The sequence below is a fragment of the Babylonia areolata genome, chromosome 11, assembly GCF_041734735.1.
Source record: "Babylonia areolata isolate BAREFJ2019XMU chromosome 11, ASM4173473v1, whole genome shotgun sequence".
Lineage (NCBI taxonomy): Eukaryota > Metazoa > Mollusca > Gastropoda > Neogastropoda > Buccinidae > Babylonia > Babylonia areolata.
Window position 1 is genome coordinate 11,229,233 of NC_134886.1, and position 72,089 is coordinate 11,301,321.

A 72,089-nucleotide genomic window follows, 5' to 3' on the forward strand; every position below is an offset into this window, starting at 1 on the left:
GGGCCTCCCCCAGCAGGGGAGACCGGCCGGATAGTGGGAAGACCTGCCGAGCAGGTTGCCACGCACCCTGAATCCCCTCCCGTGGGGAGACTGGGGTGGCTTGGCCCGGGGTGGGCAAAGTGGAGGTCCCCCCCCGGAACCAAATGTTTTTCTCCCCCAGAAGGAGGTGGGGGAGGGGGGTCGACCGAGAAGGGAGGAGGGGAAACAGCACTGGGGCCCCTGAGGGCCGTCTCCATGTGGGGACCCAGGTAACGGCAGGGGGTGGCCTCCCCTTGGGAGTTCGCACCCAGCCGCGAGTCCCCACCACCAAGAGAGGACGTTCTACTCCCCCCTCTACCTGCCTCGCGCTGGGACACCTCGGGAGGCGACGCTCGTATCCCTTTCCCCCCGGTCCCCTTCATGACCGTTTTACTGGAATGAGCGTCCCCTCCGCGATCAGCGTCTGAAGACGCATCGCCGCGGTCCCTATCGGGAGGAATCATGAGCTCCGGGCCTGGGAGAGTCTCTTGCCAAGTATCCCTCCCAGCATCTTGATCCCTGCCTTCGTAGGATGGCATACGAGGCATGGTACCGCGCGTAGGCACCCAGCGAAAATGCGATCCCCAACAGAGAAAGGAAAGACAGGATCGACTCAGAGGTAGAAAAATACGAACGAATCGAGGGGGCCGAGTCGAAACGAGTACACAGAATGTAAGAAAAATATACAGACAAGCCGCATACAACAAAATAAGGCCAAATGAACACGCTTAATAGCCAAAAAAAAAGCGTAAGACGAGACAGAGCGAAAACCTGACAAGATGGCGTGGAGAGCCTTGGCCAAAGGAATGATTCAGCGCTTATAGCTTTTAGAGGCGTTTGATTGGCTAAGAGCGGGCCAGGTAAAGAGGGGCGTCTTTTCACTGTTAGCCGCGCGAAATTTGGCCAAGCAGAGCAAACCAATAGGCCTAGTTTGCATCAGTTTGACACGGTACAGTATATGACACCAAATTAGCCATCATCATCATCGTTTTCAGTCCCTCAGCTTGTGAGCCATCATCATCATCATCATCATCATCATCGTTTTCAGTCCCTCAGCTTGTGAATGTTCATCATCATCATCGTTTTCAGTCCCTCAGCTTTTGAGCCATCATCATCATCGTTTTCAGTCCCTCAGCTTGTGAGCCATCATCATCATCATCATCGTTTCCAGTCCCTCAGCTTGTGAGCCATCATCATCATCATCATCATCATCGTTTTCAGTCCCTCAGCTTGTGAGCCATCATCATCATCATCATCGTTTCCAGTCCCTCAGCTTGTGAGCCATCATCATCATCATCATCGTTTTCAGTCCCTCAGCTTGTGAATGTTCATCATCATCATCATCATCGTTTCCAGTCCCTCAGCTTGTGAGCCATCATTATCATCATCATCATTTTCAGTCCCTCAGCTTGTGAGCCATCATCATCATCATCATCATCGTTTTCAGTCCCTCAGCTTGTGAATGTTCATCATCATCATCATCATCGTTTCCAGTCCCTCAGCTTGTGAGCCATCATTATCATCATCATCATTTTCAGTCCCTCAGCTTGTGAGCCATCATCATCATCATCGTTTCCAGTCCCTCAGCTTGTGAGCCATCATCATCATCATCATCATTTTCAGTCCCTCAGGTTGTGAGCCATCAGGGGACATGAGAGCTGGAGACAGAGGGCTTCTCAGGAAATGCTGTTTAAATGAAGGAACACTCCTCTGGAGTATCAAAGGTGCCTGGTTAGCTGTTGGTTGTGAGCTGAGCTTGCTGTCCATATATCATGAGTTCCAGCACATACACTCAACATAAAACTAGCATTTTTGCTGCTCATCCCAGTGTGTTGTCATTCTGGTGGTGTCCTTATTGTATCAGATAGGCCCCCTCCCCATCTTCCCTGAGATGATCATCCCCATTGGCCTTACTGGTGAGTGTCACTGTCAATAAACATGAAAGTAACCATAACTAGAGGATTTCTCAAACAGACTATGCTGAAAAAATCTGATTCTGTTTCAGTAATATCTGGTAATTAGTTTGTGGTGTATGCAAGCATGTCTCTTCCCACTTATCTGTGGGTACAGACCATCAACCATCTGGATGAAGCGATTAGGTATGGATTTAATTCTACAAATACGCAATTAAAAATTTTGTTGATGATTCCGTTGTACTATGGAAGACATCTGTTGTTGTACAAGGCAGTATGACAGAAATTTTATACACCATACCACTGCTACCTTGGTGAAATTATTATTTATATTGTGAATCATTCTGTTGCTAATGCACATAAAGCAACACACACATACACATATATGAGTACATACATATACACATCTGTAATGTGTATGAGACACAGAAAGTGAGAGCAGGGGTTTAAAATGTGATCATATATATGCACATTTTTTTCCAACAACAGAACATAACAAAACAAAACAAATTGATATTTTTTATTGTATGCAGTGACAAGATACACCTCATGTTAATATTCAGAAAACGTAAAATTTATATACTTTTCATTATGTGATATTTAAATAGGTGATACGTTTGAAACCACATCATTCCCCCACACTCCTAAAAAAAAACCAACCCAAGGAACAACTGGAATGAAATTAAATCCATAAGAACAGCATGGTACAGCAATATGGGTATAGTTTCTTTATTTCCATTTGATTCAATTACATAATATGTTTTAGTGCACAAACCCACACTGCCTATCATAAATCTCCATTGACTGAATGTACTCCTGTATGTGCTCAAGGATATCTGCACACACACACACAGACTCGCACATAAACACACACATGTGCACACATAAATGTATACACATACATGTACATTCACTCACTCAAACACACACACACATATATGTATACACACACTACACACACATACACATGCACACATACACACAAAAACACATGTACACACTACACACACATACATACATACACAGATACACATACTAAGCAGCAACAACTTCACCAAAACAACAACAGCAATCATTATTATTACTATATATCAACAATATAAGCATAAAAACTGTTAAAAATAAGTGGTGATCATTTACTGTGAAATACTGGGCAAAAGGACTACAAAGACAGCGATAACTTGTTCTCACTGGTAGTGGTAACTGCAACAACAGACACACCACAGATCATGTAACTTTGACCTGATGTGAGCTGGGTGATCAAAATGTACAGTGTAAAATGCTTCTAAAGATAAAATGTGAATGTCTCTGTTAAAACAGGAATGGCCTATTTTATTTCCATCATAGTATTGTATACTACCCCATCACATACATATATATATACAAAACAATCCCACAAGCACACCATATATACAAAACAATCCCACAAGCACACCATATATAAAAAACAATACCAAAAACACACCCTACACACACACAGAATTTCAGTTTCAAGGTGTCAGAGCGTGAAGAGTTATCCATATACACACTACACCACACCTGCTGTTTAAAAAATATATATTAAAAAAAAAGGCAACAAAAAACCCAATGCAATCAGGCTTTCAGAGCCTGTGTTTGTGTAAAACATCAACATAAAAGAGAAATAAAAAAAAAATAGACAAAATAAACAATTATTTTACATATACAAAATAAATACAGATTTATACAAATGTACATAAACACATACACAAACCCAAATAAACACACATACATGCACACAGACCCATACTCATTCTTTCTTTCATCTTCAACACAATCACACATACAACAATCAAACCCCACTACTTAACATAGAAATGGTGGTGTTTGTTAATTCTAGGAATGCTGTTTTATTATGTAATTGTGCATAAAGTTAACAGTATGCCCTTTACATCACAATATATATATTTAAAGCAAGTTAACAATACAGGCTGTTACAATTGCAAATTGAAAAGGCACTTTTACAAATAAATTCAAGGCTGCACCGAGACAGAAGTAAAACAATGCACAGTGATCATGGCAAAACGCGTTTGTAAAGTGAAAACGTTTAGTGATCTCCTCCCATTACCGTACAATAAAAACAATGATCTGATGTAAACCATGAATGTTTTCACCAAAAATGCACTTTATGCTATATTTAAGGGGTACATAAAGTATAATGCATTTATTATACATGAACGGAAGACTGTTTAGTATCAGCTGTGTCATTTCAAAGCAAGCATTTAGAGACTTCTTTGTTTTCTTTTTGCATACAGCTGAAGTGGTAAAATGTAACAATATCTGTTAATATATAATTTTATTCAAATGCATTAGTTTAAGACTAAAATTTCAAACATTCTATCAACAGCCTTTAATTTTCATCACAACTTCTAATACTCAAACTCAAGAGACAGTGAGACACAATATATCTTTTCATTTCTTATTCCATTTTTGGATTCAGTGTGATAAAGGCAGAGACCAATTTGATATTCATCACAACAGACAACCAACCCATATTTTAGACAATAAAAAGTTCTGAGATATAATATAATGATTAAAGTTGTGAGATAAATCATAACAATTACATTGATAACACCCAGACCCACAATGATAAACATCCACATTATGTACACGTTCACTCACCTTCCACCCACAGCCCCTCCCCCAATTAGATTTTAATTATACAATGCTGGTGTTAACTGAAGATCATGAGATATATTGTCTGATCTGGAAGATACCAGTATCCATTGACATCAATATATTTGTAACAATCAACATCACAATTCAAATCTCACTCTTTTTTTTTTTTTTTTTTTTTTTTTGAGAAAGAGTGGCCATGAATGTTTACGTTACTTGTAATATTTTTCTTTCATGTAAAGCACCCTGAGCTCTTAGTGAGAAAGGGCGCTATATAAATGTACAGTATTATTATTATTTTATGAATACGACAAAATTGTCCAAAGGATAAACACTGGCCATAGCATGCTATAGTTTGACAAGTTACACAATTTGACGACTCCGATATTTTCTCTACACACAGCATGAACTTTCATAAGGTGAATTCTGTATATATATTGATGTACTGTTTTGTTGTTGCTGTTGGTTTTTATCAACATATATTACATTTCAAAAGTATACGTATCAAGATTCAAAGAAATAAATGCAATTCATGACAAAATATTGTTTTCATTGATTCCTATTACTTAGTTGGACCTCTTGTAAACATTTTTTTTAACCCTCAATTAATGAAACTGCAGAGTTACAAGTAATAATGTAATACTAACAAAACAAAAAGGTAGATTAGGACAATATGGTGTATTATTAGTTTTCAAATCATTGGAAATGTTAATGCTAGCAGATGTCAAAATATTTCCAGAAATCCAGAGGAAAAACAACTATCTGGTGGACAGCTTTCAGTGTGATCAAATACAAAACAGATCTCAACAATACAATGGTATCACTAATTCAATTTGATTGTGGCCATAAAATTCTAAAAGAAGACATCCCAATAATGTAATGAAAATAAACACTGAAAACTGTTTTTAACTGACATTTTACAACAAATATCTTAGTGATACTCTGAAGAAAATGAAGAAATTTTTGTGAAACTCATTGAAACATAAGGTCAGTTGAATGCACATTTTTCATCTTCATCCCCCCAAAATATAAATAAATAAATAAAATATAACAATATAATGAAAAAGTTGAAAGAACAAAAACACAGACATACACCAACTACCTGGTTTTCATTGCTTTTGCATGACCAGTATAAATAAAGTCTATGTTGAATACCTTAACAGTGGAAGTACTTTTATCCCTTTAAAAAAAAATTTTTTAATGGCAAGAACCTTACCTTTCAGTTTGGAAGACAATGCAAGTCAAGTTAATTTTCACATGATCGACTGATCAAGACATCAATTGTGGATAATCCATTCCAAGCAGAGGAGTAATCAAACGATCACAATGGCTTTCCAGTTTGAGCACAAGTATACATCATGTTCTCAGCACTGCTGCTTTTGTATACTGAACATTTCTATTTCTGAATCAAACTGAACTGTGATTTTCTGATTCAAAAGAAGCTTTTGCCATGGACTTCATCAGCAAGGCATTTTGCAGTAAAAAAAAAAACAAAAAAAAAAACCCAAAACAAAACAAAACAAAAAAAAACAAAAACAAAAAAAACACACACACAAGATTCAAACAATTCTGGAGAAAAAAACAAAAACAGTAGCACCTTGTAATCCACGACGTGATCAGCATTTTACCAGTAAAACTATGCTGCACACAATCTGAACAACAGTTTAAGTATACAAGACAGTACAGCAACCCTGGAATACAAGTAAAAATGTAATCGATAAAATTCTGGGTTTTTTTGTGTAAATGGAAACTTTGAATTCTGTTTCCACTAAAGTACAATTATTTTATTGGATTTCCTTTTCTTCTTTTTTAAAATACCCTTTAAAAAGTAATAATAGCTTATCTGCGTTTTTGTGTCATGATAGAGACCTTAGTTAACTGCTTCTGGCAGTTATGCCAGTCATGGTTTAAGAAAATCACAAGAGCAGCATTGATCTCATCCTCTGAAATAATATTTTAAAAAACAGAATAAATAAAATGGAATAAAATAAAGTAAAACTGTGGCATCCTGTCTCATCTGAGTGTCACTCTTAATGTTAATCTCTATCCAGTCTATGTTAGAATGCATAAGTTAATGCAAATGTGATTGCAACATTTGTACTGCTGTTGCTGAAATTTCAGCTTAATGTAATCAAACCCTGTGCAATGTCATCTGGGTAGGCTGTTTGAGATTAGTGTACCCTCCTCTGTCCACCCCACCCTTATTTTATGAAGGATTAATTAGCAAATCTTCATCAGTTGTATTCCATTCTAATTATTCATCTGCTTAAGATTCTGCCAAATAAAAAAAACATCTTTTCTTTTCCAGCAAATTATCAACAAAATTGAAAGTCAGCATTGGATAACAAGTAAAAGACAAATCGGCACCCAGGGAAGATTCCATGTATAGAGTGGAAAAGCCTTTTTCAACTAATTTATCTAGATTTGTCGGGAATGAAGTAGGCACGCACAAAGATGGAGTGGATCATGGAGATCTGTGCTGTAGTGATCAGAGTTCAGAACACATAGATTTCAAAGAAGTTCTTTTTGCGGAGATGGAATGAAAGTGAAGCAGCTGTGTGGAAAACCTTGACCACTGCTCTCTGCTACAACCTCTCTGTTTCAGTGTTCACAGTCAAGGAATCAAAATCATCAGCCAGATCCATGGGAAGCACTGGCTCTTTGGACAGGTTCTGTAAACTGCCAATGCCATGCTGTCTCAGCTGAGCCAGACTGTCATCTAACGTTCTGCAAGTCATTTCCATTCCTTCCTCTGCCTGCAAATCTTCTGTCCAGTCATAGAAATCCCAACAAGGAGTTTCCGGCCGAGATGCAGGGGAAAACGCTGAATCCTGCAATGGAGAAAAGTGAGGTGCTCTCCGACTCTCTGGAGACAAGCCGGCAGAACCTGAGGTGCGCTGAGAGGGGCGGGGTGAGGACTCTGATGTGCTGGTCCTTTCCTCCGAGGGTATGCTGATTTTCCCTGGTAAAACCATCACTTTCTTTTTCCTGAAAATGGTGACCACTGGGGAACCAGGGACCTTTTGTTCTGAAGGTGTGCTCTCAGTATCGTCATGTCTTTGTATGTTTTGTCTGCCAGTGCTTTCACTTCTGCATTCTGCACTGCTCACAAAATCATATTCCAGACCAGCTGGTATGATTTTTCTGCGAGGGTGAGTGTTGCCTTGAGGAGCAGAGACAGAGGCAGCAACAGAACTGTCCATGTTCACCACAGTGTCCTCTGAAGGCATTTCCACAGGCACATCTTGGGCCACTTTCAACAACTCATTGGGAATGATTTTCTTCTTGGAGTTGGGTTTCACTAAATTTTCCACACAGCTCATGTCTATGGGTGTGCTTCTGGCACGGACTCCCTGCTTGTCTGTCACCACAACAGGGACGTCTCTGTTATCGTCATCGTCATCCCTTTCCTCCTCAGAGGACGGGATGTCCAGGGTGGTGGTGGAAGAACCACCTGACCCCACACCGTTGCTGACCTTCACCTCCCTCAGCATGATGTGCTCACGTGCCCCCCCACCCTCGTTGTCCGAGTCCTCGTCCAGACACAGCGACAGGTGTGAGCGAAGGAAATCCTCCCCACTCAGCGAGACAACATCCTCCAGCTCCACCTCCCTCGCTGTCACCGGCACCTCCTCAGCAGGCACAGCCGCTCTTTTGATGGAAGGAGAGTTACTCCCCTTGGAGCTCTCCAGCTGCAGCTGGGCGGCGCTGTAAACGCGCATGTTGTTGGGGATGGTGATGTTCATGCAGGGGATCAACGGGTACTTTTCGCGGATGGGTCGTCGCACGGCAGTGCTGAGGGGCAGGTGGACCATGGCCATGAGAAAGGTGTGGTGGGAGCGTTTCTGTGTCATGCACACCTCCAGCTGCAAACTGCGTTCCTTCACCACAGCCTCCGTCACCGCTCGGTACAGCAGGGGAGTGCGGAACCTGCCACACACACCATGCACTGCCGTTAGCAAAACAGGGTCACGGCCAGTGCTCTGCAGACATGCCTTTTTCATCAACTTAAAGATCATCAGAATAAATGTCTAGCATTACAACTATCTGAAATTACAAGTATACTCATCTTACTGAGAAAAGGAAATTGGCAGCTTTCAGTTATAACTCCTTCCCCCTGAAATATGGTGAACAGTAACAAATCCATTAAAAAAAAACAACAACAACAACAAAGGAACAAAAAAACAAACAAACATATGAAGAGAATGTTAAATAAAGTGTAGTGTCAACTGGGTGCATTTTTTACAATTTGAATAATTTTCATTATATAAAATGAAATGATAATGCATTTGTAATACCCAACACTTCATAACTAAATCATCAAGATCCACAAAACCTGGCCGTTTAAGTCTCACAATAAATACAAAATATCCTGATCACCACAAGTTCTATGTTCTGTCTTATTTTGTTCAAGTATCATCACATTTTTCATGCAGTGTAACTGGAGTCCACTGAACACAAATTACAGGAGACAAGAGAAATCTGTTTTTGTTAATTAACCCACAAGTACTGAGATAATAAAGAGTCAAAACAATGCAAAAAGGAAATATTTTCCTAAAATTTCAATTTCTCCGCATAGCTGACTAGTAGTTTAGACAGGACAGGAATCCAGACCCCTGTTGGAGTCTGCACCAGTGGGTCACGGTTAAGTATGTGTATTTAAAAGCATTTTATCCCAAAGATGTTAACCTGGCATGGACCACTTCAAAGCTTAGTTGGGATTCATGTTTTTGTGTTGATAGAGTTTACCACCTGTTTCCACACTACTGGTGGTCTTGATTGCAAGCTGAACCATTAGCAGGTAATATAGTCAAGCCATGATGGTTGTGATAGTCACATGGAGTGCAGCCAGTCATGACATGAATCAGATTGTATGCAGTGTGAGTGTAGTTAATCAGTACACACTCTCGGAGCCAATCATATAGAGCAACACAGCTGTCAGTTGAAATGAATCATCAGAAAAGAACTCAACCATCATGGTGTGAGCCTCAAACTCTCCTCGGCTTTTCTGTGTGCCTCATACACTCAGTATTCATCACCAAACAACATCAAGAGGCACCATAACACTCACTTGAAAGAGGACGGTGTAAAGATGTGCTGGATGCCAGTTTTAGGGGTTTCCACACCGCCGGACTCTGGCACGTCAATGATAATGTCCTCTGTGCGACGATGGCTCTTGCGAGATTTGTCGGGAATGAAGTAGGCACGCACAAAGATGGAGTGGATCATGGAGATCTGTGCTGTAGTGATCAGAGTTCAGAACAGATATACTGTTGATTAGTTTCATCATAGGCCAATACACACACATGCATGCATAGTCAAAAATGTGCATGCACATACACACAGTTATCTATTACCATCATATTAACTTGTGTGGCCTCATGGTGACCTAACACTGACAGGTTCCTGTAGAACTTGTGTGGCCTCATGGCGACCCAACACTGACAGGTTCCTGTAGAACTTGTGTGGCCTCGTGGTGACCCAACACTGATAGGTTCCTGTAGAACTTGTGTGGCCTCATGGCGACCCAACACTGACAGGTTCCTGTAGAACTTGTGTGGCCTCATGGCGACCCAACACTGACAGGTTCCTGTAGAACTTGTGTGGCCTCATGGCGACCCAACACTGACAGGTTCCTGTAGAACTTGTGTGGCCTCATGGCGACCCAACACTGACAGGTTCCTGTAGAACTTGTGTGGCCTCATGGCCACCCAACACTGACAGGTTCCTGTAGAACTTGTGTGGCCTCATGGCCACCCAACACTGATAGGTTCCTGTAGAACTTGTGTGGCCTCGTGGCGACCCAACACTGATAGGTTCCTGTAGACTGCTGGAACTTCAAGTGTGGAAGATGAACCTCAAGGTGGGTGTGTATCCTGGGGGACTTTGGATAAGCAGTGTGAGAGCAGTGACAATGTAATCCCGCAAACAATGGAGCAGCTAAAAAAAAAAAAATTTTAAGAGAAAGAAAGAATAAAAAAAAGAGAACTTCCTATGGGCACACAATCTGTAACACAAACATACATAGTGCAGGCAAATTTGTGCATACACACACACACACACTCATGTATACATTCTCAAACATACAAATGCAAACACACACAGTCTCTTCAGTCAAACACAAGCATGGTTTCTAAAACAAACGCAAATACAAATACACATACACAAGTTCCCAAAGTCAAAAACACACACACACACATGCTCACTCACAAACACACACACACACACACACAGAGTACATACGTGGAGGCAGAAGAAGATCACTAATCTGCCAGACACGCACTTTCAGTGTCTTCTTGTGGTATTCAAATGACAGATGCAGATAACCCATTTCTGAAAACAACAAATTATAAATCACAACAAACATTCACCTTTTTGTGCATGGACTCCAAGGAGCAATCTTTTTTCTTTCTTTCTTTCTTTCCATTTTTTTTTCCATTCACATAAACATACATCAGACTAAGAGGGGCGTCTTTTCACTGTTAGCCGCGCGAAATTTGGCCAAACAGAGCAAACCATAGGCCTAGTTTGCATCAGTTTGACATGGTAAGTATATGTAAACACCAAACATGGAGTATAATACAAACTCCTCCTTCAAACTGTAGCTGTGTCATTCATTCATGGCAGCAAAATATAGTCAAAACAGAAACACACACACATATACACATTCGCACACATGTATACACACATGCATGCCAATTATTACTCAAAGTGAAAAGACAGTAAATGAAATAATGAACACATACACACACAAAACTGAAAGTGTGTAATCATTTAACCCCTTCAGGGAACATGGAAGATAAGTGTAGGTGCAAGGAACATGAACAAACAAAAAGTAGCCTGTTTGTTATGGTAATAAAGAAAACCAAAGAAACATACAACTTGCAGAATTCTACCCAGCTTAAATTTCCACAGAACAGAATTATTTGCACTTAAATTAGTTTATACAATGAAAATAATAAATCTAAGTATAGATTTTACAGGAAAAAATGTTGATGCTGTTGTTTTTTGTTTGTTTGTTTGTCTTTTAGAATATTTTGAGTAACCAAAAATAAAATGAAACTGATATCCTAATTCATTCATATTAAAGATACACACACACTTTTCATACTTCCTTAATACTAATCAGTCATCTGAAAATGTTTCAAAAGATTGAAACAAGCAAACAAAAAACAGAATATAAACTTGAAAAGCAGAGAAAGAAAATGATGTGAGACTGAGAAAGAACAAGTTCAGTTCCACTGACCTGAATGTGGGGGAAGAAAGAAAGAGAGAAGGTGACTGCAAAAATGAAAAAGCAGAGTTCAAGTCTACTGACCTGCACGTGAAGGGACCTTTGGGAGAGTGTTTCTTTTGTCCGTCTCCGTGGAGGGAAGGTGATGCATTATGTCCCCTTCATCACTGCTGTGCTGGGTTCTGGCCCCCTCACCACCAAACTCCTTGACTGTGACATGCAGAAGGGAACAGATCAACGAATCACAACAATACTCCTCTGTGAAAAATAAAGCTAAATTCATCTAACAATGCAATACTCCTCTGTGAAAAATGAAGCTAAATTCCTCTAACAATGCAATACTCCTCTGTGAAAAATAAAGCTAAATTCATCTAACAATGCAATACTCCTCTGTGAAACATGAAGCTATATTCATCTAACAATGCAATACTCCTCTGTGAAAAATGAGGCTAAATTCATCTAACAATGCAATACTCCTCTGTGAAAAATGAGGCTAAATTCATCTAACAATGCAATACTCCTCTGTGAAAAATGAAGCTAAATTCATCTAACAATGCAATACTCCTCTGTGAAACATAAAGCTAAATTCATCTAGCAATGCAATACTCCTCTCTGAAAAATGAAGCTAAATTCATTTTATTCTTTGCCAGTGTCTGCCACTTACACTTTCAGTCACACCTGCTAAATGCACAATATTCATTTTTATTGTGTGCAACACATGTGCACATGTATGCAAACATGACCAGAAGTTCAGTAACGAGACAGTTTTTTGCAACCTCTCAATCAGTTCATTTTGATGATCGTTACAAAATCAATTGACACATGTATGGATCAATAAAGATGTATAACCTATTGATTCCCAAACTGGCTGTAGCTAGAGTGCACTGGGGTTGAATTTAAAACACATGAAACAGTCCCAACTGGAGTGGTCACTGATGTCAATAAAAGGAAACTTGAACTTGAAAAATCAGTGATAAGATCTTCTGGCCTTTACATGTCCATAACTTTCTGCTATTACTGTGGCATGTGTGAATGTCGGAATGTTGGTTTGTAAAAGTTTTGGCCACACCCCAACAACTTAAACATTGTTTTTGTGGGGTGTTTTTTTGTTTGTTTTTGTTTGTTTTGTCTTTTTCATTGTTGTATATTATATACCTACTTAACCAACCACAGTTTGGGTTCCTGTTATAATGCAGATAATATTCTCAGTCTCATAAAATGCCCGTGAACCAGTTTAACTTTTTACAACTTGTCTGGTTGACAAATCCTCTTAAAACTCTTGTAGTTGTACTAACTTCCGCAGTTTTGAAACAAACAACACCTTGACATAGCCCCTGATTCTGTCAAGTACCGGCAGTACCTATCTTACGTTCGGAAATTTGCAGCGTGCGATTAATAAAATAAATAAATAAATAAAAAACAGTCGTAGTTTCAGACTTACCAACTAGTGTTCAGCCAGCATGACGGTTAAAGACGTGTTGTGTGTCAAACTGAGATCTGAGCTCCTGTGTTTTGAAAATCAGTGGAGTCGATCTACTGTGTGTGAGTCCACTCTCAGTTCTCCGTAACCTTCACTGCCCGCGCAGGGTTACTTACTTCAGCTCGCGGTGTTTAAGGAACGGTAAAAAGAGCGCGTTGACTGTCTTTACGTGAGTGAAATATCGCTAGACTCTGTGAAGGGTGACACTGCTTATAGCACGTTCATGACCAAGCCAGCCTGGCTATGTTTACAGTGCTCCTCCCTCCCCAAAACGTGACCCTTATATACCGTACATTTCCCAGTTTTGTCACCTCAGTTTTGTCAAGCCTATGTACAAATCTCCATTTCCAGTTCATTGATGCTAGATTCTAATATTGACATTAAAATCTAACTAAGTAAATAAATACTCTTAAAAAAAACAACAACAAACAAACAAAAACAAACAGAGGGCACAGTCTACTGGCATCAGTTCGGGTCTACTGAAAAACTTGTTGTCTGGCAACAATCAGTTACACACACACAGCAATCGCACTTCTTTCAAGAGGTGACCTAAACTGGCATTTCTGACGACACATACACAGAGAGAAAGAGAACAAGTTTGCAAAACGGAATCAAGCTGCAGTGCCCGGCTTAATTGTAACGGCCTTGTCTGTCTGTTGACATGTTTTTGATTATATCAATGATAAATTACAAGCTTATTCTGCCTCCTGTGCAATGGAAGAATTAAGACCAGCCTGAATCATGACGATTGTAACACAGATGGACGCATGAGTTTCAAATGGACATGTACCCGCCATGGCAGGCGCACAATATGGTTACCGGCAGTAACCAACAGCCATAATCATGTGGAAACAATGTGTCCAGTGTTAGCTTTGTGTGATTTAAGACAGCATTCTGAAATTATATTGTGCCTTGTGCTGATATTATTTTTTCCTTGAGGACACTGATCAGCGTGTCGGCTGCGCGCACGCAAAACTCGTGATACAACTGCAGCGTGCACAGAGCAGAGGAAATTCGGTATTGGGCACTTCACAAAGAGTGGGTGGGAAACGAGATAAATGAGGACGGACGCAATGAGAGAGGGGACAGGGGAATTCCAAGTGGCGCGCTGCACACGAACTTGCACACACAGTTATTCATGACCTTCACACCGTTTCAGTTTGCTTGTGAGTTTCGCACAGCACAGACACGCGACCGGAAGGAATTTTCGGCCGGTGGGAAACTTACAATGAAGAACACTATATATTTGTTTCACCAGAGTGTGCTGCATTCGGTGCTGCCGTCACACACACACACACACACAGTCACACACACACAAGCACATACCCACACACACATACCTACTGCCATAGGTTTGCCACAGGAGGGAAAGGAAACGATTCCAGAAGCCTTCTTTGTGTATAGCATGTTTAGTCTGCTGTATTTGGGAAGGCTCATACCATCCTGAAGAAATTTGGAAATGAGGCCAAAATTTATTTGATTTGTAGTAGATCGTGCTATGCCTTTCACCGATGTTTGACTTGCGGCCGCTCCCTCTGTCATAACTGATTGATGGTGTGGTGATGGCCTTGTAGGTATATATCCTGTTTTTTGGTTGTTCTTTTTAGGCAGGCTACTCTTTGACTTTTTCTTTTGGTTTCATATCTACCTAGGTGTAGACCACTCGCTCAATTCCTTCAACACCTGCATCAGTTCCAGGACGGTAGGCGACATCCATGCAAGCTCAGTTCAGCATCTGAATATTGTGCATTGCCTCATGTCACCGTGTGGGTTCCCAACTTCCATATGGATGCCAGCCACCTGACAGCATGTGTCACTGATTCAACTTCCACTCAGTGTCAGCCAACCGGCTGAATGTTGTAACTGTAAACGGCATTATTTTTCCAGTTTTGTTTTGCAGACCATGCGATACCTGCTTGACCTTCAGTTTCTTCAATGCAAAAGAAACAAGTTAGAACAGGTTATGGCCTACTTCAGATCATTAGAAAACCCGGCTCAAAACCCACTGCATGATGCACTGAGTTAAGGACTCGGAAACAAAAGGCAGCCGTCTACTGAGGACGCGGAACTTGAGATCATGGATGGGGTAAGCAGAAGACACAATCCACTGAGCGTGTCTGCCCGCTACAAGACTGAAAGACACAAAAGAATGGGAGGAAAACCCTGAAAACCTCAGTCATCTTGAACACAGCCATTTCACCCACTGTGCTCTAGGAACTGAAGACATTGTCGGGAATGGCCAGACTGAGGGCAAAAGGCTGACTGATACAGAAGTGAAGCTACTCATCGAGGAAAACAGCAAAGAAGAAGACATCATTTTATGCACATATGGCTTTGTCACCAACTGAAGACCAGTCCGGTTGCCGGGAAATCACTCATGCCAAGTAAAACGGAAATACAATAATTATTATTAGGGGCTGAAGAGAATGTCGGGCATCGGACCTGGAGAATTACTGCCCTCCTCTACTGTGAGGTTAGAATATATTGGGGCGGGTGTACAACACACACACATGCACGCACAAGAACGCACGCACACACGCACACACACACACGTGTGTGTGTGACACACGCACACATCTTCTTCCGGCAATTACTGATATTTACAAATGCGCGCGCGTGCGCGTACGTTGAGGGACTATCGACACGCTCCCGTGCTGAAGAAGGCTGACTTTCCATTAGGCTACTGAATTTCTTTCAGCTTTTCTAGCTGCCTTTCAAGTCGAATGGTATATTCAGCTTGTCCCATCCACGATCTTATGCTTTGCCTTTTGGCTCCTTGACTGCATCATGCAGTGGGTTTTGAGGGGATTCAAGTGCTCTGAAATAACTTGAGCTTTGTTCTATTCTATCGTGTCTTCGTGCACTGAAGCAAGGTCACAGAATCAGATACTAAACACAGTCTCTCGTCAGGCCAAGATATAGGTTCATATCTAAAGCTCACTATTACCAGTGTGGTTTGCGATAAGTGAGAACGAGCTTACAGCTCATACATGCTCGTTAAGATCAAGCTGTTCGTCAAATTGTGCAGCTGAGAGTGAACGTACTGATATCAACCAGAAGTTAATGGTTGACCGTTTGTGACACTGATCAACCTTGGTCCAATATACAAGGCCACACGGGAAAAGCAACGCGAGCCAGGCAAATCAAGAGATGGACGTGTGATGTCACGACAGCTGTAGCTTGTTGTTCGACATTTACAGCGTCATGACCAGTCATGAAAGGATTGCATAGCCCTCCTGTAAAGCGACTGGTTCGAAAACTAAAGACTCTGTAGATGGGCATGATAGAAAGAATGGCGATGTTGGGCGTGGAGGGAGAGGCCAAGGTTGTAGAGAGGAGGTTAAAAAACTCGGTCCGAGACAAATAGAGACAGAGAGAGTCTGTGTACACATGTATCATTATATATGTATGTGAGCAGGGATAGGTGTCTGTGTGTTAAAATAGTTTGCATGTGCAAAGGATTGTGAGAGACAAAGAGGGGGGCTGAACTGCGTTTGCATGACAGAGAGAAAAAAGTGACATTCATGTATATATACAGTTTAAGAACAAAAGACAAGATTAGAAAGAGAGAGTGAGAGACAGACAAACAGACAGAGTCTATGAAGAGGGCTGGGTGTGTGTGTGTGTGTTTTCACACTCAGGGGCAACAATATATATATATGTGTGTGTGTGTGTGTGTGTGTGTATGACAGAAAGAAACAGAGTAAGACTATATAAAGAGAGTGAGTGAGAGTTAAATTGATAGAGTGAGAGAAAACCAGAGGTTGGATGGAAAATGAGAGAGAAAGGGAAAAAGAGAGAGAAGGGGAGAGACAGAGAAAGGGTGAAAGAGAGACAGAGGCAGAAACAAACAAACAAACAAAAAGCAGACAAACAAACAGAAGACAGAAACAGGGAGAGAGGAATGGAGAGGTAGATGGATAGAGAAAGAGGGGGGAGGGGTGGTGGTGGGGAGAGTGGCTGCATTCAATGGAACTTGATCCTCTGTTTACATTATTGCACTGACTGAGATGGCATTTGACACCATTCATCACCACCAACCACTCCTCTGAGTTTTCAAAAGGGTAAAGTGGTACTGGTCACCTCTTGCTTTTGTTGCAGTCACTGAATCAGACACAGTACCACCTTAATTGTGGAGGACCTAGAGAGAAGCTGAGCAACTTTTGGGGTAAATGAAATTTGCCTTCATCTGTTATATTTAAGTTAGTTCTAAATTTGTTGCCTTTTGTTCAAAGGCTATGACTCCCACATTCACTCTTCTGCATGAGTGGGCTTTTACTTGTAGGACTGTTTTTATCCCTGCCATGTAAGCATTCACACCACTTTCAGGAAATAAAACCATTTTCTTATCTCAGTGCCTTTTCAGTTTCACTCCTTGGTTTATGCTAACAAGGAAAGTTCCAAGATAGTGTGTCAGCTGGAGAAAAAAAACACAAAAACTAAAACACATCCTATGTAAGATTACCTTAGCTTAATTTCTTTTTGTGTGTGTTCTGTTTTGTTATCTATTTCTTTGTTGTTACTACCTAATTCACTTTTCCAGAATAAGTCATTGGATCTTGATCAGTGACAAGACATGAATCACTTAGTTACAAATATCACTATCATCTCTAAATGGTGACTGTACTGTGAGTCAATGAATGAAATCAAATTTACTGGGACAACAATATACCACACAAATGGGAAATTTTCACAAATGGGAAATTTTAACAAATAGAAGAAGAAAAAGGAGAGACAGAGAGAGAGACAGAGACAGAGAGAGAGGAGGTGGAGGAGGGAGAGAAACTGGCTCAAACCTGAGTACAATGTATTCATATCAATCATAGATAGCAAGAGAAAAACTTGACTGTGAGGGTGAATACTAATTAATCGATCAATAATCTTCCTTTCACCAATATTGGGATAACTAGAAAGACTGATTGAGACAGAGACAGAAAGACAGAGACAAAAAGAGATAGACACAGAAAGAGAAACAGACTGAGAGAGGGGGAGAGAGAGAGTGAGAGAGAGACAGAGAGAGGACTCGTATAGGTGCTCATACTTAGTTTTGAAACTGCATCTTTGAACTCAGCGGGAGCAACCTGTAGACAGGTCTTTCTTTCGGCATTAAGTAGTGATGGATCTCCTCCATACTGGAGCAGCAGACGCAGGCAGTCCAAATGGCCCTCGGCTGCAGCGAAGTGCAGAGCTGTATACTGGCTACACAAGCCATCGTACAGGTTTGGATCTCCTGAGAATTAATGCAGAATAAGACAATTACACACAAATTCAAAAATGGGGATATGTTCCAAACATACAAACTGTAAGTACTGTGAAAACAATTAAAATTCATAACATTATCATTTTTCAACAACATGCATCCCTAGCTGTCACACACACACACACACACACACACACACACACAGTGTGCTCACACACACACACACACACACACACACACACACATATATATATATATATATATATTGTGTAATATATTGTTGCACCAGAGTGTCAAAACACACACACACACACACGCACACATACAGTGCGCGCACACACACACACACACACAGTGTACTCACACACACACACACACACACACACACAGTGTACTCACACACACACACACACACACACACACACACACACACAGTGTACTCACACACACACACAGACACACACACACACACACACGTGCAGCTGAAGTACAGGGTGTGCACGGGTATACTTCCGCCTTCTGGCTCGTGATTCATGATGACGTTGAAGTTTAAAACAGACTTTTAAAAATTCTTAACATGTTTCAAAACACACACACGTTTTGTCTCATTCAGAACAAGGCATATACAGGAAGATGTGGGTCAGGGAAAGGGGTGTAATGAAGCCAACACTCACCTCCGTATTCAAGGAGATGGAACAGGATCTCCTTGTCTCCCGCACGTGCTGCCTCCTGAACAGCACTCCATCTCAATAAACCCAAAATATTGGGGTCAAAATGTTCCCTCAGGGCTTCTAACACACCTTCTTTGTCACTGTAGCGAACGGCTTCATGCAGTTTTGTATCCATTCTTGGAGAAGTATTCGTGTGTGTGTGTATGTGTGTGTGAAGTGCTCACTTGGCGATTTTGTCAGATGTAACCACAGACGCTTATCTCAACTTCCTGCGACAACTTCCTCCGAAAGGTCAACGAGATGGATTATGGGATACAGATGGCGGCGTAAATGTGAAAATCTCGCTACATAGTGCAGCGAAGTTGTTGTAAACAAGAGATCTAGTCTTCCAAGCGTGTTTTAAAAGACTGCGCTAGTACAGATATTTACACCGATGTTTACCTTACTTGTCATGGGAATACGAGGATTTTTTGTTTTGGCCGCCAAGATATGGAGTTTTGTGTGTTACATCTTCAGACGACAAATTCGCTCGGTTAGTTCATACATTTCCCTGTTGTGCAAAATGTTTTGGCTAACATTATAAAAGAACAAACAAATTTTTTTAAAAACAAAAAAAAACCTTCAGGACAGATTTGATGGGTACAGGAATGACTTGGGGGTGAGGGGCGTCCTTTGTGACGAGATAAGGGCACTTGGCGACCCATTAGCATGATCAGGATGCATGGTCAAGTTCGTCAGAACACTGAGTGCTCAGACGCAGGACTGCTGACCAATCACTGTGTATGGAAGGGACGCTTGAATTGAGAAACAACTAACATATAATTTTGTTCATAGCACAGCGAAAAGTTGATGAACGATGCACTGAAGCAAAGCATCAGTGTTTTTGTAGAACGTTTTGTCTCTTCCTCACTGCTCCTTCCTTGCATGCAGTTACCTCTCACTGCACTTTTTCAGTTTTTGTCAAGTTTGTGTACAGATTTATCTGTACTCTAACCTGTAGTTGAATATGATAAAGTGTAAAAAAGTCAAACCAGTGTTCTCTCAGGATTTAACAAATGAACCATACAACATCATCATAACACACACACACACACACAGACACACTGACACACACACACACACACACACACACACACACACACACACGTGTGTGTACTGAGTGTGTGTATGTTTTTCATATACAAAAGAAAAAGAAAAGAAAAAAATAATGGACCTTTGGGGTCAATGTTTTCATCAGCACACACCTTGTTTGAGATCTCAGTCTGTGCACACGGGCTGATACAGTATGTATGTGTATAGACATAGGTATTTCATCTGAACTGTGGGGACTTTTTTTTGGATATAATTGGCTTCCTGAAGTCATTTCAAAGCTCTTTTTGTATAATTTACAAAAGGTGTGGTTGTGGGCTGATGGAAAGGTTTCTCACAAAAGGTTTTGGTTCCGTATACTCCCTGGTATGAAAAAGTTTACCCCAAAACCAGTATACCCAAACACCACACACACACTCACACACACACACACACACACACACACACACACACACACACACACACACACACACATACACACACACACATGTATATACACATAATTGTGAAATGTGTATATTAACAACTAGTGGATTGGATGTTGAATGCATGAAATGTGCAGACAAGGGAGGTGACTAATCATGTGTAACTGTGAGCAGAAGATTGCAAGGGTTACATTCCTTTGATTAGTGTATGGTGGTAAGACCTTACTGAGACACTGATTCACAACCGTACATTAATAACCCCACTTTGTAGATTAAAAAAAGAAAAAGAAGAAAACATAGTTTGGAAAGTTTTTCATCAGGAATCTTTTCCCAGTAGATGTCCCATTTGTTTTAAATAGGGTTCTGGTCCTATGCAGCGAAATCCTACAGAGTGAACTCTCATTGATCGAAAGCCCACAGAGTGTAAATCCCATGATACGATACCCCACTGAGTGAAACTTATGAGTGAAAACTTGCCATGCCTGTGTGCATGCACTGTGATGTGCATGGAATTGCAGAAGATCTTATGCGTGTGAAAGTAATCACCTGTAAGGCAGTGGATATTGGGGAGGGCTGAGTGGGTTCTTTTCAACATTGTTAGAATAGAACTGTGTGATTGTCAGTCAGAAGCAGCACTTGACACAAGAAGTGGCTGCAGTTTGCTATAGATTTCATTGTTATCTTTAAAGAAAAGACAAACAGCTGTTATAAGTTATTACTAGTGACGTTTTGAAAGGTACTCCTATCGGGCAGGTGATTGAAGAATTGAACTTTTTTTTTTTCTGACCACCCTCATTCATGCAGTTAACAAACCAGGAGATGAGTAAGAGTGTCTGGTGCCAATGAGTTTTTGCCCTCCATTATGTTCAAAAACTTAAAATTTAAATTATATCATAATGAAATATTTGAAATAATTAGAAATATTATTTTGATTTATGCTGTTAGTTTTATATGTTTATTGAATAATGTCTATAATGTTTTTTTGCTCAGTACAACAAACATTAGCTATTCACTTATTCAATTGGTTATTGGTTATGTATTAGAATATTATTATCAGTATTTATTTTTCTTACGCATTATTATATGTGATTGAAACAAAGCAGTTTTTTCAGGCATACGTCTCAAGTTAAAAATCATTATTCTTTGTGTTTTATTTATTGTATTATATTAGTCACTCACTCAATGTAATTTATTATCAAACAAGAATAGTAACTATTATCCGCAAATAGATTCATGACTGTCTTTTGTCATCATGCAGGTTGTTCAGCACCAGACTGTGAAGTATGAAATTGTACCATTGTCGCCACTCTCCAAACACAGGCTTAGTATGTCACTTTCAGTTCATTGTATTATGTTCTTTAACAACCATTCAAGACAAGAAATGAAGAATTTGATTAAGCTAAAGAAAGTTGAAGTTAGCCTGCAGTTTTCTGTAATTTTGTTTACAAAGACCTTGTTTGATGTGAACATGTATGTAAAGTATAATAGAAACTTGTAACTCTTAGTCTTACACAGACAAGAAAAGTCCCATATTAAAAACAACAACACTTTTTAGCCTGGTGAAATGGTAATTAAAAAAGAAATAAGAGCTAAGATCTGATCATTGAAAGTGGAATCTGTTGTTGTTGTTTTTTTACATTGTGAGGTACAGTATGACTTTTAATTTTATTTGATATTTGAAAATAATAAGGAGCAGCTCACTATTTTCCATTGGATACCTTGCAGACTCTATTGTTACTTTCAATGAAAGAATTCATACAATCAAGAAGATTCATAGTAAACTATAATACAAAAACAGTTCAAGCAAAACATATAACACTTTTGCAGTTTTGGAGCATGAACATTTCACCCAGCATGGGAGATCTGTAACAGTGTAAGTGTAACATGCAAAATGCACGTAAAAACATTTTAAGAAGGAAACCAGAATGTTCTTACTATCATTTGAGCAGTAAATGAATGAAACACAGGAGAGGTAAAAACTACTTAACAAATTTTGGAAATGTAAGAGACGATTATGAGCAGTATTGCTATAATTAGTATAAACCTGTATTCATTTCCACCTGGTACGTGGATTGTACAGGCATGCTGAAGAAAAAAACACTGGTGCTAGATCTGGATGAGACATTGATCCATTCACACCATGACGGAGTTCTAAGACAGGTGAAGCCAGGCACGCCTCCAGATTTTGTATTAAAGGTGAGTCTCCTCAGCTTTTCTTCCCAGTGCATTGAAACAGTTTGGTTTAGCTACAGATTTGTTGTGGTTATATGATATCTTGATAGTATACCAGTCACTGAGTCATGCTTATATTGAACATTTGACAGGAGAACTAACGGTTTTGAAAAAAGAAGTGTCCTAAGATAGGATAAAGTGAGGTGGATGGGAATGGTTAAGAGGTTGTGATCATCATTTTATTGATTATCACTTTGGAAGAAAAACAGACACATGCACAAATGTAGCAAATACTTACTGACATAATTACCAAGACATCTTAAAAAAACAACAACCGTATTTTAACTGGATGAAAGGCAACTTCTGGGTAAACTGATTTTGTGCAGGTATAGTGTATACATATGGTATACCTGAAAGAAGGGACTCTTCTCTTGGGGAGATTGTCATCATGTACCTGCTTTGGTATAAATAGTGAAAATGCCAGTTGTTGGAAGACTGAAAAAAGCTTGAAAAAAGAATGTCTACCTGGGTTAAAGTACCTTGTGTACTGATTCAGACCAGGATATGTTGTGTGTGATGAACATACTGTATGTTATTTCAGGTAACCATCGACAGGCATCCAGTTAGATTTTTTGTCCACAAGAGGCCGCATGTGGATTTCTTTTTGGAAATTGTGAGTTACTGCTTAAGCAATAAGCTTTATTTACTATTTTCTTTGTGGGTGTTTGTGTGTGTGCATGTGTGCATGCATGCATGCATATTTGTGTTGTTGGATTTGATTTATAAGTGTCATTGATTTGTCATGGAAAGAAAATGAAAATGGCTACTGAACAGTGATAATCACTAAACAGTATAGAGGTTTGCTGTGCAAAGATATCACATCTGGTGGTTGGAGATGAGATAGGCATGTGTAATCTTTATTTTGTTGAGAGCTTTTACTTCTATCAAGTATAGAAATTCAGTCAGGTTTCTTTTTCTTCTATGACATTAGATAAGTTCTCTATGGCTTAGTTATTTCACAGTGTTTACACTGATTCCTTTGTAAAATTCTAAAGAATCACTTGGAAACAATTGTTTTATAAGATTTAAGTGTGCAAGTATAGAAATTTTATACATTCCAGAGGTCAACCTTTACTGTCTTAAGGCAACTCGGGTAAGAGGAAAAGTGCCTTAACATCATGTAATGCCTGGTTTATTCTGTTGATATTGCCTACTGAAGTGTATTATATTTCTGATCTGGCTTGTAAAATCTAAATGTAAGGATGCACTGTGCTTGAATTGGTTAGGCATTGACAAGTGTCAACAAGTGATCAGAATTGGAGGCTCTGTTTCAGCATGGTGTTGTGTCTTTTGAAGGGTGCTCCACTCCAATTCCTCACTCCACCCAGATGTGAGTGGGTACCTGACTTTGGTTGGGGAAGGTTAAAGGGGTGGAAAGAGAGAATGACTTAACCTTTGACCATTGGCCCTAACCGTTAAACTTTGACCTGTTTTGAGTGTAACATGTGTTGTTTGTGGTGCAGGTTAGCCATTGGTATGAGCTGGTGGTCTTTACAGCCAGTATGGAGATATATGGCGCTGCTGTGGCGGACAAGCTGGACAACAATAAAGGCATCCTTAAACGACGCTATTATCGACAGGTGGGCCTGGATAGCTCTGAGTCTGACATTAGGAAAATTAACTGTTTGGTTTCAGAGAATTCTGATGGGGAGGTTGGACTCTGGTAGTGTGCGAAAGTGAGGTGTGCCTTTTGAGTAGATATGTTGTTGCCCCTTCTATTTCTGTGTGATTTTTTTTTCTTGTTATTGCCTCTTTATTTAGTCGTATCTGGACCTTTTATGTGGTTTTACGTGTTTGGCAAGGTTGTTAATTTTGGATTTTGTGTATGATTGCACTGGATTTTGATCAACAAGTGTGTACTGCTACTATGAGCACTTGTTGCACACCTAGCACACACATGTGCATGCACACAAGCATGCATGCACACATATCATGTCTTTGTGCTTGCATATCTGCACATTGTTTGTGAAGGGGAGTGCATCATATTATGACCAGGATGCAGTCTGTATTTTTTTCTGTTTGACAGGAACTGTTTCTCATCTTCTGTACTTGTTGGTGTCTGTTCTTATATCTTTGCACTGACAAGAAGTCTGTTTTTTGTGTGTGTTTTTTTACACAGTAAAGTGAAACAACATGATGCCAAATGTTGTGTTGTATTTATTATTGTATGTTTGCTGATGAGCTGTTGTGTGTGTATGTTGCAGCACTGTAGCCTGGACTGTGGCAGTTACACCAAAGATTTAGCAGCTATATGTCCGGACCTGTCTAGTGTTTTCATTCTGGACAATTCCCCTATCGCCTACAGACAGTATCCAGGTAACTTCAATAACAGGCAGACGGGGATGGTGTGTGAAACACTGATAGCAGGTAGATTAGGATTGTGTGGGAAACATTGATAGCAGGTAGATAGGGATGGTGTGGGAAATAATAGAAGGTAGATAGGGATGGTGTAGAAAACACTGATAGCAGGAAGATAGGGATGGTGTGGGAAACATTAATAGCAGGTAGATGGAGATGGTGTGGGAAAAATTAATAGCAGGTAGATAGAGATGGTGTGGGAAACACTAATAGCAGGTGGAGATGGTGTGGGAAACATTGATAGCAGGTAGACAGAGATGGTGTGGGAAACATTAATGACAGGTAGATAGAGATGATGTGGGAAACATTAATAGCAGGTAGATAGAGATTGTGTGGGAAACATTAATAGCAGGTAGGTAGAGATGGTGTGGGAAACATTGATAGCAGGTAGATAGAGATGGTGTGGGAAACAATAGCAGGTAGATAGAGATGGTGTGGGAAACATTGATAGCAGGTAGATAGGGATGGTGTGGGAAACATTGATAGCAGGTAGATACGGATGATCTGGGAAACATTGATAGCAGGTAGATAGAGATGATGTGGGGAACAAGAGTTGAACAATTTTTTGAAAAAAAAAGTTTTCATGGGCTAATTGAAAAGTTTCAAAATTCAAGTGTGTATATATGGGTAAAGAGAAAGACTAGATCAGCAGATGTTTTTGGAAAGGTACTGGTTGAACCTTACAGGTTTTGTGAATCAGAATACAAGAGTTTATGATCTTATGATTTTTACCCAGGTTCGTATGAGTATTAGTATCAGTATCAGTGGCTCAAGGAGGCGTCACTGCGTTTGGACAAATCCATATACGCTACACCACATCTGCCAAGCAGATGTCTGACCAGCAGCGTAACCCAACGCGCTTAGTCAGGCCTTGAGAGAGAGAGAAAAAAAAGATAAATAAATAAAAATTAAAATAAAATAAATAGAATAAAATATTGCAGTATGAGTTTGGAATGTTAATGTATGTGTTGTTCCACCAAGCTGTTCAGTAAGGTGTATGTTTCATCTTTACACATTTGTACTAGTTATAGATTTGAGTTGCTGTATTGTGTGCAGGAAAAAAGCAGTGTTAACATTTGTCCCTGTCCTGATTCCATTCAAAAAACTGAATTCTGCAGTTCTCTCTACTGGTGATGATGCAGCCTTTTTTTAAATTTTTTATTGAGGATGATCATCGAAGATGTTTTTTTTCTTTTTCCAGACAATGCAATACCAATCAAATCATGGTTCAGCGATGCTCACGACACCTCCCTCCTCTCTCTCCTTCCAATGCTGGACGCTCTTCGATTTTGCAGTGATGTGCGTTCTGTTTTGGGGCGCAATTTACACCAGCAAAAGACGTGTCGCTAGGGTGGTTGGGAGCTTCACTCACGGTGTCATTGTTGTCCTTTCCTGCATCATCTCTCATCTTCTCACCCTTCATGGAACACTCCACTGACATCAGGGCCAGTACTTAGTCGTCGTGTGTGTGTGGACGATGTAGTCAGCTATAGCTGTGCACTTTTCTACCCAGCGTTGTAAGCATGTTCTCAGTAGGGCTTGTGTCTTTGATTCAAGCAGTTTGTGTTTTTGTGGAAAAATGACAGCCGGAATCATTTTTAGAATTTTTGACTTGAATGAAGTATAAACAGAAAGTGGTGGTATAAATGAGGCATGGTGATTACAGTTTGCAGTGACTTTATAAGTGGTTGTTTTTAGATAACTGTTAAGTAGAGTTGATAAGATGAAACTGCTAAGCAGTGTTTTAAAATTTTTTTTATTTACTATCAAGTGGGGAATGGGGAAATATGAGCTACACAAACCCTATTGAATTCTGCTTACATTTTCACTCAGTTTTAATTATCGTCATGTCCCTCATCATCACATAGTCCTGAGAAAATGGAAACAGAGAGGTGACTGATTGTTTCAAAAGTAATTATTAGTTCAACATATTTTAATGTGTCAGGGTTCACTTTTGTTGGAATGATTTACCTTTCCTTTGTATACAAATATTTGAGTTTTCATCCTGTTTTACAGTTGAGGGTGAAGTTACGTTTTAGTGAAAGTTAGGCTTTTGTGTGTCATCACTTTTTGCAGTGACTGTAGAACGTTAGAGCCACAAAATTGAAAATATAAAAAAACTGGAACCTGGGATTTACTTGATTGTGACAAGAAGATTGTACTGCTGAGCCCATGGAGATGCTTGTTATTGGAATATTCACCCTGCAAAATTTGTCAGTCCTTGAAGGAACTTGGCAAAATTATTTTTCATTTGAATATTGGAGTGATTTAGATAAATTTGGCCTCAATTTCTTGCATAAAAAAAAAAAGTTTTGACATTTTGATTAATTTGATGCTTTTATATCATTCAGGGTTTCATTTTTTTTTTCAGTTGTTCCCCTCCCCCCACCTTTCCCCCTTTTCGTTGTTGCTTTTCTAGCTTTCTAGCTTCTCTTGTAGTTAGCTGAGTTGAAAATAAGGTGGATTGAATTGATGAATAGAGGCAGTCTTCAGTGAAATCTGCTTTTGGAAGCAAGTTTGGAAGGTCACTCTTTTTTTTCCTGCAGATCAGGTGAATATTGGATACACAGAATGAATTAATAAAATCTAAGTGGTTGCCAAGTTTTCATGATATAAATTTCTGTAAAATTAGCAGTAGCCGTTTGGCACAACACATCAATATGACTGCCAGGAATACACTCATTTACAAGGGATCATTTGTGCATGTATGTGTGTATGTGTGTATGAGTGCGTTCTTGTCAGTTTTTTTATGAGCAAATATTGAAAAGATAAGATTTTGATAAACTGAGAGCAGTTTTAACATTTTTGCTCAATCATGTTCTATAAAACAGGGTTTAACACTTCATACTGATCTTGGAGTAAAAGATGTTTTAAAGCCACTTCAGTCAAATGAACATGAGTGTGTTGTCATATTTTCGTTTGTGCACAAGATGCCCTGTCCTTCCCTGTTGAGCACTGTAAGAATTCATTGTCCGATGATGGCACATGGTTTATGTCTGTGCTGGATCCTTAGACCCAGTTCCCTACAAACAGCAAATGAACTCGGGACATTCCAGATTTTACAGACCGAAGAAGATAAGAGAACAGAGGTAGGTCAGTAATAGGGAACACAAGTGAATTGTCTTTGTATGTTAAAAACATTTTTAGTTCTTTTCCTATGGTACTCAGAGATTACTTTTTAAGTGGAAACACAAATGATATCGTTGCTCTCAGTAGCAGAGAACAATTGTTATTGAAAATAAGAACAAGTTCAGTTTTGTTACTTATGCAAGAATCTCTTAAACAGTTATGCTGGTTTTACACGGCTCAGTAGATTTCCTTGCTTTTATTGGCACAGACCCATATTAGTTGGAAAAAAAAAAGGGGGTGGGGAGTGAAAATATGGCAGGCATCATCCACAATGGTCAAGATGAGGTATGTGACTGCATGTGCTGTAGGTACCTCTCTAGTTCATCTCTGATCCTGCGGTAGTGGTTGGTCAAAGTCTGCTCCCTCTCTGACTGGTTGTTGGGGTGCCAGATCATGCTTAGGGTTTTGTCTTTTTGTTTGTTTCGTTGTTTTTTTTTGGAGGGGGAGTGCTGCACTATTTTTTGTCTGGCAGTTTGGGCTAGTAATTGTGTGGGATTTACCAGAGATCTTGAGGACAAATACAGTTAACATTGATATTGGTCCTCAAGTATTTTGCTGGTCCTTAGATCAAAGTGTACAATGTTAAAATGATATTGCTGTTAGACACTAATCTTTTTTGTTTCTGTCCGTGGTATTGGTTGATACAGTTACTGCACAAACTTAAACACACTTTGACACAGTTGAACAGTCAAACATCCACACACACACACACACACACACACACACACACACTTTCTGTCGTGCACTCTCTCTCTTTTTCTTTCTCTGTCTCTTGCATATACACACACTAAGGGAGAGAAGGAATAAAGGAAGGTTGACATGTTAAAAGATCTTATGCCAAGCCATAATGTGAAATGTTCAAACAGTGGAAGATTATATAAATAATCTCTGAGATGACAATGCCATCCAATAGCTTTCATTTTCCATACCATGGGTAGTTGTATCTAACTTCATTTTAAGTCGCTTTTTTTGTTGTTTGCTTTTATTAGTCTTAATGCTGCATTTACACACATTTACACACACACACAAAAACACCATTGGAAACAGTATATAGACTGACACTGTGACAGTGTCTGAAAATGTATGAGTAGTCTGGGCATGTTGATATCATGTTCCAAAATCAAATATGTCAGCTCCAGAGTTGTTTTGTTGGGAAAAATAGTGATCTGCAGAGGAACGGGAGCTTGCACTGGTAATGCTAGTGGTGTGGGTGAGTTTAGATTGGTAGAGAAGTGGAAACCTTAAGCCCTGTATGTGTGTGTGATGTATGTTTTTGTTGTGTGATGTATGTGTGTGTTTATATGAGATGTGTATGTGCATGTGCTTGTGATGTGTGTGTTTGTGTGTATGTGACATTTTTGTCACAATGTAACTGTCCTTGGACATAGGTGCACAAGTGACAGTATTGTTGTAACATGTTTTAAGAGGTGGGAATTAAAATGAATATCAGCATAATTAATGAATATCAGCATAATTGATGTTAACTGCTGATAAACATACTGCCTCTGTGTTCAACACTTTGCTAATTTTTCTCTAAAACATTTTTTAACGAAAAACAGACACTGTCTGTAATTTATCGAATTAGCTGATATTATTCATACTTAGCATGTAAGCTGCCACTGTCCAAACATGATCCATTTACACAATATTGTTTATATTTAGCAAGTTAGCTGATACTCTCCATGCTTTTCTGGCATGTTGCTGTGAAATGCAATAAGGCTAATAGTGAAGCGCAATAATGCTGATTAAATATAATCACGGTCTATTTTTTGCCACTTTCAACCTGTGCTGGCTTTAAGGCAAAGTCTGTGGTGGACAGAAGCTTACAGATGCCCACATACAGATGTCCTTACAAGCCAACATTGCCAGTGAATGGATTGTTCACCATATGGCAAGCCGGGGTGTTTTCAATAGAAAAAAACAACAAAAAACAACAACTATATATGAGGTCAAGAAGAAAAAAGAAACCCACCTCAGTGAGTGGGTGTGTTGATATAAAGTGACATTTTTGGACTGTAGACAGAAGCTTTAAGATTTCCTGGACATTCTGAGTTTGAATTGACAGGCAGTGTTTTGTCCAGAATGCCTCTTTCCTCATTACCATCCTACTTTAAACATTACAAGTGGTATGTGTATCAAGACAAGGTGTTTGAAGGTGTCACCATTTTTAGCTGTTGGTGTTCAAGCAGCAAGACATGTTGCACATACCAGTTTCGTTTCACTAGTTCTGACTAGTCAACATCAACACCACTCAGAAATGAGAACCAGGAATCTTGATTTGTAATGAAAGTGGCAGTGTTTGTTAGTTGCCTCTGATTGAAGATCTCAGACTGAGCTGGTTGTTATCATACTTGAAATTACTTCCATTTCAGTCTTGTTGTTGAGAAATATATTTGACTATTTGGGGTCACATTTCACCTGTTGTTGGTTGGTTAGCTGGTAGATTTTGAACCGTTGCCCTGTTTTTGAATGAGATTGACAATGATATTTTGTCTGAGATTGGGTAATGTTTATTGTATGCAATTTGTTAGAGGGTGCCATTTTAAGTTTTGAGAGAGAAAGAGATAGAGCATATGTGTATATATGATAATGCAATGGTGTGTGTGTGCATGTGTATGCATGCATGTGCATGTGTGTGTCATGTGCAAGTCAGTGGTGTATACTGAGGGGAGTCAAAAAATTCCTTCAGATGGACAGATGCCAACAGGACCTGCAGTACAGACCACCAGTTGTGGGCCAACATGCCATGTCCTCCTGTCATCGGTCTCAGCTAGACACAAAGTACAGCTGTGTCTGGCCTTTCAGAGTGCTGACGATACAGTCAGTTACTTTTCTGACAGAAAGCTGTTGGTGTCATGAAATGGAGTGCATTCACCACATTCTTTGTCTGACTGTTGTCACTTCACATTGTGAAAGAGCATCACTTTGTATACGGGTAAACTCCTGGAAATCTTGTTGTTTGTGTGTGTGTTCTGTGTGTGTCAGTATGTTCATCAGTGTCAAGTGAAAGAAGACAGAGTTAGATCAGTATCAGTTGTTGAAAACAAAATGTTAAGAAGAGTTGGTTTTGAGGCATGTGATTGTTGTTGTATTTCTTTGTTTCAATTTTGGGTTGTATGGTTTGTATTTAGAATATTCTGGAATGTAGTGATTGTTGATGATTGACTTTTCTTTTATGGGTCATTTTGTTACTTTTGTTGATGTATCTAAACTGAAAAATGACTGTTATTTTATGGATCATTTTGCTACTTTTGTTAATGTTTTTTAAACTGAAAAAAGAAAAGCTACCCTTTCTTTGTTTCCACATTCCTGGGCTGCAGTTTGCCACATTCACTCCTGTCTGCCAGTTGTCTTTTCCATGTAGGACCGTTTTAACCCAGCTGTTATGCAGCCTGAAGCCATTGTCAAGAGTATGCATGCTGGGTATGTTCCTATTTCCATAACTCACAGAACATTGTCATGGATTACAGGATCTTAAAACATTGATCTTTTGCATGTGAATACATATGATGCAGATGAAGACACTGGCAGGTCTGCACATACCTTGATCTGAATCCATCAGGTGCTGATACTGGCATCAAACCCAAGTCCAACACTTCAACTGTAACAATTTGGCTTTTGCACCTGTTTAGCTTCCCTGTAATTATTTTTGTTTGTCACTATTTCTGTTTCCCTTTCTCCTTCTTTCCCCCTCAAACATACATGTTCTCCACCTCCGCCCCTCAAAAAGTATTAAAAAATGAAAGAAAAGATTACCTCAGCCTAGGAAAAACGGGGTTTCAGGAGAGACATTTTGAAAGGTGTTGGCAGGAGCTGTAGTGCTCTTAGATAAATTCTGTTTCTGTGGATCTGGACTGATGTCACATAACTCACCATACTCTTTATTCCCTATCTCCCGACTTTTCATTTTGGGGAGATTATGATTGTGCCGTTGATTGAAATTGGATTACATTTGCTTTGAATTTCTGTGTATATGAAGGAGAAATCACACAACTTAGATAACCAATGTATCTTTTTGTCAGGTTTGTGAACAGCTAGCTTGTAGATAGCTAACTTTAAGTTTTGTCAGATGGGCTTAGATGGAGCAGACTTTTGCCTTTGAAATGTAAATGCTAAGAGGTGTGTGTTATGTGCATGTGTGTGTGTGTGTGTGTGCCTTTGAAAAGATGCTAAGAGGTGTATGTTGTGTATGTGCATGTGCACGTGTGTATTTGTGATGTTGTGTGTGTATGAGTGTATGTCTGTTGTGTGTATAGAATGCATGTACATTGTGTGTGTATTTGTTGTGTGTGTGAATGTGTGTGTGATTGTGCTTTGAGTGTCTGTTGTGTATGTGAGTGTGTCTTTGTAAGTGTGTGTTGTGTGTGTGTGTCTGTTGTGTGTATGAGTCTCTATGTGTCTTTTGTATGAGTGTGGGTACAAGTGTATGTCTGTGAGTATGTGTGTGTTGTGGTGGTGCGTGTGTGAGTATGAGTGTCACATTGTTTGTGTGTGTTGTGTGAGTGTGGTGTGTGTCCATCATATGTCTGAATTTGTGTCTGTTGTGTGCATGAGCATGTGTATAGGTGCACATGTACGCATTGGTGTGTTATTCTTTCTGTTTCTATAGTTCTATAAAGGTTTAAGGTTTACCACATTTTTTGTTTGTTTTATATGTCACTATGTCAGAGTTTGATTCTGTCAGTGGAAGCTCAGAGAAGTAAAGTTATATCTGATAGATAAATACAGGGAAATATAGATGCATGTATGATGTGTATTACTGTTTGATAGGTTAAAGAATAGGAATAACATGTTGTATTATCTACTGTTAAAATTTTTTTTTAAATCAGCATATATGAGTAACATGTTTCTGTTTAGAACCTTAAATGAAAAGTTGAATTGCAGTTTTTTATGCAGTGACAAAGATGAAAACAAATGTGTAACTGGAAAACCACAGCGTTCAATTTACACCAGAATGGATGTAACTTGTTGATTATCTATGACAGTGCTGTGAAGATGTACAGAAGTTGTCCTGAAGTCTGAAGCCCACTGTCCTAACTTGCCCAGCATTCTGATCAGGTCTTTCTTTTCTTTCTTTCTTTTTAAAGATATATTTTTTTCTTTTTCTTGTGACATTGACATTGTTTCAAAAAGCCCTCAAAGAGGTGGAAAGGAGCAAGCAAGGTGACCGAAGCTGAGGCCTGCAGGAACCAGTGGTATGGGACACAGGATGGAGATGGTGACCACTGGCCACACTCTGCCTGGTGCAGCCACCATGTTCTCTGCTGTTAGTGGTCAGCGAGGCTCTAAGCACCATAATTTCATTTCATTTCATGTTCTCTGCTGGTACATTGCTTTGGCATGTGCCCCCCCCCCCCCCAGCCCACCATCCCCCTAAAAAGAAAAAAGAGGGGAAACTTGTTGCAGAAAGGGCAACTTGGAACACTCCAAGAGATGTGTTATTATGACAAAATGACCAGTTGATTTTATTGTTGTTCCATGTGTTTTGCCCTGTCAGCAGTGATATGCTATGTGTGGTATCTTTCTTGACACATTGCTGGTCCTTTCTAGTCTGCACACCTTGAGCTTCAGTAACTGTTCAGTACAAACTAGCGGTAACTCCTGTTCTTGTTTAGCACAAAATGACTGTGTGATACTAAGTGATACTCCCTGCAACACGAGTGATGTGAAAAGGTGATGTCAGCGCTGCACAAACATAAAGTCGTCACACCTGTGATTCACAATATTCAGTCAGCCTACACCAAGGATTGGACACACCTGCAGTCTCACCTTGACAGCTGAGGAATACTGCCCAATAAAAATGGATGGTATGTCATCATAGGTGCTTGTCTGAAATGGGTGTTTCAGTTTCATCCCGTTCCAAACACAGCGTGCATCATTTCAAATGTGTGAGTCAAACTTCTGACCACAGAAACAATCACATAGAACTTTACCATGGACATTCATGACAAGAAATGTGTCAAACTTCTGACCACAGAAACAATCATATAGAGCTTTACCATGGACATTCATGACAAGAAATGCGTCAAAGTTCTGACCACAGAAACATATAGAACTTTACCATGGACATTCGTGACAAGAAACTATCATATAGAACTTCATCATGGACATTTATAACAACATCAAATAGAATTTTGCATAGGGACATTATGAAACATCTTGAGGAATATTGATCAACAACAAAATCAGCAAGAAATGTGTATATTTTCTAGTTTCAGTGACATCTGTCATATGTGTTGCTTTGTCTGTGTGTGACGTCCACATGACATTGATGGTTGATCCTGTATATTGCAGTGTTGGGCGCAAGTATTTCATCATTCTTTTATCGTAACAGATTTCTCAGTATGAGATTTGGGCTGATCTCCCCAGGGAGAACGCATCATTACAATGAGAGCGCCACCCATTTTTTTTTCGCCTGCAAATGTATTTGTTTTCCTATCAAAGTGGAATTTTCTTCAGAATTTTACCAGGGACAACCCTTTTGTTGCCATGGGTTCTTTTGTGTGTGCTAAGTGCATGCTGCAAAGGGGACCCTGATTTATCATCTTATCTGAATGACTAGTATCCAAACCACCACTCAAGGTCTAGTGTAGGGGGAGACAATACTGGCGAGTGTAGGAATCAAAGTCTCTCGCATTCTGGGGGCATTACCTCTAGAACAACGCTCTGCATGTACATGTCCTGTGAACGGTGGCCTGTAGTGGAGTGGTGGCCTTGTGGTAACATGTCTGCCTACAGCCTGCGAGAGAACTTGAGGGTATGGGATCAAACCTTACACTCGCCCTCTCTTCCCCTCCACTAGACCTTAAATGATGACACTGATCATTAATTTTGTATTAAATGATAAACTGAGGTCTGGTATGCAGCATGTATATGAATAACACATGTAAAAGAACCTACAGCAACAAAAGGGTTTTCCTTGGCAAAATTCTGTAGAAAAATCAACTCTGTTAGCAAAACAAATACCCTTGCAGACAGAATCAAAAGATATAAAAAATATGGGTGGTGCTGCACTTTGGCAACACATTCTCCCTGGGGAGAGCAGCCCAAATTTCACAGAGAGAAATCTGTTGTGACAAAGAGTTGTGATACAATACTATGCAATACAATATAAGGCCATGTGGGACTGTTGGGGGTTATCTCAGCTGTAAGGTGGAACTGTTGGTGTGTCCATGGCCTGGGTCAGACTGACTGATCAGTTTGTGGTGTATGTATTGGGCACAGAGTCCATGCATGGAGGGGATGAAGTGAAATGCTTGTATGGGAACAGTCATCTGTCTGGTGTAGGGAAGAGAGGAAAGTGATACAGAACATGTGTTGTTGTTGTTAGTGTCATGTTTATTGTTAAACAAGGAAGGGAAGGTGTTTTGTTTGTTTTTTGTTGTTGTTTTTTTTAATGATTTTACATGACTGTAAGTTCAGCCTGTTATATTGTATTTCTCTTTGTGTCACAACAGATTTCTCTTTGTGAAATTCAGGCTGCTCTCCCCAGGGAGAGCGTGTTGCTACACTACAGCACCACACATTTTTTTGTATTTTTTCCAGTGTGCAGTTTTATTTGTTTTTCCTGTCCAAGTGGATTTTTCTACAGAATTTTGCCAGGAACAACCCTTTTGTTGCGTTCTTTTACATGCGTTAAGTGCATGCTGCACACGGGACCTCGGTTTATCATCTCATCCGAATGACTAGCGTCCAGACTACCACTCAAGGTCTAGTGGAGGGGGAGAAAATATCGGCAGCTGAGCCGTGATTCGAAACAGCGCGCTCAGATTCCCTCGCTTCCAAGGCAGACGCATTGCCTCTAAGCCATCACTCCACAATATGAAGACATTAGTAATTTTTCTGAGGCAAGTTACATGTTGGTTGTATCTGTTATGTCCTCATACTGTGCTGTATAGTATTTCCCATTTGGATAACAACCACGTTGTTCAAAACAAACTCCTTTGCCTTCACTACAGTGTGAATAGATGCTGGATCATGATGGTTATCTCTTTAGTATTGTTCATTACACTTTTCGTTTACATTTTGTATACACAGTGATGGCATGTGTTGATGTCGTTTGCTTTTCAATATCTCAAGTGGAAAATCTGTTCTGTCTGATCTCTGCTTCAGCATTTTGTGTTCTTGGAAATACTGAAGATAGCATTCTAGAAGTTTGTTGGTTGCAAACACTTGTTTGGACAAAGAGCTTGACAAATCCTTTGGCAAAGCCCATATGTGATGATAATCTTTGTTTTAGAAACAAATGATTGGATAGGTTATTTTAGCGTTAGGCATAAGATCCAGTGTCTGGTTTGACAGAGGTTTAGGAAACCATCTCAGGAGGTTTTTTTTTTTTTTTTTTTTTGTGATTGATTGTTGAATGCTGTTGGCCAGCTAACAGTTCTTGCAGTGGTTTGCAAAAAATTGTGGCTCACAGCTTTGTCTTTTCTTTTTGGTCATTAGTTATTTTTGTTCCATGTTCTGAGTTTACTATGAAACACTCCTGTGTTGGAGAGCTTTGTAAAGAAGTGTATTTTGTGAAAGGCTATGATCTGTTACAGTCATAATGTACAAGGCTTACTTGTTTTCAGGCAACTTGAAATGATGAGGTTAAAAAAAAAAGAAAAAAAAAAAGAAAGAGGAAGTCCGACTGTCTTCAAAATTGCAAGAACAATTTACCTTAAAAATATAGACTGTAAACAGTATTCCTATTTTGTTGGAATTCAGTTTGTAACTTTATTCCTTAAGGCCGGATGGCAGGCTGATGTTTGTGACATAGATTGTCAACATTTCTTCTTTTTTTCTTGTTGGTTGAAAGTCATGACTTCTCTGTTTGCAATGGTAGGTTTCACTTTCAGTTAACAGTGGGACAAAAACCATATTATGCGGTTCCATTGTTTTTCTTTGATTAGATGAATCCATGCTCGACTCCCCATGTGCAGTTTTTGAAATAATCTGTTTTTGATTTTTGTTATTAAATCGAATCTTTGTTTTTGTGTGGCTAGTTGTTTTTCTTCTATTTTGTTTGGAAATTTGTCATATCATTTCCTTGTTTGTTTTTTTCTCATCACTGTGACAGATGCCTATCTGGTATTGTCAAATGGTTTGGATTATGACGCCTGATGCATGGATTTGCTGTCAGTGAGTACATTAGATAAGTTGAGTGTGAAAAATGATTACACCAGCTGTTTGGGCATTTGATTAGATACCCCTCACCCCCCCTTTATTTTTGTTTGTTGTTTTTTAGGGTTCAATTAACCAAACGTATCTGAAAAGGGTGAGCTTGTTAATCTAATGGACATGTCTCATTTGAGACCAGTGAAGTTTTTTTTTTTTTTTTTTTTCCGAAATGATCTGGTCACAATATTTGTAATCATTTCATGTTGACAATCAAAGGGAAAAGGTCTAGTCATGTGCTGTGCCATCAGTGTTTTATGCACTGCTGGGCATGCCTGGTGAACATTTAATGCTGGTTGGACAATGATCAACGGAAAGTGGAGCTTTACACTTCTGCCAGATGTAAATTCAGACAGATGGTCAAGCAGCATCGTTTCTTTCTTGGCCATTGAGCATGATTTAGTTGAAGGTTTGGTGTATTTCTCACTGAAGTGGGCCCTGTCAGGTGTTGGATATAGCATGTCTGCAACTTCATACCATTTTCTGAAACAGAAAGTACCCCCCCTCCTCCCCCCAACCCCACTCTCCATCCTCCCCCCGAAAACCAAAGTAAGATCAAAACTCAAAACAACACAAATCTGTAAGTAAAAAGAAGGCATAAACAAGAGGACAAAAACTGGCTGGTTTCTCACCAGGAAAGAGTGATTGGCTAATAACAGTTTCCACAGACTTAAGGAGTGTTTCTGTGAACTTCTTTAATTAAAAACTTGGGCAATTTTTCTGTCTAGGGTGTGGGTGTAGCTGTTTGAAACACAGTTTAAAAAATCCCCCCCCTCCCCCTTTTTTTTTTTAATTTACAAAATCAGATTTTGAAAGTTTTATGGAAGAAGCTTTCCTTTCTTGTTTCTTTGGAGTGGGGCTGGAGAAGTGTGCGTGAATAGGGTTATGAAGTTGGGGGAATATTAATCATGGAGTCTTTGTTGATGACCAGTTTGGATGTGTTTGTGGTTGGGTATATGTTTGTGTGACATGTGAGACGGCGTCCAGTTTGAAGTATTAGGTGCAAAAAAAGATAACTTTGATCTTAAGTAAGAAAGGGCGCTCATGGTCCTTCACTTTTTTTCTTTCTTTTGTTCCTGTTTTCTTCACTTTGTCATTATCTCCTCGTTAGTGTAACTTGTCTTTCAGTCATTTTTATTATTTTTTATTTTAACACGCTATTAAAACTTAAACTAGTTTGACCCAAAGTACAATCAAAATGTGAAATATTAAAGGATAGTGAAGTAACTGAAGGCAGAAGTGTCCAGCACCAGACAGGAGAGAAGGGGGAGGTGTTTGGGGAGACAGTGAAGGGATCAGGGTGAAGCGTGGTGAAACATGGTACACAGGCACGTTACACCTCTTCATGTTTTGCTCATATTGAGCCCAGTCTGTCAGTGTTCACCAATGCACGAGTAAGAAGCCTCTGGTAATGTAGTGATCAAACCATAGCCATCACCATGGAAGTGAACAGTCAACAGTGATTGAATCCCGATGAAGTGAGCGGGGTCAGTTCCACCACTGGCTCACCGATGGCTGGTTGGTTCATTCTGTCTCATTGGTCATTTATCATTATAATCTGCAGCACAATGTTAAATTGCACATTTATTTTTGACGTTTATATATACATATATATCTCTATATTATATCTACATGTTTTTACTTGAAGCTTTTTTATGTAAATAAACCAAATGTAAAGGTCGTTATGATGTATGTATCCACATTCTGAAGTTTTCATATGATTTTGTACAGATGTCTGATTGGAATGTTATGTCTTTGGTGGGTGCAGCATTTTCTCTTCACTGTCAGAGAAATGTGTCTCATTCGTGTGTTATTCATCAGTAGAATGTGTCAGTTACTGTCCACTGTCAGTGAAGCATGTGTCATTCATGGACAGTGTGTGTCAGTTGAAACATCATTCATGGAGAGAGTGTGTCAGTGACTGTCCAGTGTTGGTGATATATATCATTCATGGACAAACTGTCCGTTACTGTCAAGTGTTGTTAAAAAGTGTCATTCACAGATATTGTGTTACAGTTACTGTCCAGTGTCAGTGAAATGTCATTCATGGACATTGTGTCAGTTACTTTCCAGTTCGGTGAAATGTGTCATTCATGGACATTGTGTCAGTGACTGTCCAGTGTTGGTGAAATATGTCATTCATTGACATTGTGTCAGTGACTGTCCAGTGTTGGTGAAATGTGTCATTCATGGACATTGTGTCAGTGACTGTCCAGTGTTGGTGAAATATGTCATTCATGGACATTGTGTCAGTTACTGTCCAGTGTTGGTGAAATGTGTCATTCATTGACATTGTGTCAGTGACTGTCCAGTGTTGGTGAAATATGTCATTCATGGACATTGTGTCAGTTATTGACCAGTGTTGGTGAAATGTCATTCATTGACATTGTGTCAGTGACTGTCCAGTGTTGGTGAAATATGTCATTCATGGACATTGTGTCAGTGACTGTCCAGTGTTGGTGAAATGTGTCATTCATGGACATTGTGTCAGTTACTGTCCAGTGTTGGTGAAATGTGTCATTCATGGACATTGTGTCAGTTACTGTCCAGTGTTGGTGAAATGTGTCATTCATGGACATTGTGTCAGTTACTGTCCAGTGTTGGTGAAATGTGTCATTCATGGACATTGTGTCAGTTACTGTCCAGTGTTGGTGAAATGTGTCATTCATTGACATTGTGTCAGTGACTGTTCAGTGTTGGTGAAATGTGTCATTCATGGACAAAGTGTCTGTTACTGTCAAGTGTTGTTAAAAGGTGTCATTCACTGACATTGTCAGTTACCATCCAGTGTCAGTGAAATGCCATTCATTGACATTGTGTCAGTTACTGTCCAGTTCGATGAAATGTGTCATTCATGGACATTATGTCAGTTACTGTCCAGTTCAATGAAATGTGTCATTCATCAGCATCTTGTAGCAGTGTGCAGTGATGATTGCAGGCAGTGAATCATCAGAGAGTCTGCCAGACCCTCACCACTGGAGGCAGTGTGGTGTAGTGCTGCGTGTGTTTGTGGACTTTGTCAAAGGAATAAACGATTTTATAGCGGTTTGTTTCTGTTGTAGTGATGTATTCCCCCCACCACCCGCCTCTCATCTGTAAAATCATCAATTTTCATAAATTGATTCCTTTGTAAATGATGCTCATTATTATAGAAAATGTCATACTCCTCATGACTTTCCAACTTTGTTCATTGGCATCTTTGCAAATAAACTAATGTGTCCTTAAAAAATATACAAACAATTTAAGAATAGAAACAGACTGATATTGCTGCATTGGCCAGGTTGTATCATGTGGAGAGTTGTTGACTATTCAGCATATGCAAGGTTTTTTGCTTTGCTTTTTTCCTTCCTGTCATCTGTGCCAGTTTAGAAGCATCACTCCCACACCATTCATCCAGCACCCCCATCATTCACTGCCACACCCACGCTCATCTGCTGCAGTCCTTGAGTCACCAGTGCTCAGGGAGCTGTCACTGTTCAGTCACCATGAGGCCATGCACCAGAGAAGTCATTTGGATGAGACAAACTGAGGTCCCATGTGCAGCATGCACTTAGCACACAAAAGAACCCACAGCAACAAAAGGGTTGTCCCTGGCAAAATTCTGTAGAAAAATCCACTTTAATAGGAAAACAAATAAAATTACAGGCAGAAAAAAATGGGTGGCACTCTCAGTGCAGCAACGTGCTCTCCCTGGGGAGAGCAGCCCGAATTTCACAAAGTGAAATCTGTTGTGACAAAAAAAAAAAGAGCAATACAAGTCCTGCTTTATGTTATGCGACAGATACTAGGATGTCTGTAGTAGAGAGTTCATGCAGCAATGATGTCTGATGATAAAGTTTGGTCCATTGAATAATGCTCTGCCATGCTGGTTTAGCCAAACACTGTATCTCTATGTGTGCTCATGTTATGCACACACATGCACTTGCAAGTATGCACAAATTTTCCACACAACTGACCTTAAATAAAGGCTTAATTAAGAAAAAGGAAATAGCAGTAAATAAAACATCAGTACAGAACAATAGTGTTTGTCAATGACAACTTTATTTCATCAAAAAGGGATCCATTTTACTGGGGGAAGGGGGGTGTAGGGACGTGGACACAGGTGTAGGTTGGAAGTGAAATGTAGGAAGAAGGTAAGAAGAAACAGTTAATAAACAATAACAAAATGAATAATGAAAACCATCACATTGATAAATAAAGTGAAACGCATCATGAAAACCATCACTCTGAAAAACAGTAATGACATACAGAAACAAATCATCAAAACATCAACACAGATAAATAGTGACCATAAACAAAATTAACACAAGTTCATCTTCCACCAAGGTTTGAATGGGAGTAGGAGAGAACAAACCAGAGGAAATATAACAATTTCATTTTTGTTTAAACACCCCAAACAGCATACATTCCATGTTAAATACATTTGTCTCTCAGCAGCCTTTGTAATGCTTGCCCAATCAACAAAAGATTGAAGAAAAAAGTCGAAGAAAGAATTGATGAAACCAGCAAAAAAAAAATGTAAAGAGAAAGAATGTTATGTGCTGTGTGTATGTGTGTGGAGTTTTCGCTTAAAGCCGATTCTGATCTGATGTACAAACTTAGAGGTGAAAAATGAAATTGAAAAAATCATGAAGTAAATTTTGTGAAAGAGGAAATACAAGGCTTGTTAGCTGTAATCATGGGTTAACTTCACGTATTATGAAATCATTTTCTCCTTGTTGGATTTCAGTCAAGAGAAGGAAGAAAAATATAGCTCCTTTTATACATACTTCAGAAGAGAATGTCTGATTACTGTAACACATTCATTACCACATGTCCTTACCAGTGGAGAAGAGTTTGTTCCTAGAAACAAAATGATTTTCAAACTTTACAAAGACTGTGACCTTCAAAGTTTGAAAGTAACAAATCTCATGTTCCCGTATTCAAATGACCTTTTTACAACTCCCATGGCCCCTCATTTTAATAAGGTTTGTTTTTACAACCCCCACAATCCTTTATTTTAATGATTGTTTTTACAACCCCTGAATTCCCTCATTTCAACGACTGTGACATACTTGTCTGGACCTTGTGCAAGTGTAAATCCCCAATGTTTTGAGCAGTTTTCAACCCCACATTCTGGTATCTCTCAATTTCCTCTATTTCCCCAAAATGCCAAAAATTGCAACCAATACCAAAAGGAGCAAAGTACAAGATTTCAGAGCCAGTCTCATGGAAAAGTGTTGAGGATTGCTAGGAACATGACAACAGACAGACTGACTTAATTTTCATTCTTTCACTAAACCCCAAATTGTTCTGTGAATAATACTTTTCTTCAAAACTGTTTTGTTTTAATTGTTCTTCAAATTAAATCAGGACAGCAAACCTAAGTGAGCAACATGCAGTTTTAAGGGACTGATTAGGAGTGGGGGTCGGTGGGAGGGCAGAAGTGATAATCTGCTCTACCCCCCTCCCCTGCTCCCCCCAATAGAATTTTAACAAGTTTAAGGAATGCAGTGGAGTCCTGAAAGGAACACAGGAAATGAGACATTATAATTGAATCAAAGCTTGTTCTTTGATGTGCAGAAATCCTATCAATAAAGATCACAGCCAGCCATTTCCTTTTAGTTCAAATTCTTTTGTGTAAGAACTTATGCAAACGAAGCTCACATTTTGGCAGAAATTTGGCAGGTAGGAAAAAGAAAGAAATGGGCTATAAATAGGTGAATATATAACAGGATGCAAAACAGAAAACAGGTAACTCTCTGTGGCATTCAGGTTCAGGAAAATTGCAATGCAATTTCAAGACAAATCTGAAAAAAAAAGTGAAATGACTTCTCTGTATGCAGAAGAAATTGAACAGTCACAGTTGACAAAACAGTTCTGGTAATTTGAAAGAAGGAAAATCAACAGATAAGTACAACTTTGAACAGTTGAAAGAAAAAAAAGAAAAGGGAGAAAGAGATAAGGGTTACAAGTGGAAAAGTGTGTGTCGACATGAAAAAGCTATTCTATCCCTTGTGTATCACAGTAAGAAAGGTAGCAGAGTCAAACCAGCCTGGAGCCACATGAAAGCAGGTCTTCTTTCGTAGAAAGTAGCACAAAACATGAAGAGACATCGTCAATGGAACTTTCATCTCTACTAAAAATAGTGTTCCCAACACATGACACAGAAAACCAGCACTAAAGTCTGGTTCAGCAACGCCACCAACACCAAAGAAACAGTAAACAAGGAAACACCGACCTACTGTATTTACCTCATGAAACCATCTTCACAACTTTTCACAACATAGTAACACTGAACCTAGCAATGACCTACCATGGAAATCAAGACCGAACAGACAGCCATGCTCACAGCAGAGGGTGAGACCCTCTTTTACAAAGGTAGCAGACAAAACAACAGTGACCAAAATGGAAATAATGTTACCATTATGGTTAACCGGGCACAAACAAGTGTTACGACAATATTACCAAGAAGGTACCGGCACTCAAAAGTCAGTCAGAAAAACTCCACAGGAAACCCAGCCAACGGCCCACTTGGACATGTCTGCATTCAGTGGTTTTTAAAAATTTTTTTATATATATACATTTGAAAGAGAAGACAATTTCGTTTGGAAAGACAAAAAAGCTCAAGAACTTTCATTGTATTGTGCATCAGAGGGCACATCCAGACATTTGGTGATGGAATAACAAATTCATTTGATCTGACAATATCCAAAGTTGATTTGCATTCATATGGCATACTCCAATAAACGCTCACACAACTCCACCCAGATCGTGCACACACTCCCAAAAGGTCAGGAATTTTGAAATACATTGGAATGAAATTCCACCAGAAACTGCTCAAATGTTCAAATGTCCTGTTCATGGGGGTTTGAGGAACACACCTACTCACAGGATTCTAACAAGAAAGCAGTGGTTTAAAAAAAGAAAAGAAAAAAAGTGTTAACGTGTCTAGATTTGTTCTTGACCTCCCATGTAGGCTGAAGGAATGGCCTCTGCTGAAGCCACTATAATCATGGCTGTACCACACATAGAACCAACTGAGTTTAAGGTTGTGAATTCATACAAATACATGTAACATGACAGCTTCAAATTCAATATGCCTGAAACCCTTGTTGGGAGCAGATGATTTCACACAGCACCTTTGACAATACTTGATTTCAAAGAACAAAACATTTCACAGTTACTTTGGTTGTTTGTTAACATGGCCCGTTTTCAACTGAACGATGGCATGATAAAATAAACCAGTCTCCATCAGTCACTTTCAAATGTGCAACACTGAAAGCAAAAGCGCACAATATTAATTTTACCTACCTAATATTATAGTGATATAATCATTTATGAGCAGATTAAGACAAAAACAAAAAAACAAACAAAAAAAAAAACAAAACAAAAAAAGATCTTATGAAACAACATTAGGTAAGAAATCAAAAAGAGATGCATCATGAAATGAAATCCACTCAATGTCTTTTAAAAATTTTTTTTTTATTTTATAGAATTTTATTAGTGTCTTTCATTTTTTAAATCCCACTCTTTCCAAAATAATAACAACTGATAACTATGTATTTGAATATCAAGACAGCATTCTTTAATAACAGCTAACAAATACTTCAATTTATAAATCTCTAACCAAAAACATTCATTTAATTCTTTGCAGCAAAATCCAACCACTTCTATATAAAATTTTCGTTCAAATTTTACAATTCAAACCAAGTCTTCGAAAGACCCTTTCATGTTTAAGTACACTTTCTACATGCATTCAGACAGTAGTATAGGTGGTACAGCCCCCTCATGTATGTGTACATATGAGGCAGGTTTGTGGACACAGACAGATGGAACAGGACAGTATACACCTGAACATGGACAACGATATGTTCATGGCCAACAGACATGTGAAGTGTATACCAGAGGACTGGTCGTGACATAAAACAGACCTCATGTTGATGAGAAAAGGGCGGTCAGCAGACATGTACCAGTACTCACAACATGGCTGTCAGCACACAGCTCACACACAGGTCACCCTGAACAGTGTACACATCACAAAGGTCACCCCCAACAGTATACACATCACAGATGTCACCCCTAATAGTGTGCACATCACAAACAGGATGCCAATTGTCAACAAAACTATCACAGCTATCACACACTAACATGACTGTCAGTACACACACATTACACAGACTATCAACTAATGATACATGTCAGACACCCTTGTGACATATCCACTGTATCTAGGACTCACCATGGGCAGGTGAGACCCAACTCTCTCCTGCTCTTTTAACCTTCCCCAATCACATCTTGACGGCGTGAGGAAAACTGGAGTAAAGCACCTTTCCCAAGGACACATGACCATGCTGAAACAGGGCCTCAATCCCTGATCACTGGTGAACACTGGATCACCAGACCAAAGCCCAACTGATTCCACCACAGTGCCCCAAGGGAAGAAAACAGAAAAACATGAGAGCAGAGGAAAGGGACGTGTTTTGTGGTGCAGCTTCCATCTGTCTTGGGAGATGCTTCACTTTTTCTTCAATTCCATTCCTAAGTTTGAGCTGACTGAAAAAGATCTTAAAACAGATATCTGTGACCAAGTTCCAATGAACTGTTACCTGTTAGAAGACAAGAGCCACTCTCCTGATCGAGAGAAGTGAGTAAAAAAATAAAAGGGGTGGTAGGGGGTGGGGGTGGGGTGTGCGCTGAAATTTCAGAATCCAGCACTACAGAAACAGCACAAGATCAATGAAAAATGAAAAATGAAATTATGGTGCTTAGAGCCTCGCCGACCACTAAGGCCATCTCAAGGCTATCGCCACGTGATCAATGAAAAGTGTTTCAATAAAACAAGGATGTGACCTGTGAATATATGAAATTCAGAATTGTACACATTTACTTTACAAACAATGATACAAAACTAACGACAAAAACCAACAGACTTAAGTGGATGGCAAGGACACACAGAGAAAAAGTAGCACATGTAAAATACAAACCAAAACAAAAACCATCAGTCCCTTCCTTCCAACCCTCCCCCCCCCCCCCCCCCCACACACACACCCTAAAAAAAAAAAGCCCTTGTGAACACATTACACCAGTACAGACCACCCGCTGTGACAACAATCTACACAATGTATGTAGTGTCAGACCAGCCAAGATACCTGGGTCACACAAAAACACAAATGTTGCACAAAGGTACCAGCCCTCCAGAGTAAACACAGTCACAGAAGCACCAAAACACAGCAAAAAGGCCAAGCAGGGAAAGAGGAAAAAACACCATTGTCAGTGACGCAAAGCAAAACACGTCAAACATTCCATAGTAAAAAACACCCAGAGAATAAAAGATACTGCCTCTATTGAATATTGACATATAAGCCACAAGGCAAGAGATCAGAACATGTGACAACATCTTCATACATTAAGGGTCGAAGTAGACCAAGTTTTAACAGAAAAAGAAGATGAAGAAGTAATCTGTTGAAACTGAATATGAAAAAGTTCTGAGAAATAACTACAAGATATTATAAAAACCTTTCTCTGGGTTTATAAATTCAAAGCAGTGTCTAGAAAACCTATATTTACAAGATGTATCATTAAAGATAATCTACATCAAAAATATGGCATATCACTCGCATTTTCTTTATTATGATCTACTTCTAAAAGGTTTTCTATATGATGTTAAAGTAGCATGATGCTTCTATACACAGCACTGGGTGTTTTGTGTGAAGGGATCACAATATGTGATGATGCGTGGAGGATATACAACTGTTTTAATACATCAGATGGAGATGGTCGGAACAAACAGTGTTGTGAACACCAACATTCGTTTTGTGCTAGTTTGTTTGTGCGCAACTGTGCTTAAAAAGTTTTTTTCCCCCCACAGATTAAAAAGAAAACATTCACCATTATCAAGTCAAGGAAACATGTAAAACTGGGAAAATGGAAGGGTGGGGCAGGAGGTGTAGGCTGTGTGAGGTGAGAGAAAAGGACAGGGGAGAGGGTGGTAATGACAAGCAGACGTCATACAATCGTACAGAGTATAAAAATGAAAATGATTACAAGAAATTGTTGTTTGTCATTGTCCAGAAGACTACAATGGCCTTCCAATTACATCATATTAAGTTATGCAAACCATGAAAGATGTGGTCTACTCTACTTGCTAGTCAAATGGGATGATCCATTGTTAAAAAAAAAAAAAAAAACGGTTCAGAGATAGGGATAAAAACAATACAAAAAAAGAAAAAACAAAACATTTTCAACAGGACATAACTTTCCGTGTTTTCTCTTTTTCAAGCCAGATGATGAGATGAAGACATGAGAGAAAAGAGAATTTCACAGTATTACTAGTATAACTCAGATAGTACCTCATCTCACTGTGTTATTGTTTTTTTGTTTTGTTTTGGTTTTTCCTAATTACATGTCCAACATCTTACTGTTGTTGATTCCATTGTGGTTAATGCACACTAAGAATTTTTAAGAATGATCAAGTTTTCATAACTATCTGAACTACAACATTGTATCTTTAGTGTACTGTGGTACCTTACACTAAAGATACAAGATCATCTGCACACGAACACACTAATGGGGGTCAGGCACTAGCAGGTCTGCACATCTATTAACCTTAGAGTTCAGACCCAACTGGCACTTCTGAGATTCAAGCCCAAGACCCTAGAATTGAATTCCCAGCAACCACCTGACTCTGCTGGCTCTGGTTTGCTCAGCCTCTGTGACCTGGACTGAAGGTGTGGTAATAAAAACAACAACCCAACAAACCCACTGAAGTGAAGTACTGACATTTTGAAATGTACCATCTAGTAAGACCATCTTTTAATGAATCAAACTATGCCACCAAAAGAATGTATTCAAACTCAAATGAACAAAAGGCAGCCACTGGCACATGATGCAAAAATGACCTGCCCCAAAATGTATGTGCAGATGTCAGTGTGGTGTGCAGCCTGCTGATATCACTGTAACTTAACAAAATATCATTTCAAAACTGAAATATACAATTGCATGTATTATGATAAAGTTGTCTCATAGTATATGATTGTTCATGTCCTAGCACTGCAACATATCCTTAACAAATGGCTGTATCAAAATATTGATGAACGTGATCACTTTTTGTGACAAAGAAATCTGAGATTCTAAATTATCAGCTTGAGTTCAACAAACAATGTGCGCAGAATGACGAAGTTGATCCACAACTTTTTCAAGTATTAATTTTTTGAAAAATGAGATTCACCAGTATGGTTGAAGTTCCGATGAATTTGTGCTTGCTGCAAACATAAAGTACAGACTCCTTCATCACAGAAATGCTAGGGGTATTTCAGGGTGACGCAACAATCCAAGATTCCATTCTCAAGTGGACTGCCACACATTTTCATTAGTATTGTGTATCATTTCCACACACTTCCATTTCTCGTCTTCTGTCCCTTGCTTCCTAGGATATGTTTCCAGTGAATTATATTATCAAGAGAGAGGGGAGAATGACAACTGCTAATTTATTTCATCTTTTCTTAATTATTTGCAATCAGTCCAAAGATGTCCCAAATGCACTTGAAACAGATCAATAGACTGGTTGGTTTCATGCTTTTTTTGTTGTTGTTTTTTTACCTGAAAATTATTTTACTGCTGATGAATGAGTACTGGGGTAATTCAGATATTGGTGATAGAAGTTTCCATCAACAGTTTCATCTGTTTTTCATATCTATTTTGTTTCACAGCTCTTCATGGCTTTCACCATGTTACCTTTTTTCTGTTTGCTGCCTTTACTTTGTCATGACTTCTGCCAACTGTGAACAAAGCGGTTCTGTTCATTTCAATATACACACAAGACCAGCATTTTCTACTACCATGAGAGGCGTACCTAATTTTTGACAGGGGAATTCCAACTTTTGGTAATTTCATTTACATCATTCTTTCAGTTACTGGATACTTATCTGTTCTGTTTCCCTGAGTCACTCCCTGTTGACTACAGGGTTTGCCATAAAATGAGTAAAAAGATAGTAAAAGATCAACCCTGCAGAAAAAGCAGTTAACCCCTAGGCCGCCTATATGATGAGATAACTCGTCATGGCAAGCATGTACGCTTCGCTGCCACAATGATGAGATAACTCGTCATCGAAATATTCTACTTTACCCTGCTTTGCGTTCAGTTCGTTGACAAAAATGCTGGTAGCTTTAGCTTGGGGAATCTTTCTGGATTCTATTCATAGCTAGAAACTCCATCTACGACATGAGGCAGTCCTTTATTTGAACGTTTTGGTTGGGTTACTGTCCCAGTGTTTGCCTGGCTCCTCTCCTTGCTCACTCAACAAAATGTTGGACTGACGCCGTGCTCAAGACATGCGATCATAGCGAACTAAATCAACCAAGATTGCTTTCTTTTGCTGATGCTCAGAAAGAATTGAAGCGTAAACTCAAAGACAGTGATGAATATTTATAGGACAATTTGATAGAAAATAAAAGGAGCAATGAAGAGAGTGGCCAAGATACGACTATCAGTGAGTGATGCCGGCTGTGCAAACCATAGCAGACAACAGAAAGTGACTGAATTATTAGCCAGACAGTGTGAGCCATTTTCTTGGCACTCAGCCAACACGGTCTGATGAGAACTGGATAAAGTGACTGTGTGAGAGGGGTGAAGAGGAGGGTGGTGGAGACTGAGGGGGCGTGGCCTCTCATCCACATTATCACTTGGAGAAGTCACAATGCATTGTATATCTATCTCTTTTTAATTAAATTTTTTAAAATTTTTTTATTGTGGTTGTTCAAGGATGATTTTGTGTATGCAGATATCCATTTGTCCAGAAAATACGATATTTTAGTGCAAATTACCTGACTAATGTTAGTAATGAACAAGTTGAAAATGTGACAAAAAACAAAACACTGATTTCAAAACAACAGCATGTCACTACAAATATATAAAATGGGAAAACATCATGCGTTTTGTGTTCTTTATTCATTTACCTTTCAGAAAATATATACTTTTATGGGCCTTTCTGCAATAACAAAGAGCACAGAATTTTTTGAAAATTTATATCCGTTTTTTGATAAAAAAACAACAACAAAAAAACCCCTGGCAAATAGATATCACTTAAATCTTATTTTCCTGGCAGCAAAAGGGTTAAAGCAACAACTGTGAATCACCAATGCCCAGACAAAACTGGAGACATGAAGGGACAGACTGGAGTCTCCTGCAATCCCATGTCAAAGCAGTACCTTTCTGCTGCAGAGTTTTAGTTATTCCTCTTGGCATGGGTTATGTTCCTCATTTAAATTGTCAAAGCTTTATAAAAATCAAAATGAAAAGGTCTTATTATCTTTCCAAACACACCATAACATGTGACATTTCGGGACTGACAGGATTTTTCTAATCCATGCACTGGCAATCAAAGAAAAACAAAGATTGTTTGAAATCTTGAAATGCATTATAAAACAAAGCGAACAAAAAATAAACAAACATGCCAAATAACAACAACCCCCCCCTCCCCCAAAAAACAACAACAACAACTAATAACTACAAAACAAACAATAAAACATAATCTCAAATGTCTAGCTTTATTGTAAAAAAAACAACAACAAACAACAACAACAAAAACAAAAACCACCACCCCATGACAACAATGAAAGAGCACAGCCTATCCTTGTGTATCAGTGGAAATGTTTGAGATGAGGCAAACCCCCCTCAACTCCCCCTCCCCCACCTAAAATAACCTGACATGTAATTATAGGAGCTACTCTGAGACGGGGCAAAACTTGTTTTTCCAATTATCGCAAATGTGTGCATCAGTTAAGGATTGGTGAAAGAGAGAGAGAGAGGGGGGGGGGGGGGGGGGAGGAAAAGAAGAAGACAAAGAAAAGATGATAACAATGAAAGCGCACACCCTCTGAAAAGGATCTTTTTTAACAGCTGGAACGGAAGAAAAAGAAGTGTCACAAGTGGAATCTGTTGTACATCTCAACAACTATGCTCCACCTCAGAGTCTTGTCAGTCCACCAATGTGTGGTGTGGCAGTGAAATGATAAAGCAAAAGGAAACAGCATGCTTTGGTACACTCTCATTTTCAGCTCGGGTATTGAGTTTCAACTGGGAAAATTTAGCCTTGGTATCCTTCTACTTTCACTTCTTGATTTCAAAAGGTAAAAGATCCATTTACCATCCTCCTTAAAGCCACCAGAAAAGACTCCAAGACAGAACTCTCTTGGTAGTAAGAATCAGTACAACAGACACCATCATGTGAAGTGATTTTCTTTTTAAATGTCAGGAAGAATTTTAAGTATGCATTTTTTTGTGTGTGGTCAGATCATGTTTTATGAGCTGAATAATAAAATATATGATTTCTCTCCAAGGGATTATCACTTCTACATGCAAATATCATTTTACAATTTGTCTGAAAAATACAGAATAAGAACACAGAAGCAGCAACCTGAATCTTAACTGTGTTTGTATCCTGGAAAAGCAGCGGTTTACAAATGGACATTGCTGAAATTTTCTAAAAACCAAATTAAAGGTTAAAGGTCCCATCACCCTTTACGGCCATAGGGGGAGTGAATTCACTGTGTCTAAGGCTGGGCACAGGGAAATGGGGCCCAATCCTCTCATTTTGCTGCTTTAACCTTCCCCACCTGAACTCTGATGCCAATTCACACCAGGGTGGAGTGAGGAAAATCAGAGTTATTTACCTTACCCAAGGACACAACACCATGAGGTCTCAAACTCTCATCTCTGGCAAACACTGCATCAAAGTCCAAAGTCTGACACTGCAACAGTACCCCCCGAAAACAGAATACAAAAGAACAAATTTTAACTTAGAACAGCAGCAAAGAAATCTCTCACTACAAACCAATAAATATGAACATCAACACAATATGCTCTTTGCCAAAAATATACATATTAATCTGATACAAGGAGATCAACAGCAAGCCAAAATGTTATTCAGCAGCACTGTATAAAAACGAAGCACACTACAGTGAAAACATATTTCACATCTCTACTACAATAGTTGCCAACAACATGGTGATATTATTCTGAAAATTACCGCTAATTAGACACAAGAAAAGGTACAGGATAACTGATAATTACACTGTCCACTGTTCAGTGCAAAACCTTTGTGAGGAAGTGTGGTGAGAAAGTGAAGACAAAACCAATGGCACCACAATATATCACTGGAAAATCACCCACAACATTCACACAGCTTACGAAGAGAGACATGTACAACAATTGTGACACACACTTTTTTTCTTCTTCTTCTCCACTTTCCTTAGAAGAAATAACTTTCACAACTGCCAAATAAGTTCATCAAGCTGCTATTCTTTCCTTCTGAACGTACTAATGTCCCACTTGAACTGCTGAGACAGAAGCCATTACCATGTTTTTCCATCACAAAGCATGAGGTAGAAATACAAGACAGGAGGGAGAGAAATGCATGGAAACCATACAACATGGTTTGTTTATGTAATGAACCAGGGTGGGGAGGTGGGTAGGAAGGAAGGGTGGTGGAGGGGTGGGTGGGGGGGGCGAGGGATACAAATAAACAGGGAGAAAAAGGATCTGTTCTTCCATCAGTTGCTTAAACTGTTCATGTCATCAAGGTCCTCCCAGTTTTCCCCTTAGCACATGTACACCAACTTACCGCAGTATATTTTTTGTAAAGAACACATGTTCCAAATGTTGCTTCAGCCGCATTTTATAGTACTTTTGACACAAGCTATGATTTTCCATGCATAGGTTTAAAAAAAATGTTATTTAACTTCTTTAGGTAAATGTAAATATGATTCAGAAGTATAATCCCACTTTTTCTTGAAAGGAAATATCAATGAGTGTAAGTGGACTGTGTGGCTTTAAGTGCAGGTTTGAGTGATTTAACATGCACTGTAACTGCACAGTGACAGACATGGCTCATGTTTCAACTCAAAACATTAATCTTACACATGGCGGCCTAGACTTTCTTTCCAAAAATTCAGGTATAAATCATCAGACAAAAAGCCTGATCTTGTCATGTATTACAAACTGAATAAAGAAACTGAGAAGTGCAAAAATAATGGCTGCTTTAAAACTAAGAACAAAAAGAGCGTTGGGTGGGGCTGATACTGACAGAAAAGATATAATTTAATATCACTTTCAAAGAAAAATGTTTGCAGAGGAATCCTCTATTAGGCTGATTCAGATTGTGTTCCTATGAACATTTTACCAGAACACTAGTAAATGGAATTACATATTTAAAACGAATTTCTCCTCGGAACATGAAATGCCTCCTGAAGATACAATGGGGCAAGCCTAACGCTGGAACTGTTCTCTATCCATTACATTTTCACAAGTCTGTAATTGATTCTATGGTCAAATTCTGTAGCTCTGGCTGAGAGGAAAACCTTTTTTTGTTTGTTTCATATGCATAGGGATGAACTGTAAGTAATATGAAACTCAGCAACTTTGCTGGTACCTGTTTATCATATCTCCAATGAACAACACACATGCCTTGGAGGAATTTTCACACTACAACCAGGCACAACCTTAAGAGCTTGATTGATAATGGTGATGGGAGATGCCATGCAATTTCCACATCCACATGTACATTTGCACACACAATTACAAAATGCACAGAAGAGAAACAAGAACATATTAACAGAAACACAAAAGATACACATGCAGGATACATTAGACACAGCATACACCCACACAACCATGCAGTGAATGCAAGAAGCAGTTCACGTTCTCAGACTGTTTCATATGTGAGTCAGGTTTCTCTTTAGATGTCTCAAAACTGAATTTAATGAAATCTAAATTTAAACATCAAAAAATGAATTTTACACCAAAGCAACATTTCATTTTTTCATAAAAGTAACATTTTTTTTTAGCTAAACACTTATCCAGTGATTTTCTTTCTTGCTCTTACAGTGTTAAATTGTGTGTGTGTGTGTGTGTGTGTGTGTTCTTTCTTTAACGTATTTTCACTTTGAGAGATATTAGACGTGTGTGTGTGTGTGTGTGTGTGTGTGTGTGTGCGTGTGTGTGTGGCGCGCACGTGTGTGTGTGTGTGTGTGTGTGTGTGTTTGTGTGCGTGTGTCTGTGTGTCCAAACATAAGCACCTTGTGTGTATGTGTGTGTGTTTGTGTGTGTGTGCGCATGCGTGTGTGCGTGCTAACATAAGCCCCTCCCATGAAACAATACACACACAATAGCACATGACAGAACCATATCACTGGACTGAGTTAACAGCTTTTTGCAAATTTTTCATGTCCTTTATCTGTCATCAGGTTTGCAATAATAAGAATAACACATGTTTACATTGACCTTTCTCACACAGCACTTTATATGAGGGCACATTGTACTGGGAGTTTTCACCATACAAGGACTGTAAATTATTACTCACAGCACTTCATTTTTGGAGGTAGAAAAAAACATGAAACGTTCTTAAACTGCAATCACTGTCTTCTATGTGACAAAGACCTAACAAGAGAATTACTTCAGCAATGATGTAGTTGCTAGCATTTAAACCAAGCAACTGTGTAAAATCAGCTGAAACTGGAACATCCAGATTTCCAGAACAGGTGGCAATGGAAAGGTAAAAACAATAAATGCAAATCAGAAATCCATCCACAGTGGCTTGATTCACTTCAAGGTGTAAAGTACTGTTGCCAGAACAGAGTGCAAGAGTGTGTTCTGCCTATATTTTCTGTTGTGCCAGTTTATTTCATATTTGTGCAGTACATGTACCGTAAAGTACCGAGTATAAGCCCATAACATTGTAAACGCCCACCCCCCACTTTGGAGCAAAATCCGTGCAAAGGGTGAAGTACCGAGTAAACGCCCACCCCCCACTTATGCATGGCTAAAAAAAAAAAACAAAAAAAAAACCCCCGAAAAATCGAGAACAGGGAGAGAAAAAAGGAATGCCGAAGAATGTCGTGTCAGAGTTGTTTCCCTTTGCTTATGGCGCTTGCTTATGGCGCTTGTTTCCAAGAAAATGCCGAAGCGAAAATCTTACACAGTAGAATTCAAGTTGACTGCTCTAGAGCACCTTGACAGACACGGGAATGTCAGTGCCATGGCAGAAGAGTTTGGTGTGGACAGAAAACAAATTAGGATGTGGTGAGCTAACAGAGACGTCCTTCTGCAGCATGAAACTGGCAGAGAAAAGCGAAAGTTGAAACTGCACCCTGGTCGGACTGTGAAGTCGGAGGAGTTGGAGGTGAGACTTTTTGAGTTTCTACAAGAAGAAAGAAGCGAAGGGCGAGTTGTTAGAAATAAAGACTTGCAGAGAAAAGCGCGAGAGATAGGGGCGGATCTGAACCTTCAAGACTTTGATGCGTCAAACATGTGGCTACAAAGGTGGAAAAAACGGCACCATGTATCCAGTCGCCTCTGTACGTCCAGTAACCAGAAGGTGCCGGCAGATTTTGAGGAGCAGCTCCTGCACTTCAGAAGAAATATCCTGCGACTTCGTCACCGCCACATGTACGCATCAGGACAAATGCTAAACATGGACCAAACAATGGTCAGGTTTGACATGCCACCCAACCGCACAAATGAGATCAAAGGATCAAAGCGGGTGCGCATCAAGACAACGAAAGCAGAGAAGAGGGGTTTTACAGTCGCCCTCTGTGCCGCTGCTGACGGCAGCAAACTGCCAGCGTTTCTGATCTTCAAAGAACGTACTGGAGAGATTCCTCGCCGTGTCCACCAGCATCTCCAGATTCCAGCCAACGTCCGCGTCACAGTGACACGGAATGGCTGGATGACACGGGACCAAGTTTTGTTCTGGACAGAGCGTGTGCTTGGCTCCTCAGAGACTCGGCGCCTGCTTCTGCTGGACAACTACGCTGCTCACAGGGCAGCTGATGTTCGAGCAGCTCTCAACGAGCAGGACGTTGACCTTGTGCTCGTGCCTGCTGGTTGCACAGCCCTCGCCCAACCCATCGACATCAGCATCGTCAAGCCTTTCAAGGTAAATGAGACTTTAAGTTTAATGTGTGTGTGTGTGTGCGTGTGTGCGTGCGTGGCTGTGTGGTGTGTGTGTGTGTGTGTGTGTGTGTGTGTGTGTGTGTGCGTGCGTGTATGCGTGCGTGGCTCTGTGGCGTGTGTGTGTGTGTGTGTGTGTGTGTGTGTGGTCATCTTTTTGGAGTTGTGCAGTGGAATGACAATTGTTGCTCCATAATTTCTCTTTGACATTCAACGGAAGATCTGATGGCGGTTCCTGATTCTGATTGTGCAGGATCGGGTGCGCGACAGCTGGGTAACGTGGATGGCAGAGCCCAGACCCCCCACTGCTGCAGGCAACCTGAGGCAGCCCACCCGCCAGGACGTCGTCAACTGGGTGGGGGGAGAGCCTGGGACGGCGTTGGACGTGACGTCATCACCAAGGCCTTCCTCAGGTGCGGTGTGTCCAATGCCCTGGACGGCAGCGAGGACGATCAGACACTGGAGTGGTTCCCAGAGGAGATCGGGGTGGCACTTCCTCACGACGGCGACGCCGCTGCTGCTGCTGCTGCCAAGGAGAGCGCAAGTGACGCCAATCTGACTAGTGATGAAGAATCACCTGCTTCAGACTCTGATGAAGCAATGTAGACAGTTGACGATTGTTGTTGAAAGTTTCAAGTTTCAAGCTGTTTTGTTTTTCAAGTTCAAGTTTTTCAAGTTGTTTTTGAATAAAAGCCGTTTTTGTTGAATAGACATGCTTTCAATGTGTTCATTTACGAGTGATGGTGTGTAAGCCTTACATATGTCTGTCTGCGAGTTTAACAATGTTATAATACACAAAATATCTTCATGTTGCTTCACATTTGCTTTAGTTTGAACAAACATAACACTTTACATACCAGATGGTATCATTATATGAATCATGTCTCCATTGCAATGAAGAATATGTTCGTGCATAGGGTCAAGTACTGAGTATAAGCCCACCCCCCACTTTTGTCTGAAATTCGTGCAGAGGAGGGGTGGGCTTATACTCGGTACTTTATGGTAATGGTTGACTAATGGGACGTAAACACCCACCCAACTCTCCGACAATTACACTGATTTCATTTGTGGGTTCAAAGAACAAAATGTGTGTTTTTTTCATCACAGAATGCATTTATTCATCACGAGACAGCCTTAAAAACAAAACATACAACAACAAAAATGTAACTGCTCAGACATCAAAATTAAAGATAATACAAATTCTTTCAAAAAAAAAAAAAAAAAAAAAAAAAAAAAAAAAAAAAAAAAAAGGACAGAAAAAAACCATCACAAAATCAAGACAAATTTCTGTGTGGGATTGAATACTAGACACAATTTTCTTGGACACCAAACAAGTGAGAAAGCCTGGGAGCTTGGTTAAAAAAAAAATCTACAGGACATACAACAAATAGAATTTCAGTATGTGTGATCGGACATTAAACGTTATTCCTTCCATCTTTTTTTTCTAACAATTCCAAGGGATGTTTGTTTCTGAAGCTTAAAATTCATACAATATAAATATAAACCGGTCTCAGCACACACTATTCATATGCATGAAAACAAGGTCATGGATTAAAACATGCTCTTTTGTCCCCAGTCTATATATATTTATATATTATTTAAAATCACAATCAAATTATGGAAAGTGGTAGGTGGGGTGTGGGTAAGGGGGGCAGGAGAACAGGGAGTGAGATACACAAGGGAACCTGGGGGATGGTGGGGGTTGTGGTGGTGTGCAAAACATGAAACTTGTGCAGACATAAAATCCTTGTACGTTCATACGTTTCAATCCACAGAAAGATACTGAAGTCATGTAGTATATTCGGTATTAAGTAAATGTACCCAATGGAAGTCATGCAATAATCCATATAAATCATAGCTGTGCAATACACCAAGCAAGAAACACACTATCACAGCACTGGGAGCAGCAGAGGAAAAAGAAAAAGAAAAAGAAATCTCTTAGAAGACACCTGTCAAAGAACAGTTCAGGGAACATTTCATTTACCAATTTCATTGACCAAATATTTATAATTTATCAAAACAAAGAACACTGGTAGGGAGAGGCGAGAGCAATAAAAGGAGAGAGAGAAAGATAGAGAGAAAGTGGAGGGGGGTGAGAGGGAGAGAGAGAGAGAAAAGACAAGTTTTCATAAATAGGAGGAGTTTGTATTATACTCCATGTTTGGTGTTTACATATACTTACCATGTCAAACTGATGCAAACTAGGCCTATGGTTTGCTCTGTTTGGCCAAATTTCGCGCGGCTAACAGTGAAAAGACGCCCCTCTTAGTCTGGCCCGCTCTTAGCCAATCAAACACCTCTAACAGCTATAAGCGCTGAATCATTCCGTGGCCATGAATGAAAATGCCCCATGAGAACCACGGCGGAGACGCGGGGACGGACGGGCGGGCATTCGAGTTTGACATGGTAAGTATATGTAAACACCAAACATGGAGTATAATACAAACTCCTCCTTTTGGTGTCATATACTGTACCATGTCAAACTGATGCAAAATTTAAAGCAAATGGAGGAGGGCAACGCCTACTGGTTCGTATGGGGAGCCCTTGAAACTGAGACGGCAGTGTTAGCCGCGACAAAGGAAATCCCCTTGGAACCGTCAGCCCTGGTCATACGGAAATCCCGGAGGTAGAAGTTGATGAAGGGATTCTCCGACCGCCAGAAGGCTGCCTCCAAGATATGCTGCAGTGGTACCGAGTGCTGGAAAGCAGCCGAAGTAGCTATGGCCCGCACTTCGTGTGTTCTGGGATTAAGACAACTGAGATCCTTGTGTGCATGAGAGTAGGCTCTACGAATGACTTGGGAAACCCAGCGGGAAATGGTGCCTGCAGCGATATCTTTCTTGTAATTCTCATTGAGGGAGATGAGAAGGCGCCTCTGAGAAGAACGCCTATGGCGAGACCTATTGCAATAGTATTTGAGGCACCGAACGGGGCAGAGATGTCTATCTTCATCATCTTGTGCAAGAATATCAGACAAAGGTCTGACCCTCAGAGAGGGGGAAGGGACCTCGGGGTCTTGGTTCTTAGCCAGAAACTCTGGAAGGAAACGAAGAGTGATGGAACCATCTCTGTGGAATGCTAGATCTTGTGGCATACCACTAAGACCATGAATCTCACTTCTACGATGGCCCGTGGCCAGCAACAGAAGGAAAGTGGTCTTGAGAGTGAGCAGGTCAAAAGGAATAGTCCCCAATGGCTCAAAGGGCTGTTTTCGAATGAAATCCAGCACCAGGAACAAGTCCCAGAGGGGCACTCTTCTGGGATTCCTAGCTTCCTTCAGAGAGGCGCCCCTAGCCACTTCTCTGAGCAGGAAATCAGCTTCAAAAGCGGGACCCCCTAGCTGTTTGATAGTCGTACAAATGGCAGACCTGTACCCTCTCACCGAACTAGCAGACAGGTTGAGAACCGAGGAGCAGTGAGCCAGAAAGTTGGCCAGCTGCATGCTCGTAGGGTTAGTAGGGGGAATGTTCTGAGCTGTACACCAACTCAGCCATTTCTTCCATCGAAAGTCATACAAAGTCTCTGTTCCCTCCCTCCTGGCTTTGGAGACTATGGAGAGGAGGTCGGAGGAGGCACCCCCCTTGGTCAGCGCGGCCGACACAGAGGCTGACCGAGGGGTGGAAGACTTCAATGGTGATGCTGACAGATCCGCCCGCACAGCAGCCACGCGTGCAGGTGGAGCATTTGAGGATTGGAGTGAGGAATGCCCGAACGAGGCTGCCTGAGCAGATGAGGTTTGGTTTCCAGTTCCAGTGGTGGAACATGTGTCAGGGACTGAAGGACCGGAAACCAGGGCTGGGCTGGCCATTTCGGCGCAATGAGGATCATCTGCGGGCGTTCCAACCTGGCTTTCTGTATCACCTTGGACAGGATTGGAAAGGGAGGAAACGCGTAGGCAATCAGACTGCTCCAGTCTAGAGAGAGAGCATCCACTGCCCATGCTTCTGGGTCGGCGACTGGAGAGACGTAAGTGGGAAGTCTCTTGCTGAACCTTGTCGCAAACAGGTCCACCATCGGCCGGAACCACTGTTCCCACACTCCTTGCAGGGTGTCCTTGTCCAGGGTCCACTCTGTGTGTATGACACTCTTGGACCTGCTGAGAGCATCTGCCAAAATGTTGTCTTTCCCTGCTATGTGTCTCGCTGAAAGTGCAATGCCCTTGCTGTGGCACCAACGGAGGAGAGCCTCGGTCCACAGAGAGAGGTCTGCCGAGTGCGCTCCCCCCCCTTTGTTCACGTAACATGCGACTGGTCTTGCCTTTGGCCTCCGCTATGAAGTGCTGGAGAGCCCTGCAAACTGCTCCCCATGGAGGAGGCGTCTGTGAATAGTGCCACCTGAAGAGTAGGTGGGGCTATGGGCACCCCCTGTGTCAGAAGAGGGGTGGTTAACCACTCTGATGTCACCTCGAGGAACCACTCGCCCAGACATATCCGGGTATCCCATGGCTGAGTGCTCTGGGACCACCGTAGCCTGAGTGCCCTCTGAAGAGGGCGCTTGAGAACCCTGCCCAGAGGGATGAGAGGTGCCATGGACTCCATCAGGCCCAGGAGGGAAGAAAGTGTCCGCGCTGTTGCTTGGGAGGAATGGCGCAAGTGGTTGAGGAGGCCTGCCAGACGGTCCCACCGATCTGGCGTCAGAGAGACTATCATGGACCGCGTGTCGAATCTCATCCCTAAGAAGTCGAAGGACTGGCTCGGGGACAGATCGCATTTCTCCTGGTTCGTGATGAAGCCCAGTTGGGAGCACAGGTCTAGAAGTCTGGCTGTATGACTCTGGCACAGAGCCTGTGACTGGGCCAGAATAAGCCAGTCGTCCAGGTACACACAGAGCCGAATGGACTCCGACCGGACGATTGACACCAATTCCCGCACCACCTTGGTAAACAGGAAAGGGGCAAGGGACAGACCAAATGGGAGGGCAGAGAACTGGAACACTCTGTCCCTCCACACTAACCTCAGGTACCGGCGGGATGCCGGGTGGATGAGGATATGGAAATAAGCATCTTTCAGATCGATGGACGTCGCCCAATCTCCCCGTTGCATGGTCTCCCGAATCTGTGCCTGTGTGTCCATCTTGAATTTCATCTTGGGGAGGAATCTGTTGAGGGGGGACAAGTCCAGGACTGGTCTCCACCCTCCGGAGACTTTTGGAATCACGAACAACCGGCCGTAAAAACCGGGGCCCGGGTCCGAGAGTTGAGATATCGCCCCTAAGAGGAGTAGGTGCGATATCTCTTTCTCTAAGACGCTCTCCTGCTCCATCGAGCTGGGCACATAAGGAGGAGGAGTGGATCTTAGAGGGGGGCGGTCCCCCACCCAAGGGAGCATGTACCCCGACTATAGCACCGAAACAATCCAGTCGTTGAGTCCCAGAGCACGCCACTGATGAGCGTGCCGGGACAAGTTTCCTACTTGGAGGGGCTGAACGACTGGCGGTGCTGAATCGGGGCCCAGTCATTGGGGGTGCTGCCTTCTGGCCTTGGGCATGGCCGGACGGCTTGGACGGCCATGAGGTGGTCTGTTCCTCTGCCGCTGATTCTGAGCACGCCGCTTTGACTTAGGAGGCGAGGTATATGGAGGAGCCCTGGTGGCGGGTCTCTTCAATGGCATAGAACCCTGGCGCCCCTGGGAGGAGTGGGCTAAATATGAGGCCACCTCCCGGTTTGTCTCTGCCCTGTGGCTGACAAAATGCGGCGCATACTGGCCAAAGAGGGAGTGCTGCTGTGCTGGGATGGACCGCAGGGCAGCCCTCTCCTCTACTGGAATGTTAGAGAGGCGGAGAACAGCATCCCGCCGCGCTAGCACAGTATTGAAGTGAAGGCTGGTAGCTGCGTCTGCAGCTGCCGTGAGACCAGACGCTACTCGATTGCCAAAAGTGTTTAACCTCGGGTCTGAGAAGCGGCCAGGCAGGCCAGAGGAAGGAGACTCCGTGTCCTGCTGAACTGGACGTCGTTCCCACAGCTCATTGGCTCTGTGGAGGAACGCGTCAAAGAAGGTATAAGCCGTGGAAACCTCGAGGAGGCAGCGGCGGGCCAGTTTGTCCCACTCTGCAAATGTCTTAAAGGGAAGAGTAGCTGAGGTAGGGAAGGTGGTGCGCTGTGAGACCAACATCCTGTCCTGCACGGAGGGCTCTGCTTCCCTGTAGGCAGGGTGGTCCTGTGTGTACCAGGACCACACTCCTCCCTTGGAGGAGTCTTCAAGGAACTTGCCTGGGGCAAAAGCGCCCGGGGCAGAGAGGGACTCCCTGCCTGGAGGAGGGATGGAAGCAGCACCCCTGACGGTGCGGGCTGGCTTATTAAGCCACTCCTGAGCCATTTCTGGCACTCTGAGTCGCCTTGTGGTTCTGGAGTTAGAGTCACCTGACCGTAGGAGGGTTAAGGGTGACAAAGTTGCCTGAGGGACTGATTCAGCATGTGTGACCCTATTGGGGAGGGTCAGTTCGAGCTCGGCAAAGTCCGAGTTTGGTTCAGGCTGGTCCCTAGGGAGGCGTGGGCTCCATCTGTCGCACTGGGATGGGGGCGAAGAGTGCTCATCCGCTTGTTCGTCCTCATCCGAAGACAGGGGCTGTCCCTCTTGTTCACAGTCCATCCCCTGCTGGGTGCCATCCCAAGTGGATGTACCCACGGGGGCGTCCTGTGGGCTGTGGTCAGCCCAGCGGGATGAGCTGGGGCGATCCCGAGCAGGGACCCTGGTCTCCTCTGTTATGTCCTTGACACCTGAAGAGGGTGGGGAGTGTGTGGACCGTAGGTTCAACCATGCTTGGGATGGTGGGTGCCACACCTTCTCAGAGAGAGCGTCCCTGGACGCCAGAGGGACCCACGAGTGCTGTGAGGGGACGAACACCCACTCATCTCCTTTTAGGACCGAGGGCTGGGTAGGTGGGAACAGCAGGCTCCCACGGGCTGAGCGGGGTCCCTCAGCTGCCGTCGGTCCTGAAAAGGAAGCCGTAGTGACCGTGGAGGTCACCTGTGTGCTGACAGAGGACCGATTTGAGGCTGTAGTGTTAATACTGGTCGAGGAGCTCGACCTGCCCGACGAGGAGTCAATCCCTCTTGTCGGGGCTGTGTGTGTCACTCTGTGGTCTGTGCTGGGTTGGGTCCGGTGGGGAGCGGACCAGGGGTTAGTCCCTGGTCCTCCCGGGAACCCAGCATGCACCATAGGTGCACCCCAGTACGGGTAGAATGGGGGATACGACCCGTGGGCACCAGCCATCCCGTGACCCCAGCCCCAAGGGTCACTGGTGCCTTGACCTCACTGAAGGGAAAAACCTGGCCAAGTCGGAGGGAGGTCAGGTCCGACTTGGGTGTCAGACAGGCCGAAAGGCCGGCGGTCTGACTGCCCGGAACCGCCTGACACGCGCGGGACTCCCCCAGCAGGGGAGACCGGCCGGATAGCGGGAAGACCTGCAGAGCAGGTTGCCACACGCCCCGAATCCCCTCCCGTGGGGAGACTGGGGTGGCTTGGCCCGGGGTGGGCTAAGTGGAGGTCCCCCCCCCGGAACCAAATGTTTTTCTCCCCCAGGAGGAGGTGGGGGAGGGGGTCGACCGAGAAGGGAGGAGGGGAAACAGCACTGGGGCCCCTGAGGGCCGTCTCCGTGTGGGGACCCGGGTAACGGCGGGGGGCGGCCTCCCCTTGGGAGTCCGCACCAGCCGCGAGTTCCCACCACCAAGAGAGGACGTGCTACTCCCCCTTCCACCTGCCTCGCGCTGGGACACTTCGGGAGGTGACGCTCATATCCCTTTCCCCCCGGTCCCCTTCATGACCGTTTTATCGGGACGAGTGTCCCCTCCGCGATCTGCGTCTGCAGACGCATCGCCGCGGTCCCTATCGGGAGAAATCATGAGCTCCGGGCCTGGGAGAGTCTCTTGGCAAGTATCTCTGCCAGCATCATGATCCCTGCCTTCGCAGGATGGCAAACGAGGCATGGTACCGCGCGTAAGCACCCAGCGAACAATTCGATCCCCAACAGAGAAAGGAAAGACAGGATCGACTCAGAGGTAGAAAAATACGAAGAAATCGAGGGGGCCGAGTCGAAACGAGTACACAGAATGTAAGAACAATATACATGCAAGCCGCATACAACAAAATAAGGCCAAATGAAAACGCTTAATAGCCAAAAAAAGCGTTAGACGAGACAGAGCGAAAACCTGACAAGATGGCGTGGAGAGCCTTGGCCAAAGGGAATGATTCAGCGCTTACAGCTGTTAGAGGCGTTTGATTGGCTAAGAGCGGGCCAGACTAAGAGGGGCGTCTTTTCACTGTTAGCCGCGCGAAATTTGGCCAAACAGAGCAAACCATAGGCCTAGTTTGCATCAGTTTGACATGGTACAGTATATGACACCAAACTTCATATATATATATATATATATATATATATATATATATATCCCCCCCCCCTCAAATTCATATACTTTGTCTAAATACATTTAAAATCTGAACTCTTTTCTTTGTTTTGTCAATGACTGTAAGTGATGTACATTCATTATTCTTGGAGAAAGTATTTGATATATAATAAACAGATTAAAGGTAGAAATGTACAGAAAATCTGTACATGTAACTGTACAAGTTTGAGTTGAGAACTTTACATGAATATTGTACAGACTATATCTGAAGTCATGGGCAGTGAAAGTTATCAAGATGTGCATCACCATACATGATTCTCCCTCACCACTTAGTCCCTACCACCAAAAACAACAACAAAAAAAAAAACAACAAAAAACAAAAAAAAAAAAAACCTATCAGTAACCCCACCCCCACCCACTAAAAAAACCAACAGCAGCAGCATTACAGGCATTGTTCCTGTTATTCTGATCGCTTGTCTATTATGGGGGCTTGCGTCTTGGATAATGCCAACATGTCTTTCCCACGTCCTTTTGAGACTAGACATGATGGTTGTAAATCTGGCTAGACAATAGACAGGATCAACCCATGCTGACAATCTAGGCAGAAAGATCAATATGAATTAAGGTCACTTGAACTGAAGAATCAATTGCTCTTACACGATACATGAAAACCCCCCACAAAAAAACCCCCTAAAAACACCCTCTCAATTGTAGCCACTTACAACTTCTGACAATGTGTATCTGAACAGATCAATTCTTCGAAGTGATTATCATTATGACAGATCTTTTCAATGACCTCATTACTGCATGTGGTCACCGAAAAATCTATCATAATAATTGCTCTTTCTAAGACCTTGGGGTGTTTTACATGAAAGCAAAGTTACAAATCACATGAACCACACATAACCACTCTTTTTCTCTCTCCTATTCTCACTCTTCCCCTTTCTCTCATTCACCATACATGCACAGTGAGTTGGCAGGCGAGGGACGGTGTTGGAGAAGTAGAAAATGGAGAGTGCTGTCACCTCATTTAAATCAGTTTCTTCAAGGGAGTAAAAAGGGAGGAGAGAAGGGGCAGGGAGAGGAGGGGGCCATTCACTACAAACCCACAGAAAAGTGGAGAAAAAAATATCTATTCCTTGAGGAATATTTGCGTTCATGCGCATTGGTCTGTCTAGCTCCTCTATTCCCTTGTTTGAAAGTGCAGGAATAAAAAATAGAAGAAAAGATCATGTGTGGCAGAGGGAGATGGGATGGACAGGAGGAAGACAAAAGTAGACTCAAGATTCAAATAATTTAATGGAAAAAAAAAAAAAAAGGAGAGAGGGAGAGGGGCGGGGAAGGTGGGAATAAAAGGAGGGAGCCAGTTGTATTTCAACACTGCCATGATGACAACACTAGTCTGGGCGATGTGCAGAAATCCTCTTCCATCCACATGGACATATTCCCACCATTGCAAGAGGACACACACAGATCTGTCTCCAATGTCTGCACCAGAGCCATTGTTCTACATCTTGACAAATATATGTTTTGTTTTATGGAAATTGTCAAGCTGTCCCGACCAGGAGCAATAACCCCACATCTAGACAAATATATTCACAGCTGTCATCACTTGAATGCCATCTTTTAAAGCTTCAGATGCTAACACCATCAATGGTGGAATCACAGTAACTGTCTCCTCTTTCACTCCAACATATCAAATCAAGTTGTTTATAACACATAAGGGAGTACACCCTTGAACAAGATAATAACACACAAGGGACCAGGCCCCTGAACAAGATAATGCACAAGGCCATGCACAAAAAATTTTTTTTTTAATAAAAAAAAAAATGCAACATTCCATTCACTGTGATGTTTTGTTTAAAACACACCTTTCTTCAACAACTGTAAACTCGAGATTCTAGTTAAACAAACAGAAACAATAAAACAGTGGGCAGCAGCCAAGCAGACTGAAACTCTCAGGAAGCAGAAGAAAGAGAGAAAGACAAACCACCAACTCACTTCCTGCCCTGTGAGGACTTTCTTCTTGAGTCACAATGTAAACGTTTAAAATGATTGTGGGTGAAAACAGGATTGGAGAATCACCTAGCAACAGCCACAACAGGGCACTCACCTTATTTATTACAAAATGATGAAAGTAAATGAATCTTTTTTTCCTTCTTTTTTTGTGTGTACATGCATGGGTGTGTGTATACAATGGAGAGCATGCTTGCCAATTTGTGATGTGTGTGTGTGGTGAAGTTGTTTTGAATAAAAAGGAAAAAGTATCTTGCATTTTGCTCCCTTTTGAGCACAATGTCATTGCAAACAGAAACAATTACAAAAACCACAAAAAAACCTCTTTATAGTATCTTGTAAACTACAGAAATTTCTGTGAAAGGTAAAATCTAGAAACTATGGTAAAACATAAAGACTAAGAACCTCCCCCCTACCCTTGTACATTAATAGCATTAGGAAATGTATGCCAATCATGTGATATAAAATGTGATTGCTTATATAACAATACAAAAAAGAAAGTTATTTGCTCCAGCCCAAGGAAACAACAAACAGTTCTCTTTCTACAGGAGACCAAACAGTTATTTACCTGGATACTGTATCCCTTCAGGGAGGGGAGTGGCAGGGAAGAAGGGGGGGGAGGGCAGGGAAGAAGGGGAGGGCAGGGAGGGGCAGGGAAGAAGGGGAGGGCAGGGAGGGGCAGGGAAGAAGGGGGGGGAAGGCAGGGAAGAAGGGGAGGGCAGGGAGTGGCAGGGAAGAAGGGGGGGGGAGGGCAGGGAAGAAGGGGAGGGCAGGGAGGGGCAGGGAAGAAGGGGGGGGGAGGGAGGGGCAGGGAAGAAAGGGGGGGGAGGGAAGAAGGGGAGGGAAGCGAAGGAGGGGAGGACAGGGAGGGGCAGGGAAGAAGGGGAGGACAGGGAGGGGCAGGGAAGAAGGGGAGGGCAGGGAGGGGCAGGGAAGAAGGGGAGGGAAGGGAGGGGCAGGGAAGAAGGGGAGGGCAGGGAGGGGCAGGGAAGAAGGGGAGGGAAGGGAGGGGCAGGGAAGAAGGGGAGGGAAGGGAGGGGCAGGGAAGAAGGGGAGGGCAGGGAGGGGCAGGGAAGGACAGGGAGGGGCAGGGAAGAAGGGGAGGACAGGGAGGGGCAGGGAAGAAGGGGAGGGCAGGGAGGGGCAGGGAAGAAGGGGAGGGAAGGGAGGGGCAGGGAAGAAGGGGAGGGAAGGGAAGGGAAGGAGGGGAGGGAAGGGACGGGGGTGGGGGGGAGGGAAGAAGGGGAGGGCAGGGACGAGAGACACGACAAGAGGACAGGTAGACAGAAAGATATATCAACATAAATAAAATCCCAAACATGCAACAGTCAGCAAAGCCCAAGAAGACAACAAAGAGCAAAGAGTGTAAGAGGGCAGGACATTGCCATGAAGAACAGGGTCAGGACAGACTTCATGTTCCACCCACAGGTCCACAATACAACACGAACACCCACAATCCACACCACACCATCCTAACACCAACACCATCACTGACAGTAACCAGAACAAAACACAGTTCAACATTCAGCGAGAAAAGACACAAATCCAACCAATCAACACGCAGGCCAGCAGCAAACCAGATCCATCAGACCCGCCGACAGATTCCAGCTCCAGACAGCTTCACAGCCTGCCCTACCCAGCAACAGATGTAAGGCAAGACAGGTTGTGTCCTTGCCAACATCAGACAGTGGAAAAGAAACATCATGCCCTTGTTGGCATAAGGATAAATAAGTAATGAGTAATTCCTCTCCCAGCAAGAAAAAAAAAGTAACATTTCTGCGAGAAGCACAAAAAAAAAAAAAAAAAAAAAAAAAAAAGAAAGAAAGAAAGAAAGAAAAAAAAAAGTCTGCTACAGTCCGGTCTTGCAGCCTCCACCAGACAGTGATGCTAGCAGTGAGATCAGCATCACCATGAGGTGTGGCAGGTGTGGTCACACCAGGAGGGTCGTCATGTCATGTCATGTCAGTTCAGCCAGTATTAGCTGGTGTTGGTGTCTGTGGGGGTGGTGCTGTCACTGCCATCAGCTGGGGGGCTTCGCTCGGGGGCCAACTGCTGCACTTCTTCCGACGGGGGGGAGCTGCACACACACCACGGGCCTGTCAACCAACCCTGTCCTGCTGACACACATGAACACCCACCACCTGACTGTCAACGAACCCTGTCCTGCCGACACACATGAACACCCACCACCTGACTGTCAACCAACCCTGTCCTGCTGACACACATGCACACCCACCACCTGTCAACCAATCCTGTCCTGCTGACACACATGCACACACACCACCTAACTGTCAACCAACCCTGTCCTGCTGACACACATGCACACCCACCACCTGACTGTCAACCAACATTGTCCTGCTGACACACATGCACACCCACCACCTGACTGTCAACCAACCCTGTCCTGCCGACACACATGAACACCCACCATCTAACTGTCAACCTGTCCTGCTGACACACATGAACACCCACCATCTAACTGTCAACCAACACTGTCCTACTGACACACATGCACACACACCATCTAACTGTCAACCAACACTGTCCTGCTGACACACATGAACACCCATCATCTAACTGTCAACCAACCCTGTCCTGCTGACACACATGCACACACACCACCTGACTGTCAACCAACCCTGTCCTGCTGACACACATGCATACCCACCACCTGACTGTCAACCAACACTGTCCTGCTGACACACATGCACACACACCACCTGACTGTCAACCAACACTGTCCTGCTGATACACATGCACACACACCACCTGACTGTCAACCAACCCTGTCCTGCTGACACACATGCACACACACCATCTGACTGTCAACCAACCCTGTCCTGCTGACACACATGCACACACACCACCTGACTGTCAACCAACCCTGTCCTGCTGACACACATGCACACACACCATCTGACTGTCAACCAACACTGTCCTGCTGACACACATACACACCCACCACCTGACTGTCAACCAACCCTGTCCTGCTGACACACATGCGCACCCACCACCTGACTGTCAACCAACCCTGTCCTGCTGACACACATGCACACACACCATCTGACTTTCAACCTGTCCTGCTGAGACACACATGTATAGCTTGCTTTTCCTTATTGGAAGACAGGATGCAGACACTCAAAAACACACAGGGTATACTTGTTCACTGACTGATACATGCAGTAAAACCAGGCTGAGATGTGCACTGACTGAATTTCTTTTACAGAAACATACACACTCATGTTTATGCACACATGCACATACAGAGATGAACACACACATATGTATGCACACACATGTGCATGCACACACATGCACACATAGACTCACACATATGCATGCACACAAATGCACATTTAAGGCATCAAGCATCTTACCACCTCAGATCCTTTATGTTTGAAACCCCTTTCCAAGAAAATGTTCCATTATCACTGACACTCTCAACATGGCTGATTGTGGGGAGGAAGGGCCAGAGACAATCTTGTTTTTTGGGTGTGTTTTTTGTGTGTGTGTGTGTGTGGGGGGGGGGGGGGGGCGCCTTTTAAAAAAATTTTTTTTTTTTTACAGTGGCTGCCTACTTTCCTGTCATGTACAATGCCAACACATTGAAAAAAAAGAAAAAAAGAAAAAAAAAGAATGTGTACAACCACATGGATGATGCATTCACAAGGGCTGGGGCAGCTTAATACATCACACAAACACAACACATAATGACTCCTCAAACACCACACATTAAAGACACTGGAAACCAAATGTTTTTCCTGGAGGGGAAAATACAGTGCTCCTACATGCACACTTTTCTGCTTGATATGAAAAATGAAAAATATGTTGTTTTTTTGTTTGTTTGTTTTCTTTTTGTCTATGTTTTAACCCGGTGTTCGGTTGTCTGCGTGTGTGTGTGTGTGTGTCCGTGTTAAACTTTTAACATTGACATTTTCTCTGCAAATACTTTGTCAGTTGACACCAAATTAGGCATAAAAATAGGAAAAATTCAGTTCTTTCCAGTCATCTTGTTTAAAACAATATTTCACCTCTGGGATGGGCACAAAAAAGAAAAGAAAAAAAGAAGCCTAATTATATGCAAACTGCATTTACTGTTATATTTATATTTTATGTATCGTCTAAACTTGGCACTTTGATCTGAGATTCTGACCCAACAACAAGAGCAGTCATTATTATCATTTTCTGTTCAAACAGGAACTTCTTTTGCTAAGCATGGAAGTTTTATTTATTTTGCAAACGTTTTGGTGCAGATAGTAAAAAAGGGAAATTACTCTGTAATTAATGCTAGGGGACTTAATTTGCTTTAATCTGATCTTTCTCATCTTAAACATTACATTTTGAAATTTTACTCAATACATAAAAAGCTTGGATTTTTTTTTTTTTTTTAAGTGTATCAAAAGTGAGTCTTGAAGGCCTTGCCTCTCTTGTTTTATTTCAAATGAGAGAAACAGCTGTTTTGAGGTTAATAAAGTTGTTACACAACCACTGAAAGTATTCATTTATTATGGCCACACTACTACCAGCAACAGAATTACAACTATGATCATGATAAAAATGATGATGATATACTTGTCATTAAATGCTATGTGTTTAATAATTAATGTAACAGAGCTCCTGACTACACAGTGTTTAGAATGATCAAAACAAAATATTCACAAAAATAAATTATGAGATGAAACAGCAATCTTTAAACAATTTTAAAAGAGACACCAACCTGAAACAAGCAAATATACAAAATACAATAATGAATACTATGAAAGACAGCCAGAACTGAAGCATATGTGTGGGGAGAAAAAAGCAAAAAAAAAAGCACCGAGGACATAAAATGCAGATACTGTACACCATCTGAATCTCTTATCAAGTATTCTTTTCCAGTCTATATGACACAAGCAAGCAGACAGTGAAGGCATGTCCAGTCATCATACCTTCATGCCTGGTTACATATATAATGATACAACTGGGAGATGACATGTTATTTCTCCCTCCTAATGTCCGCAGCACATCAAAGCATGTTAGTATTCATGAAAAGCTGCGCAACCGTTATAAATTCACTTAAATTCTCCTTTATCCTCTCTTTTATTTCACTTCAGTTGACTTCAAAGCCAATCTCACATCAAAAAATGATACGAGTTTGAATCACAGACACCAAACAAGAGAACTGACATTTCCACTGGCCATCCTAACATGTTGTCATGCTGGGGTTGTTACTGTCAGTGTGCTATTGGATAGGACCCCTGCCCCCCACTTTCCTTGGACAGT

At 41.4% G+C, this 72,089-nt stretch overlaps 2 protein-coding genes across 3 annotated transcripts; one reads left to right on the forward strand and one right to left on the reverse strand.

The window, feature by feature from the left end:
• Positions 1-2,436: 2,436 nt before the first annotated feature.
• Positions 2,437-19,325, reverse strand: LOC143287519 (uncharacterized). Of its 2 annotated transcripts, XM_076595564.1 has the most exons (6): positions 19,154-19,325; positions 18,321-18,509; positions 11,884-12,009; positions 10,809-10,898; positions 9,637-9,805; positions 2,437-8,495 (listed from the first exon to the last, which is right to left on the reverse strand). In XM_076595564.1, exons 1-6 carry the CDS (start codon positions 19,323-19,325, stop codon positions 7,151-7,153), a joined length of 2,091 nt encoding a protein of 696 aa, XP_076451679.1. In that variant the 3' UTR covers positions 2,437-7,150. The 2 variants fall into 2 exon arrangements, with proteins under 2 accessions (XP_076451679.1, XP_076451680.1); XM_076595565.1 differs by lacking the exons at positions 18,321-18,509; positions 19,154-19,325 and adding an exon at positions 13,241-13,433.
• Positions 19,326-19,478: 153 nt separating this feature from the next.
• On the forward strand, positions 19,479-40,590 carry LOC143287520 (CTD nuclear envelope phosphatase 1-like). The gene is made up of 7 exons (XM_076595566.1): positions 19,479-19,682; positions 21,923-21,989; positions 22,745-22,860; positions 23,438-23,509; positions 24,360-24,476; positions 25,101-25,212; positions 26,456-40,590. The coding sequence occupies exons 1-7, from the start codon at positions 19,584-19,586 to the stop codon at positions 26,602-26,604; spliced, it is 732 nt and encodes a 243-aa protein (XP_076451681.1). The 5' UTR covers positions 19,479-19,583; the 3' UTR covers positions 26,605-40,590.
• Positions 40,591-72,089: the final 31,499 nt, after the last annotated feature.

Bases quoted from the DNA above. Each gene is read 5' to 3' on its own strand.
- LOC143287519 (XM_076595564.1), bottom strand. From the start codon at position 19,325: ATGGATACAAAACTGCATGAAGCCGTTCGCTACAGTGACAAAGAAGGT. The intron at 18,510-19,153 runs GTGAGTGTTGGC...ATTAATTCTCAG, and splicing joins CCATCTCCTTGAATACGGAG to GAGATCCAAACCTGTACGAT. The intron at 10,899-11,883 runs GTCAGTAGACTT...TGTTGTTTTCAG, and splicing joins AAAGGTCCCTTCACGTGCAG to AAATGGGTTATCTGCATCTG.
- LOC143287520 (XM_076595566.1), top strand. From the start codon at position 19,584: ATGTTTACCTTACTTGTCATGGGAATACGAGGATTTTTTGTTTTGGCC. The intron at 21,990-22,744 runs GTATGTCACTTT...TGGATTGTACAG, and splicing joins ACTCTCCAAACACAGGCTTA to GCATGCTGAAGAAAAAAACA. The intron at 24,477-25,100 runs GTGGGCCTGGAT...TGTATGTTGCAG, and splicing joins AACGACGCTATTATCGACAG to CACTGTAGCCTGGACTGTGG.